This window comes from Homalodisca vitripennis, chromosome 6 (genome assembly GCF_021130785.1).
Source record: "Homalodisca vitripennis isolate AUS2020 chromosome 6, UT_GWSS_2.1, whole genome shotgun sequence".
NCBI lineage: Eukaryota > Metazoa > Arthropoda > Insecta > Hemiptera > Cicadellidae > Homalodisca > Homalodisca vitripennis.
Window position 1 is genome coordinate 24,715,832 of NC_060212.1, and position 72,089 is coordinate 24,787,920.

The 72,089-nt window shown below is 34.3% G+C and overlaps 1 protein-coding gene across 4 annotated transcripts; it reads right to left on the minus strand.

Annotated features, from left to right (window-relative positions):
- Nucleotides 1-5,529: 5,529 nt before the first annotated feature.
- On the minus strand, nt 5,530-33,680 carry LOC124364160 (thioredoxin-related transmembrane protein 1-like). 4 transcript variants are annotated; one of them, XM_046819410.1, is made up of 7 exons: nt 33,418-33,680; nt 20,547-20,708; nt 19,008-19,182; nt 18,109-18,132; nt 17,330-17,431; nt 12,053-12,154; nt 5,530-6,448 (listed from the first exon to the last, which is right to left on the minus strand). In XM_046819410.1, the coding sequence occupies exons 1-7, from the start codon at nt 33,561-33,563 to the stop codon at nt 6,356-6,358; spliced, it is 804 nt and encodes a 267-aa protein (XP_046675366.1). In that variant the 5' UTR covers nt 33,564-33,680; the 3' UTR covers nt 5,530-6,355. The 4 variants fall into 4 exon arrangements, with proteins under 4 accessions (XP_046675366.1, XP_046675365.1, XP_046675368.1 ...); XM_046819409.1 differs by having other exon boundaries at nt 12,053-12,166; XM_046819412.1 differs by lacking the exon at nt 18,109-18,132 and having other exon boundaries at nt 12,053-12,166; nt 33,418-33,679.
- Nucleotides 33,681-72,089: the final 38,409 nt, after the last annotated feature.

Consider the following 72,089-nt stretch of genomic DNA (forward strand, 5'->3'; position numbering starts at 1 on the left):
TATTCTTTTTTATTGTAACTGTTTATGGTCTTTTTAATAGATTCAAAGGCCAAGTGTGCTTTATTGTGAGCTACATCTTTGGCTCCACAGGAACTTACAAAAAAATCATTATTTTTAAAATTCTGTGCATTAATGTTTTATGACCGAAAACCTGATAATCTCTTCGCCCTGGTCTTACAAAATCAATTACTTTGAATGGATGTTTAAAAATTGTTATTATAACCATGCCAGATCTCTACCATGGCTTTAAGATAGAGCAACATTCTTGGACGTGAGAACTCTCCTCAACGTCGTCATCGGAGTTGGTGGTGCTAATTTCTGGATCATCCTGTTACAAGAGAGAGAGAGAGAGCTGCAAAGGAATTTTCAGTTGTAAACGAATACTTTGTTGTGTTTCCTACCATTGGAATTGTCCTCTCTAACGCTGAACAACCTTTCCTGCTTACAACCTTGCTAAAACCAGCATTTTTGGCTGAATCATATCTTAGTGTATAGATCTGAACGCTGTCAACAAGGGGGGGGAACCATTGAAGACATTTAGATATAGCACGGCTTTTAGCTTAGTTTGAATCTCAAGGTTTTCTTTTTGCCACACTTTTTATAATTTCCTCCAGATTTTTAATTGAGAAAACATTTTTTAACCCTTCCTCCTTGTTTATTTTCCATGGTTTGCAATAATTATGAAGGTGCAGATCACCCTTCCTGTATTCCTTCATTTCTTGGTCGCAGCATAGAATAATCTCCTCTTTCTGACTCAGCCACGGTTTGAAGTCGTCTCTAAACAATAGTGATTACTTCATTAAATTGTTTTTTCCACGAAACTGTATTTATTACTCAATTCTCCTTATTCCTTTATTTGTTGCAAAAGTTTGTCCTCAAGTTCTAATTCATGAGATGATTTACTATTTTTTATGTTGTGTAATTCCTGTTTTAAATTTTCGTTTCCGTCTAGAAGAGCATTCCCAATACCATCAGCAACGGACAGAGAAAGTTCAAATTCCGTGTAATAAAGTTTTTCCAATACCATTTAAAGATTATTTAGTTGATTCTTGCTGACAAACAGGGCATGTCCAGTTTCCTCTCCTTTATTGAGGTCCTTAATTACAGAATATTCAAGTTAACACATCAAAGTGTACCCAACTTGGACAAAACCCTGTGCAAAATATTCCTCCATGAAGGACATACCCTTCACATTTGCTACAATTTGTTACTATTTTCTTCCATTTTAACTGTCACAAAATTTAAGTTTGGAAAGTAAAATTTATTAAATAGGTAAGTAATAAGTTAGATAATAGAAGATGGGACAGTATAAAACTAATAAGTAACAATTTAGTCATATTTTGTGCTAAGAAACTTCGGACATTAGGCACTTTACTAATTCGGTACTAATACGTTAACTACTATGGTCATTAGGTGCTTTGCTATTAGTAACTTTAGCGTTGGCCACTATATTATATAACAGACCTATGTCTATTCTATGTATAGTTCCCAAGCAGACAATTCAAGACGAGGTTGTCGTTGTAAAGTAAAACGTAAAGTAGATCAATAAGCAGGTAGTTATGACAAAATTAGTTCAAATTAATACAAAGTGGTAAAATAGAGAGATAAAACTCGATTAAAAGTAAACTAGGTCAGCTTCTTAGAAGATCGCAAAAACTTTTTAATTAAATAGCTCGTACAAATCTTTAATAATTTAATAGTTTAGTTCACTCACTTAACTTTAAATATCAAGTTGAAATCATAAAGTGGGCACTTGAAAGGTAAAGTACCACAAATTCAACTATACAAATTCTCTATAAAAGAACAAAACTTATTCACTATTGTTGAAAATAAGATTGTTGAGAGTGGGATCAAGGATGTACCCAGGGGAGGATTAAGCGATCAATTCCCCATGATGCTTTTTTACCTTATGAGTATTTTTAGTAAGATATAACATGACTGAACATTCTAATATGTCAACCCACACTTGAATATATTATATCCTTAATATCGTTGTACTATATTTCATTCTTAGTAGTACAAATGCTATACACAACTCACCCCTCCCTCCCCCTAAATAATTTCCTGGGTGCTGTTACAGGGCTGTTGCCGTAAAAGAGTTAACAAGAAGGTGGTAAAAAATATATCAAAACTAATACCATCTATTTCCATTATAAAGAATAAACAAAAACTAAAAAAAACTTAAGTTGTTAGGAAGACAAAACCACTTAGGTTTTTGATTTTTACAGTTATGAAATGATTAAAAAGCTCATGTGCACATTGCAATTAATATCATAAAATAGAATTATTAATTTATTAGGTAATGAGAAAGTTTTTTTTAATTGTTATTTGATCGAAGCATTAAGAGTTTATTAAAAACTGTTGTAGTTTGAAATATATCAAAACATTCTAACTGCAATATACATGAGTTGCCAATATGATGAACTGTTAGGAACATGTTTAATGAAAATACTCCAAGTTGTACAGTTATGAATAAAAATTCATTTAATAAAACATATATTTCGCTTTCTGTGTTCTTTATTTACATAGTTTTGTTGAGAATAAAATTTTCTACAAGTTTTATTAAAGATTTCTACCTGTTTCTTGGTGAAATAACATTATTGTTGCCCAAAGATGAAAGAATGTGTTTTTCCCCTCAATTTTTTTGTATTTGACACTGGTTTAAAAAAAAGTACTATACTTACAGTTCTAACACCTGTTTTACGTATTCGACTTATCACATCCAAAAATCATAAGAAATTATTGAAATCATCCCTTAATCTATCTTACCAGAATTTCAGGAAGATCTTGAATTTACATTATGAGTTGAAATCCAAATTATATATATATATAATAATAATAACAATTTGGTCTGTTAGCTTGTGAATAATTGAAACACTGTTGTCATAATTTAGCTTTCGAAAACACACCACCCAAAAGTAGTGGTGAATTTTCTTATGTGGTTTGTATATTATGTGACAAGTGGCAAAATAGCTAACAAAGAAAGTTTTATCAGCTGTAAAGTTGCTAAAGAATTGACTGGTGAAGTTCTCTCAGAGCTGATCGAAGAAATCTAATTGCCATTTAAACATAAATGGATAAGCTTATGATAATGGGACTATATGGTTGGTATAAACAAAGGTGTTCAAGTAGGTAAGAATATCCTTAGGCTTCATTTACACTATGCACTAGCCACAGTTTGAATCTTGTAGTATCCGATGGAATGAAGTCTTCTGTCAAGTCAACTTCACTGTTAGGAATAATTTAGCGAATCTACATGGTTTTTGCTGGGTTAACAAAACGTTATTGCACAACTAGCGAACATGTCCATTCATTGTCCTTACAACAAGTATTATGGTTCCGATATTCTTAATTACTGACAGAACTCAGCATCAGTCTCTAATAACGCATATGGAAGATTTTTTAGCAAACATTTTACTTCAAGTAAATTTTGTTAGCAAAACATTGCTAGGAAAGATGGATTACTTCAACATCTACCAAGAGGCTATTCGATGATTGTCGAGCCTTCCTCACATCATTCAGAAAAAAGGGCTCTGCTAAGGAAATTGCTGAAGATATTGAAATTGAAACATTTTAAGAGATTTTTCCCCTGGTTGATAGTCTGACTACATATCTTAAGAACAAAAACCCAAACAGCTGAACAAGGAGCTTCTTATGGAGCTTCCTGTATGACATGGGTAAGTTGCAAGAAAAAGAGCTGAATAAGTGTTGCCTATATGATCAAGAACTTCTAACGTTTGAAGATATTAGTGTCATAAACGGAAAAGAATTGTATAAAACTATTCTTCTTCAAAGTATTGTTCACAATTAAGATAAAACAAATACAGTTTTTCTTCCATCAAGATGTTAAAAAGTATTCAATAGTTGAAACTTATCAAAACTTATCTTCAATATAGGATACCACAAGAAAGGCTAGCTAAATGCTTTGGATATTTTATCCACGGAGAATAATGTTGCACAAAATTTGTCTTTAAAGGCTTTTAAATTCTGCAAAATCCAAGGCAATGAAAATTCCTTTGAGGGTTTGAATTATAAAGTATTTTCAGATCAGACTGATTATTTTTAAGTTGTTAGCAAAACCAAAAATGTTGTCTGTTACATTTTTTCTATGTAACATGTAAATCTTTTTCAAATATAAACACCAAGTAAAAATAAGGTATTGTTTCTAACATGCATTCTTATAAAAATATCTAGAAATAACCTTAATGGGGGAGGAGGCAGATCAAAATCTTGCCCTGGGTGTGCCTATAAACTTCGGGGCAACCCTGGATGTACGTATAACTTTATTATTCACAAAAGTATTGTCTAGAATGTATCATTAATAATAATTTGATTGGGTAGAAAATTTTTTTAATATTTTAATTTTATAACTTTTTTATTTTCTATAAGAGCAGAAAATTTTATGTTGACAGGTTTCAAAATAAGTACATAAACACAATTACACAAAAATACACAGCGGCCGCCTGTATAACATAGTTTGAGTGACATGATGTAAGGTGACAACATATGAAAGAGGTGTAGAAGATTTACACTACAACATGACCACATAAGTCACGATTTTACTGTTTTGTGACTCGTACACATTAAAACAAAAAGTAGACTATGATAGTCCACTCGTCTCTAACTGCAATATTAGTGTAGGCTATGTATAGCCTGTATTGTTTTCTTGGCCAACGGACATTGCAGGCTATAAATCGCCCACTCATCCTAAAAGGGTTAAGTAAGTTATGTCGGATTACTCTGTTCTGCATTTATTTGTTACTTTTCTACATTACTTGCTATTTTATAATCCCATGTGTTAGTATTTGGTTACCTACAGTGCGTAAGAGTGGAGATACACTTCTTTGCACCCATTTAATTGTATCAAATGTTAGTGTGTAAATAAACGATGACGATAACCAACTAGTTGTTACTTAAATCCCCCACCACAGGGTCAATGCTTGGGCTGTTATCTGATAAGGTGGTAACCACATGATCACTAACCCAGCAGGGATCACTTCTGGCTGGTTTATACCTTCCAGTTGAACCTACCACTGGGCACAGCAAAAACCGATGTGTCACTTAAATCTGGGCAACCTTATGGATGTCCACGAGCGGCACATCACTAACTGCAAATGTTGAGATTCTGGGATGCAAGGGTAATTCGATAGGTCTAGTCTACTGCGGGAGATGACTGTTAAGAGTTGGTGGGGTTCGTTCCCTAACCTCAGAGGTTCATGCAAGCCTCAACAAGGGTATGCAACCCCCTGCCTGCTTTGACTGTAGAGTTTGGTTCAGAGCTGGCCTCCCCTTCTTTCGAAGGGACATGACTTTGAAATTAGTGCCCTAATTCTTCCTGGATCTCGATAGGAGGCGCCCTACCTTTAACCTTACCCACCCTGAATATCTTATCATTCCAGAAGCAATGCAAAGGTCCTTATAGGACTAGATGCAATTTATAAGCTTCTTGTCCTAAGAGAACAGAACAGAAACAAGTGACGCTGTTGTAATGGACCAGGTTTGAACGTTTAATCAAAAATATAAACAATGTATAGATAATAGGTTTATTTTCACAATATTTACAATAAACTTACACTGATTTTAGAGTAATGTTGTTTGTTAAGCTGTATGCATGATGAAGTTACAACTGGAAATATCAATTTCTTATTCCTTTTTATTTTTATTCTTTTAAAGAACTTTTAAACAGAAATAATGTTTAAAACTTACCTTCTTACTTTTTTTGTTATTTTATAAACAAATCAAACTTAATTTATCACTCAAGATAAGATCAAACTGTCCTTTGGTCTAAATTCCTTCCTCCATCCTGTTGACTAAGTCCCTAATAAGCACTTCAAGCATGATGAGTAAGCATTCTAGTACGCCTTGCAGTTATATAACCAGATAAAACTCAATCATTATATATTACTGTACATGTTGTTGGACACTTAAATTACAACATTAAATTAATGTATAAAAATATACAATAAAAAACTATTACAAAATCTTAGTCAATTAGTTCTTCTCACTAATTCAGGCAAGTAAATATCTACCTATTACTTAACATTACAAGAAGTACCATACACAGCTCAAGAAGATTTAACCGACAACAAATTAATAATACTTGTGTCCCTACACGTAGTAAAACAACGATTACAGCTACATGACTTAAAGTAGTATAAATGCACTCACTATTTCGCTACAGTTTCATTAACAAAATCTACAAAAATAATAGCTCTTTATTGTTGTATAAAAATCTTCAACAACTTTGTCAACAAAACCGTTTCTTGTGTAAAAAAAGGTGCCGCTTAGAAAGAATTAACTAGATTCAAGTAGTTCATATTTGGTGACTTGATTAATAATTGGTCGTCGTGAGATATCAGTCTGCTTTGCGAGCTTTACGTTTGCGTACAGGACTTGAGTCTGCGGTGTTTTCATCGACTATGTCGTCTTCCACAACAACATCATCATCCTGTAAATGGAAATTGTCATTATTAATACTGGTACATTTAATATCAGTATTATTACCAATACAAGACATGCAGACAATTTCACACAGCTAACAATGAGTATCTCGAATGAGTCACTCCACACAGGAGCGGTTATCTGTTTTGGTTCGGTTCAAATTCACAGCCTGTTGGCTGACTCATTGTTGATTTGATAAGATGCATTTCTGACTGACAAAAAGACACTGATTTACCAAAATGTGTTACATGTGAACTTAAGGTTTGAGAAAATATATTGATGATTTAATCACTTATTTCATCAGCAATGAACGTGGATGTTTTGCTAATTTCTTAAATTTATATCATTGATGATTCATTGGCCAGTTTGTTTCACTTACCCAATTACTATTATCATTTCTATGTACATATTTTAAGAAGGAAAAGGCTTGGATGCTTATATAAACAATAAATATATGCCTGAAATTCAAAAATGTCTGTAACGTTACTACTTTTGATATAATTACTATAAAATAAATAACTTAGTCTTTTAAGTGTAAACAGACAAATCACTCTACCTTTGTACTTGATTTAGAAAGTGTAATCAACTAAGTTAGCAAGAAAGCATGGCTACTGCTTCCGGGTGATTTCATTATTAATTTGAATACTTTATCTTCCCTACAGTAATTAAATATGAAACAGTACTAGATCCAAATAGGCTTTCAGAATATATATCAAGAGATACTATAGAAGAAACCAAAAGCAATACCGTCATAAGTCTTGTCTAAGAAAAGCCATAACTTAGCTATCATCAAACTCGAAAACAAACCTTCATTGCAAGCTGTACCCTTACTTGATTTCAGGCCTAAACTACCATCACACTCAGAAACATTTGAAAAATCTGCATTCTAAGCTGTACCTTTACTTAATTTTAGGTTGAGCCATTACTTATGCCATCTTCAGGCTGAGCCATGATTTTAGTTATCATCGTGCTCAACCATGCCTTTACTTCTTTTATGCTTTTCTGTTTTTAGCAAAACAAATATACCAAAAAGAAAACAAACTCACTTTATGAATCATGAAAACTGTGAAAAATCCACCAGTCACAGAGGGTAGTGTGAGGAACGTGTTAAGTAAATTTACTATAGTAAGAGAAATAATACTGTTACTCTAAGAAGTGGCAATAGTTCCATAACAGGCCCTTTAAAAATGTTAATGTTTTACCAGTTTTATAAACACATTTTCTTCATTTAGGTATTTCTAGCTAAATACACGTTATTATATATCAATAAACTTGGAAAGAAACACTGTTTTATAATTTATTGAAATTTCACAAAATATTGTAAACTTTTGATAAAATTACAATTGCCCATTGCAGCCACATCAAAAAGTCGCCATCCATTCTGATGAGAGTGACGATTAATATTCAAATTCTAATGTTTAATAAATATATACATACATCTTCAATGAAAACAGAAAAATTAAACATTCTTTATATTTTGTCTATAATACAACATTTTTAAGAGATATAAAAGTGTAAACATACTAACAAAAAATAATAAACAAAAGAAACATTATATTATAAATATAAATAAATATGTATGTGTGTATGAATATTGGTCCATTTCACAAATTTGCAACTTTTTATAATTTATACATTAAATTTTTCATTGTTTTGTTTGCAATTTTCCAGAAAAAATAATCTATTTCATACTTGATAATCAGTATAATGCATTTAAATCATAGATTAATAAAGAGCCACTTTTCTTCCAAACAAAATATATTTTTGCAATTTATAAGTATGTTTGAGTAGCCTTTACCACTGAAGCTAAAAATAGATTTTTTTTTAATTTCACTACTTTACAAAAATGAAGAATTTTCTTAAGTATTCTGGTGAAAGACCTAATAAATATACATTCTTACTTGTGTTCCTTATGTTATGCTCTACTATTTTGTATGGATTATAAAGGAAAAAATTCAAATTTGTCAGTTTTTTTACTTATTTATTTACATAAAAAATAGATTTTACATTTGACCAGCGATAAAAATATTCAGGTACTAGAATACTGGGGCAAAGTGTATTTATTCTTGTACAACTATTTATCTTCGAAACGATACATTTTATTGGGCATTTATAAACCATTTAGGTGAGTTTTATAACTTTTCAAAAAAATTTGCATTTTCAATTTTTGTATATTTTGATATAATTTTTAATATAGTTTAACAACTTTTCTAGTTTTCCATGAAGGGAACTATTTTATGCAACTTTTGTGTAATTTTGAAGAATTTGTAATTAAAAATATATTTTTCACAGTGCTGATTTCGACATTTCAGTTGTGTTATTGAGTAAATATTTGTTTTTACACATGATAAGTGTATCTAAAATTAAATAAAACCATAATAGTTTGTTAATGTGAAACTATAACTTATTGTGAAGAAATCAATATGCAACACGATAAGGTCATTGCAATATGTCTTCTATTTATATAAATTTTTGAAAAATAGCTAACACAGTCGCTAAAATTGGTGTGCCACTGTGAAATTTTTATTGTTACCACTTCTATGGTATGACCACTATTCCAGTACCTCTTACCAAGCCTTGACATGTGCTGTGGTGAATACCAGGTGTCCCACGAAGAGGTTTAAATGTTTGATTCTATAGAATTAAGGAAGATAAATAAGTCTTATAGAAAAAAGGTTTACGAACATAAAAAGAATCATTTTAATGAAAGGCTTAAAGTCTCTACTAATGTAAGTAAGACTATTTGGGAAATTATTAACAATGAAGTCAGTAATAAAGAACCAAAAATTAACAATATTAAGATAAAAGTAAATGGTGAAACCATTGACAATCCTTTGACAGTTTGCGAAAATTTTAATAACTATTTCAGCAACATTGTAGAAAACAGAATTCTCCCAAAATTAAATTTTGATACATCTGACAAGCCCTGTTTTACTGAAAATAGCCATGTTATTAGCACAGAAAAATGTTTTCGATGTAAGCCGATTGATGAGGAGGAAGTAGAAAAAATAATTAACAATCTAAAAAACAAAAAAAAGCAGTGGTTTTGATGAAATATCGATGAGTCTAATTAAGAAGGCAAAAAAAACCATTAATTAAACCAATTACTCATCTTATCAATTCATCTTTTATTTTAGGTAAATTTTCATCAAAATTAAAAATGTCTAAAGTTATACCTTTTTACAAAAAAGGAGACAGAAGGAATGTTGAAAATTACAGGCCAGTATCACTCTTACCTTCCATTTCCAAAATATTTGAGAGAGCTATGTGTAATCAACTTGTAGATTATTTGGAAACAAATAATTTAATTCATAATTGTCAACATGGTTTCCGCAAAGGGAGATCAGTGACTACAGCAGCCACTTCCTTTATTGAATCAGTAATAGATGCTTTGGATTGTAATAAAAAAAACTGTTGGACTTTTGATAGATCTTAGCAAAGCTTTTGATTCTATTTCTTACTCCAATTTACTAGAAAAATTATACAAACTAGGCATTAAAGGCAAATCTTATGACTGGATTAAATCCTACCTTGAAAACCGTAAACAGTTTGTTGAATTAACCTATCTTGATGGTAAAAATATCGTAAATCATTACAAATCTAGTGCAAAACTCATAAAACATGGTGTCCCTCAGGGATCAATTTTAGGACCAATACTATTTGTTTGCTATTTAACAGATTTTCCAGAACTCTGTTGTTCAAGTGGCATTTGCTTATATGCAGATGACACAAGTATTAATATAAATGAACCTTCCTGGAATGATATAGAAATTAAATTGCATAAAATATTAACAGACCTTTCACAGTACTTTACCAAAAATAACTTATTGCTTAGTCTTGAAAAGACTAATCTCATCTCCTTTCAAAAAAGAAACATTAAAAATAAATCTGATCCAAAAATCTGTACAGGTGATTTTGGAATTAATCAAGTAAATGAAACAAACTTTCTAGGTTTGAAACTGGACCATAGCCTCAGCTGGGACGCACATGTCCAGAAGGTTATGTCAAAAATATCATCTGGTGTTTATGCATTGAGCAAATTAAGACACCTATGTGATCATAATTCACTGAAAATCGTATATTTTTCTTACATTCATTCAATTATCAGTTTTGGAATCTCCTTATATGGTGCAACTAGCCAAAAAAATCTTGATTCTATTCTAAAAATGCAAAAAAAGTCTATTAGAATTATTCAGAACCTGAAACCAAAAACCTCAGTTAAAGAACACTTTTCAAAATTAAACATTCTTACAGTTTATGGCCTTTATGTTTACGAAGTAATTGTATCTTTAAAACAAAGATATCATGATCAAATATTTAATAGTGATTTTCACAAGTATAACACCAGACAAAGTAAAGATTTTGCCATTCCCACTCATCATTCGGCATTTTTTTTGCAAGAAACCTCAGTATGCAGGAATTAAATTTTTTATTCCAGAACATATTAAGGCTGAACCATCATTCAATAAGTTTAAAAAAATACTTAAGGAATACCTAACAATCACAGTATTATACTCTTTTAAGGAATTATAAATGCAATAAAGTAAAATTAGCCTAATTTTAAGAAATGTTGAATACTTTTAGAAATACATTAAGAAAAGTTAATGACACTATTCAATGTATTGACTGTAATACCTATGAATAAAGAATTATCTGAATCTGAATCTGAATTACTTGCCCATTTATGCACCAAACTCTGCACAATTCATTAAATAAGTTTTAAAAATATTCTGTGAAAATTTTAACTCTCTAGCAATTGTTGAAACAAAATGGTGGCATTTTGAAAAACTACACTTTAAAAACAGTAAAAAAAAGTATTTTTGGTTTTGTAAAATTATTTATTGTCATATTATAGAGAAATAAAGCATTTCAATTAGAAAATAGCTTATTAAAAAACCTACAATTACAGTCCACAGTTATTCAAACTATCCATCCACAGCGACACACTGATAACAGCGCTTAACAAATTAATCGTAAGCTCTTACAAAGAAATTCTGCGGTATCTGGAGAAGTTCCTCTTCAATTTATTGTCTTAATTCCTCATCATTATTGAAGCTACAAGTATAAACTTGTTCCTTTAAGTAACCCCATAGAAAGAAATCACACACAGTTAAATCTGGGGATCGGGGAGGCCAATCTAAAAAATCACTTCCACAACCAATCCAACGGCCGTGAAGGTTATCATTTAGTAATCGCTTGACAGGATTTGCGAAATGAGGAGGAGCACTATCTTGTTGGATGATTGCTTGATCCTTTTCTGGAACCGTAAAATGAACCATAAGACTTGTTCATTTAAAACCTGTTCATACTTATTCCCAGTCACTGTAATTAAATCAAATCAGGTAATTCAAGAAATAAATTTTTTAGGATGCAAAATTGTACGATTTTCAATATGTCATCATTTTGATTCTACAATTGTTAGGGAGCTTTAATTTTCACAGAATATTTTTAAACCCTAATTTATTAATTGTGTAGAGTTTGAAAATGTTCTGTGCATAAATAAGAAAGTAATATAAAATCAAACGTTTAAACTCTTTACTGTGGGACACTCTGTATACAATGGTAATACCTCTAAAACGTCTACTTAGCAATAACATTTTTTAATACTCACAGATTCCTCTATTTCCATTTCTTTCTCCTTGTGTTTTTGCTTGACGCTGGGTGGTGACATGCTCTTGGGTGGGAAGAACAAGTCAATGGTGCACACCGCCACCTGCGAAAACAACTGTGAAATCTCAATTGAGCAACTCTATCAAATACAAGGGAAAATATTTTTTTCTTCCCTGTCAATTTTTCAAACACCAATTTGACTCATCGCATATAACGTTTTAAAATGTATTTGACAATAATACTCTTTAACTATAACTGTATTTTCTATCTTACAGAAATATTCAAAATCCTTTTTAGCATGGAATCATGTGCTAACTATTATTTGTTAAAAATTCTAATTTATTTCTCCATTCAGCACAAATTCATTAGGCTGCAAATGTTTCACTACACATTTTTATTTTGCACCTCTCTAATTTAGTACATCTGAGTTCTAGTGCACTTCCCATAGTTGAAACCAACATTTTGGTTAGCACTTAGTCAAGTAAAAAACTTTAATTTTTATATTTGGCATTCTCAAATAACATAAGTGGACCATTTTTAATGGGTGCTAATTTCTATAGAAAAACGTTTATAACATAATAATAATTTCTTCTAAAAAAATATCTATATATAGGCTATATACTGTTTTTGAAAACAAAAAGTTTTCAAATATCTTATTTTAATTTTTGCTAGTGTAATCTTAGGTGATCAAGATTTTAAATTATAAACATACGAAACAAGTAAGTACCATAATGAATTGCTGTAGTAAGCACTACAGAGTACATATGCACTGTGTGCCTAAATCTTTTAAAAACTCTCAAAATATATTACTGAAATATTTGGTTTTATTTTCATGCATTAATTTTATAATACTTATGCCAACTGAGCTTCCGTTGTAAAATAAACACTGTGATTTGTTTTATTAGTGCTAAAAACGTAAAAACAGCTGAAACTCGAAATGGGATAGGTGAATTGCAGATAAAACGCAGCAACATGGAATGGTACAGAATGGATTAATTATTGTAAAGATAGCCATAGAGGATTTCAAGTGATAAAGTGGGCGATTTACAGTTATCAGTAAAAATTTAATGCATAAAGTAAACCACAAATTAAATATGCTTTATGATTACATTGTTACTTGAAACAGTAAATGTTTAAACATTCGCAGAATTTCTGTTTACGCTCACACTGACGCAGCGAGTGAGAGTGGAGCGAGGGACTGGAACTCCAGCGAGTGCTGTGGAAATCCAGCCCCTGCTAAAGCTGTTCTGCCATACCTATTTCATTGCCTACACTATTACTAGCGAGTTTACACAGTTGAAAAACATCCTGATAGATGAATGAGGCATTCACTTTGCTTGTTGCTGTTGAGATTTGTTTTGATCAGTTCTTCGATGGAGTAGAGGGTGTACAGCCCTTAATTTCTGGTATAATATGATATTAAAATTCCTAATTTCGTTCTCATCATCCGCATGCACTACTACCTCAAGGGTGTACAGTACATTGACAAGTCAGAATTTTTGGGGTTCTGAAGGTGTCTCTGTAACTGTACATAGATCCAATGCCAGCTAGTGTCCGGATTGCGGTTTTCTGAATCACTAGTACTCTTTGTACCTCCGTTTTGGCAGCTCCTCCCTATACTAGCAGTTCACATCATAGGTATGTTTTCGCAGTGTCATTATTACTTGCAGATTTTAATTATCTGATTACAAAAAAAGCCAGTGTTTATGTTTTTGAATAAGTCATCCAGGTGGGTAGTCCAGATCAGTCCTTCATCCAGTTTTTATTCTAGAAAGTTAGCTTGCGTTACCATTTGTATACATGGAATTATTGGGACTTCTGCCGCTCTTCTTCCAAGGGCAAGCTGTTTTGTTTTCTTCTGGATTTACAATAAAGCCACCAGAATTTGTTGAATTTGAATTTGTTGATTCCATGGCCATTGCATTACTGAAAGGCCATGTTGAGTGTGATGTAAAAGATTACTGCCATCATTACTGCATTGCCTTTCAGTATCTATTCTATCAATGTAGTGTCGTATGCATACATTAGGGGGCAAGACATTTCCCAAGTATCAGTAGGTTTTCTTGGAATTTGTGATCTATTAAGCTTCTCAATACTATACATTCTTCTAGTTTGGAAAAAGTTGAGAGTGTGAAATCGGTCTGTAGTTACTGGGTTCTGTTTCTTTGCCGTAATTGGATTTTGGGTAGACTTTAGCTTCTTTCATATTGGGTGGGAAATGACCTTCTGAAAAAGATTTATTTTAGATTACTGCAAGAGATGAAGTCAGTTCGTCCATGCAGAATTTGAACAGCCTGGAGGAGATTTCATCTGTTCCAGCAGATCTTTGTAGTCTGAGATTTTTATAATAATCTTTACTTTGTCTTTAGTTGTCAGTTTGATGTTTGTTACGCGATTTCGGATGTGCGGAGCATGTATATGAATGAGGTCTGGAATAGGTATTTTTTTTAAGGTGTCTTCTGCCGTTGTAGCGAAAAAAATTATTGGAAACTGTTGGTGAGTTTGAAATATCTCACCAACTACTTCTAGTTTTATGTTCTTGTTTGTTTTTGTTTCTGTTATTGTTTGCTTCTGTTTCTGTTATTGTTTATTATCTTCCACATGCCTTTTGATTTGTTGTCACTATTGTTTATAACCAGCAGCATGTTTTAGCGTTTTTTGGCGATGGTTGTATCTCTTTTTCCACTGAGCTGCCACTTTCTTTTTTTCATTTGTATTGTCAGTTTTTTCATAATCCTTTTGAGATCTGAGGTCTTCATTTTTAAGTCTTAAAGCTTTTTCATCTACAAAGTGTTTTGATTTCTTATTTCTCTTTGGTCGAGCAGTTTTCATTGGAGAGGTTATGTCTAGATTTAAGGTCAGAGTTGTGATAAAGCTTTTGTATCCATCCTCTACAGTTCTAGCTTCAATGACTTCTCCAGTTTTCACCTCTCGATACGAATTTATGTTCTTGTAGGTTTTTGTGCTGGAAACTTATGTGAATATTGGTAGTTCTTTGGTCTGGATAGTTTGAATCACATATGCAAAGCTGGGCAGTGTGGTCAGATATTCCAGATCCAATGACTTTTGACCACATTATTAACAAATTAACCCTTTGACTAGTAATCCCGCAATGTGTTCAAGAGCACCCTACGTGCCTGCAGTAATCCCAATAGTCGTGCGTAAGCGCTATGACACTATAAACAGTCTTCATAACAATGTTTCGTGATGACTAATCATTCGCTTGAATACGAATATGATCTAGCAGAATAAATAAGAAACAGCTACAAATAGTTTTCGTTGTTCCCACTAGATCGCAGTTGTTCTTTTATTTATTTCTTTCAGACCCAATTGACGGTATTCAGGACACAAGACAGTATTCAATCAGTTGATTCTATTTCTGTTTGTGTAGTAAATACAGGTTGTAACCTCATTTTTCATTACCGGTTGCCTTAATTGTGCACGTTTTGTTGTGTTTACCATTAGTAAATAAACATGGCTGTTTGTGTAATTGCTGATTACGTAAAATGGCACGAGAAAGACTTACAGAGAATTTTTGGCTAAAATGCTCTTCTGAGACTTACTGCTCGGCATTTTCCCACCTACCATCCCTGCTACAGATAAGAAGGAGAAGCGGAGGAGAGCATGTCACAGATAGACCAGCGTCGACAAGCAGCGGCGTCGGAACATGATGTGCCGAAATTGCGCCATTCCACTTTGTGTGTCCAACTGTTTTCACGCCATTTATACCATCAAAGATTTAAGAGGAGATTTGTGCATTGTTACTAACTTATACCTATCCTGTACCTTAGTATGTTTATGAGAAAATTCTGAATATTTTATTTTATTCCCATATTTTGTAAATATAATAACTTTTATAAATAATTAGATTCATTTCAAAAAACAACTTTTAGATTTTTACAAAAAAACTTCAAAAAGGTTTAATGGACTGTTTTTTATAACACATCTACTGTAGTAAACCCAAATCACCTAAACAAAACCAAATCGAAAATTTTTAAATACTCTCAATTTGTAGTGTATTCTTGCTGAGGAAAACCCTCTGAAAACAAGTTAACTGTTGATGCTTTAACCGGCAAAAGCGCTTTTGATATTAAATTATATTGTGGAAGTAATAAATATGTCTTTTATATTAAAACCTGGTGATTTCCATCAAGGATACAACGCAGAAAATATTAAGATGCTGTAAAATTAAATTTTTTTCTAATATCTCCATCTAGTTGGAATCTTTACTGCTATTCATTAATTTAAAAAAAAAGTAAAGAATGTCTTATTTTACCAGGCGAAGTTAGGGCTAAGAAGCCCTCTCTAACACTTAACCTGGGGACCAACGGCTTAAAGGTGACTTCCGAACCACCACCAATGGCCGGGCAGGCGGGCCGCTTGCAAGGACAGGATCGCTCAGCGGTTACCTGTCCAAGCAGCAGCCACGCTCGGCGTTAGTTATTAATTAACTATATTTCTCCAGAAAATCCATTATGTAATATGTTATTTCCATTTTTTCAACTTTTAAACTTTTTTACTCTACTTTTTAGAATTACTAAGAACAAACATTTACTAATTAATAATTAATTATTGTATTTTTTATTTTTAGTAATTTAGGCTACTAGGCAATAAATATATTAGGCAATTTAATTTCGTTTTTATAAATATTCCTCAAAACTTATGAGCAAAAGGCATGGTCCACTAATACTCAAGCGGGCTTGAAACCACTTAGTTTTAGTGGTTTGAAAAGATACTGAACTCAAAAATAAGTTTAACTTTGATATTGAGAGAAAACCTGTAATCTCAAGTCTCTATTTAATGGTATTGAAATCGACAAAAAGATATCAGTAAGATTAATCAGAAGTGTACTTCTTGTTTGCTGAAACAAAACAAATTAAACCGCTTTGTGCGAAATGTATTTAAGAGGAAGCCAATTTATTCGTTCACAATGAATCAACTAACAATGAGATTGCACTAAGTGGGGATTATCACTTTTGTACAATCACAATAGAATAAAGTGAGGGCAAAAATGCAAGAGAGAAAATATCGTAACTGATGAAATCTCAAGTTTCTCAGTTTCGCTCCTTCATTTATGATTCCAAACATTCATATTTCCTTACTTCTTAAATAATCTTTAGATTTCTAGACTTAATGTGTAAAGGTGTTTCTAATTAATGTGAACTATTTTTTGTTGTTATGACTGAAAATAACAATGTTTAAGAACAATTGAATAGTGGTTCAATATTATTACAAACTTTACATAACAATTAAAAATAAAATACCAATTAAGACTTACCAATCCCAGAAGAGCTCCAATGATGATCGTTGCCACAGCGAATATCAAGTAGGATCCCCAAGTAGGCAATCCATAATCCTCCATCAACCGTGTGTGTACAGCCTGGCATGAGCAAACAAGTTATGTAAGCAAACAAATACACTGAGCTATACCTTACATCATGCCGTCTCTCATATGTGCAGAATATATGAGTTTTGTGAGATGGAATATTGCTTACACTACGTTCTATTGATCCTTTGTTTTGTAAGACCTTCGGTAACACCGGCTGACTACCTACAACGTATTGTCTGTTTTTTTTATTTATTTATTTTTTTTTTTTGAAATGACTATTCAACCTCTTCCAATATAAAATCATAAATTATTTAACAATCAACTAGGATTTTCCTTAACCGTAAATTTTGTTCATGGTCATTGGTGAGTTTTTGGTAAATATAAAATCCCAACCATCCAATACTGTACTAGATAGTTCTGTTTATATGCCGGTAGAATTAACAAATGATTGATAGATTCATGCATCTGCATTGCTTCATTTTTGTGTACATTATTTGATTACAATTTTAAATTTTTTAAATTGATTTCAAAATATATTGCAAATAACAAAAACACATTACTTATATTTTGAAGGAAACAGTGCACATTTCAGAATTTATGCAGCCTCCAATTGTATTCTATAAGGTTAAATATTTTATGACAATAAATAAATAAGAGATTTTCTCATTTTCTGATGATCTGAATTCTTCTTTTTCCAAAATAATATGAAGGATGATTTTTTAACTTACTTTTTTTGTAGCAATCTGCAAATCCTGTAAATTTGTGCAAATCTAATTAATATTTTCAAAGTGTTTAAGCAAATACTTATTGTAAACTACAAAGTTATTGTGTTACTTATAATATAATTAGTATTGTTTGATTTTTAATATATTTTAAGGTGATTCAAGATTCAAGATGTGACCAGTTTATAAATGTGAATATTGAGCTAAGCTCCAGTTCACCTTCCTCTTAGTGCAGTACTTGGAATCTGACGCTGTCACAGGCTTGACTCCTGGAATTTGGAGTCATGCTCGTCTGAAGACCATTCAAAAAATAACAGTGACGAAGAAGCTCAAAAGGAACTCACAGTCAACAAAAAAGATCAGTCTTGTGTGCTACCAGCCATCCAGTCCAATCCAAACGAGGTGTTCTCATTGTCTCGTTAGATACACAAACTCTTTACATTGTTTCAACGTCAGAAACACCTAAAACTACAAAATATAAAATCATAATTTAATTCAGGTAAATAGGTATTCACCTTGTCTCATCAGGTGAACATTGAGTGCACTACGATGTTTCTAACACGATCTATAAGCACGGTGGAGCTAAACTCAACATTCACATTGAATCAACCCTTCCCAACACAGTTGCGTCATTAAAATTTGTATCTTCAAAATCATGATTGAAAATTATTATTCTTTTAAGTATTGTAACCTTCAATTTGAACTGGAAACCCAAACACCACTACTTGAATACAAGATTCCAATTTGCTGTTAGATGTCCTGCAGGATCCTTAGATTTAAAGTAATACTAGTCAAATATATCACCAACAACCTACTGATAAATTAACTTTTATAGGCACTTTTAACAAATATGGATGGATACAAGTATGTATCCATACTATGCTATGGCAGTGATAGAAACACACCCTGAGCAGTTGTGACATTTTGAAGAAGTAGGAAACAACGGACATCTGGAATGATGCAGGAGACTTCCATCCTGGGATCGCATCTACAGATTTCCACTTGTCTTCCTCAATGAACGAAATGAACGACTCCTTGTCTCTCGCCCCTCGATATTGTCGGAATTCACCATTCAGCACACTACAGGTCATTTAATGAATGAACATTTTAAATAAAAGTAAAAAAGGTACACTCATTATTATTTATTGTACTTTAAACCTTGTATTTTAAATAATTTTATGATTTAAGGTTAAAATTGTACCCAACATTCATAAGCTGTAACATAGTCCATTTTAATTCTTGCTGACTTTTGGTGATATTGAACAAGCATTTATAAACTAACCCAAAGAAAAATTACCAGTAGAAGATAAAATAACACGCAATGGTACTTTTCTGTAGATGTTAAAAACAATCGCCTCGAATCACCCCACCCTGGTGCTACAACAGGTACAATCAACAGAAATTGGTAAAATCCACTTTAGCATCAAACAGCATTTTCTTTAACGTCTTGTGAAATAATCTATTCACAGTGATATTGGCATTGCTTATCAAATGGTTTGATATTGGCCCTCGTAATTCTTAAAATTCAAGATTTGATGGATTTAAGAACAGCAAAAACTATCTATTTTGGCTACTTTGAATCTGTGATGAGACACTGAATCGTTTACTGTGGTAGTTCATCATTTATCAATCAGGTTTTCAAAACTCAAAAGTGAGTGATCCGAATTCTAGGAAATTTAATAGTCAATCATGTAGAGGCCAATTATTTAAACTTCAAATTTTGACAGTGAGAAGTATTTACATATTGGAAGTTTTCACTGAAACTTACAAAAGAATACAGTTCAATCCTTTGAACTCCCATCATAACTACACAATACATAATACTCATGACCTGTGTCTAAACACAGAACGACCTATTTGAAAACATCTTTTTCTTACTACAGTCAGCATTTATTTAATAAACTACTTTTACCATGAAAGGAGAGTGTGTTAACTTCACTAACTCTAAAACATGCACTTAATACAAAACTAAAACACAACACTAATTATTAAAACTGAACTACAGAATACAGGTAAAAATACATCTGCAATCGTCGAGCAACCACCTACGACTTCAGTAGGACGCACAACATGGTGATTGTGATTCCTGACTTAGTCGTGTCACAACGCTTTGGTATGATTAGTTTATTTTAGCCTAATTTGTAATTATGTGTTAGGTTAGTTATTTACCTGAAGAAGAGATCACATTGCAGATCTCGAAACGTAGTGTTACTGATTTTTTTTGTTTCACTAAACAATGGTAAATGTCCTGTTTCCTTCAATATCAACTGCTAAGTACATATAATACAAACAATACATTCACAATTTATGTTTGCAATGTTATTAAAACATTCAGGCATCCCTAGTATACTGAACTCTATTCTTAAGTAATAATGAATGATGTATTATAATTTTTGTATAGCCATAAATAAAAGAAAAGAAAATTTCTCAAGAAAAAGACTTACTGGAATATGGTCGGTAAGGCGGTGACCATGAAGCGGCCACTGAGGCCGGGCGAGGCCGTCACATCCACCTGGCCCACCTTGATGTTCAAGTCTTTACTCCACCCTGAGAACTCCTCCCAAGAGGACTGCAGAGCTTTGCAAGCCGGACACCATGGTGCATAACTGCAAGCCACAATATACAGTTTAAAAGTAATTTGAACCCAGCAGGGATCACTTCTGGCTGGTTTATACCTTCCAATTGAACCTACCACTGGACACAGCAAAAACGGATGTGTCACTTAAATCTGGGCAACCTTATAAATGTTTAGGAGCGGCACATCACTAACCGCAAATGTCGAGATTCTGTATTGCAAGGGTAATTCGATAGGTCTAGTCTACTGCGGGAGATGATTGTTGGAGTTGGTGGGGTTCTTTCCTAGCCTAGACATAAGGGTGTGCCCTCTGCCTGCTTTGACTGGAGACGCTAGTTCAGAGCTGACTTCCCCTTATTCCAAAGGGACATGACTTGAATTCTTCTTCATGGATCTCAATAAGAACCGGCCCCAACCCCCAATCTTACCCATTCTGAATATCCTGAAGCAGTGCAAAGGTCTATGATTACAACACACATTATTATACAAGGTGTTTGAAAAGTCTGGGTACAGCTTAATATTTTACAAACCATAGCAGATAACATCTATAAACTTTGCACAGTGTCGTATGGCTATGTAAACTATTTTTCCTTGCTATTAACATGACATGCAAACCATGGGGGGACGGCCCACAGAGGAAAACATGGAAATCTTAAATTAAAGCATGGGTCGAGTGATACCTCATTTGAAAGAGCTCACTTAGTAGAGTTGAATGCCGCAAACCGCATCTCAAAAGGTTTATCCAATTAGAAATGGCGAGTTGTTTTAGGTACACATTGTGAAGTACATTATGCGCTGCCATTTCTGACTGGATCGCCGTATTCTGATGCGGTAGGTGGCGTTTCACTCTACTAACCAATGGTTTCAGGTGGCGTTTCACTCTACTAACCAATGGTTTCACTGATTAGTATTTATAAAAAATAATAAAAAATTTAATTCAAAATTTAAGTGGTAAGTTAACTATTTCACCAACAAAGAACAATGGTAGAACTTAATTAATTCATAAACATAAAGATGACGAATTCATTTTAGTTTTATTTATTGTGTTATAAATTTATGACATAATTTGCTAATTAATAAAAAGTCAGTGAAAACACTTTGTCTTGAAATCATATTGTCTTTCAATAAAAGAAATACCACAAAATAATTTGGCTGCCCATTCCCAAAAGTTTTTCAGTTTAATCTTCAAACAAAAAAGTTGTGATACCCTAAAATAGTACAACAAAATGTTTGATCTGCTTCCAATTTTTAAAAGCGTTGTCATTAATCATCAGCATCCCCTTAAACCATACTTAGCTTTGTTCAGGAGGACCAGTAGAACAGTTAAGAATGTTGAAATAAAGCATTGCAACTGTGATAGTTAATTTCAGAGATAAAGAAAAAATAGAACAGATAAAATAGACATGTTTTATTAATCTGCCACATATTTAAAGATGCCACATAGTTAAAGATGGTGCCACAGTGGATTATTCCCAAATTAACCACAGTGCTTCCTCAGATGAATTGTTGAATATAATTTCGACATTGTAACATTATTGCACTCACTAGTTCTCTTTGACAAAAATATATAGACTAAGGTTTAAGTAGTGAAAATAACAAATAACAACGTTCTGGAACATTAGGCTTAAATTTGGAGGAACCATGATTCTCACACGAAGTAATAATACATCGTTCAATATCTCTGATGTGGGTCAAGTGTCCTTTGCTGTGAGTCACTACCGTATTGGGTGTCATCCGCAATCGTACCATCTTTTTATATATGTAAAATACTGTAATATAGTGAACAATAGTGAATGCCTAGGGGGTTTGGGCCCAAAAGAACAATGTTTTTGATTCAAACCCGCTAAAAGTAATTTTATATTGGGCTGATGACGTTTTGATCCAGACATCAAAGGTGACAATGAAAACAGTCTCTCGAGATAGTACCTATCACTAACAGATCTAAATTCAAGAGTCTGATCACTAAGTACCTCAAATTAACATCTTTCGGACACTCAGACAGTCCTTAGTAAGTAAGAAACAAGAAAACTAAGTTTCAAAGTTTTAAAAGTGAGTTGCAGTATAGCTGCTACAATGGAAGGTAAGAAGAGAAAAGAAAACAGTGAGAGTTGACAGTTCTTATCAGAATGGACTGATAAATATTTGTTCAAACTTCAAAATCGAGCTGGCGCCATAACCGTATGTTTGACTTGTCAGCAAACGGTATTTGTTGTCATAAGTGCAAACATTAGACGTTACTTTAAGACCAAACACAAATCTTTTTAAACAAAATTTTCAATTGGCAGCAATTTATGCAAATCAAAAGTTCATTCCTTATGTGATGGAAATTTGACTTCCACTCAAATGTTCAATTAATCTTATCACAGCACAAGAAAAATTAGAAGTCTCTTTGTGCATTTCATGGACTCTCGAAAAACATATGAAAGCTTTAGAATGCACACTGATGCAGAAATAGAAAAATAATGCATGTTGGCAGCAGGGAATACGTTATTTCAGACCAAACAGGACATTGTTGACACAATTAGTCCACTCCAACCTTAAAAAATACTGAATCGAGTAATTAAATAAAATAAGATAAAAGATCGATTTTACTATTTCCCACATACCAGTTAAAACGTGTGGGCTCTAACTGTCTAATTACTCTTAACTTTAACAATGGCTTTATTTCACTGAATATTCATGTTTCTTACTTTCTACCAGACTACCTGACTGCCATACTCCTGAAAGAAATTAAAGTTGACCCAGTAATTTCTCAGAATTACCCATACATAATGACCTAAATACAAACCACCAAGTATCTGATCACACCGAAACAGTTCCTCAATCGCATGACACACATTCTGATTTCAAAATCATAAAATAACTGATTGTTTAAATAAAAAATCAATTACGCCTAATTAATTTCTTGTAAATCCTGAGTGTGTCATACACAGCAAGACATTTACACGGATACATACATTTTTGATACACGCAGAACCAGTTCACAGAGTTAAGTTGAACTTTTATTTAGTTGATGGTTCAGTAATACATATCTTATTGGCAAAAGTATTTTCTTATCATCTCCATCCTGTCCTAAGGTAGATTAATGCTAGATTAATACAGGTCGGACTGCTGCCCCCCCCCTCCACCGCAGTCGCTGTCACACAATCTGTCCAGCCGGCTACTCCTCATATATTTATCACAGCTAATTCATTATAAGCGTGCAAATCATTTGTTATTAGTTGTCTACTACAATAATTCTTTGTTGTATATCAAGGTTTACAAAATAGTTATGTCTCTTTAAAATCTTAAAGTTAAAATAAATATAACCTATTTTAATAAACAAACTATTCGTAAAAAGGCAAATTGTTCTCTAGCAAGTAATACAGCATTTTCAACTATCTTCCATTGCAAAAGAAAAACAATAAAATATGACCATCTATGAGGCCAAGCAGTCTCTTATTCCAAGTGAATAACGTGGAGAAGTCAGACAGATCTTGTCACATCACAGTAACAGAACCCCGACCTGTGTTATAGTCCGGCCTTGGGTAAAAAAACATACCTTTGTCTGAAAGTGATACTCCATTTTTCCAAACACCTATTTGGTGAATTAACATAATTCATGTAGCCCTATAATGATATGACAATTGTTGACTCACCACTGACCTTTGAATGCTCAGATAAGCTATTATCCACAGATAAACACTGTAATATACATAGAAGAAGTTATCGTGCAGAACTAAGCTGGCAATCCATACGCCATACTATCAAAGCTGTAAAGCGACTGTAGTTCTACATTGCACAAATTCTTCTGCCAGCTTTAAATATTATATTACAATGGGTACTAAAATCGAATGGCTTCAGTATAATAAGCGGCCACCAACACAATAGAATCAACTACCAATTAAAAATATCAAAACTATCGAATATACAAACATTTTACCTAGATATTCATAATTAACCATTACCAACTGTTTTTATTTTCCAGAATTATAATAACGTTCAAAATTAATTTAATTCAATAAAGTAAAACCATTTACGAACCGAGTAGGCTAGTGAAATCAGAAAGAAATATGTCGATAAACATGCAATTTAGTATAATAAGCGGCCACCAACACAATAGAATCAACTACCAATTAAAAATATCAAAACTATCGAATATACAAACATTTTACCTATAGATATTCATAATTAACCATTACCAACTGTTTTTATTTTCCAGAATTATAATAACGTTCAAAATTAATTTAATTCAATAAAGTAAAACCATTTACGAACTGAGTAGGCTAGTGAAATTAGAAAGAAATATGTCGATAAACATGCAATTTTGGTCTCAAAATGAATTTTCAAACATTGAACAATGTTTAAAATTGTTACAAGATAATGACCTTGGTGGTGGTCCATTGGAGCGTTTTTTTAAATGATGTTAGACATGTTTACCCTGTAAAGTAATCGTAAGTACTATGCTGCTCAAAGTATAAAGTTTGTTATTTTATTTAACCTAAATACATACATTCTTTTACATATAAAAATATAGCTTCACTATAATACAATTTTAAAAGCCTATAACGTAATTCAGTTAAGACATTATTATTCTAAATTAAATCCAAATAAAATCATATATTTTGATATTTCAGTAACGGCAACAAGATAAAACATGAAACATGAGTAAAAGAAACTTGTTTAAGTTAAAAGTTCTCCCTCACCAGTAAGACTGGACAGCAGTGTTAATTCAGTGTTATTATAATCAGCTGGTTAGAGCTGCTTAAATTAAAACAGCTAATTGTAATGGCTTACAAACAGTGCTGTCATACAGTCCGAGTGGATATTGTTTAGTACTTGGTTTCTTAAAAGCGCATTATCTCCCTTAATTTATCAACCGGTTTTCTTAAACTTGATATCATTTGATTTTCAGACAAATTGTCTAACTGAAATCTAATATTTGAGACTTGTTTACTATATGGCATTTTTAGATATTTACTACAAACAACGAATTTTATCAATGGACTGACAATAAATAGAAATACATTGTTTAAATGTATTTCTATAACCCTTGTTCTTTCATCTTTATGATAATGTAAAAAAGCATATTGGCGATGTACATGCATTCTTTATGTCACAAGAAATCAGCCACGTTTATCCTTGAAAATAGTAAATAGTAAGTAAATGTTACATTGTTATGTTTGTAACATTTTATAAATATATACATAACCAGTTAGTTTTTAATTATCATTAATGTATTACTTTTAAAGTTGTAAAACCAATAGAACTATATTGTTATTTGAAATACCTATTAAGTAATTTGGTTTAAGATTCTGTTATTTTCTGTATTTTTAGATAGCCATGAATATTGAGAATTCAATACTCATGAATATCGATGATTCAATAGTGGTGGTGGCTGCTTATTATACTGCAACCAATGAGTTAATATACTATAAATACTATTAACCCTTCCCACGTCGTTGACGGATATATTAGAATGCTAGACTTTGACCGAAACACCAAATATAGTTATATCCAATATTATAGATTATGCCTCATGAGATTTTTAGTTCACAAAAGGCCTTATCGAGATTGACAAGTATTTATAAAGAACCTTCTCAGTGTAGCAGAGAGAGAGAGAGAAGACTGCCTGCTCGTCAGTTTTGCGTCCCCTACAGAGCCATAACCAAACATATCCGTGGCATGTATTACTGCTATCTTGGTTGTCACGAGTGCGTGTCTACTACGTATCTCGTTATTATTCCTCATCATGTGGTAGTGTTGTGATTAGTTCGAAATATTTCTCTTGCTTTATAGTAAAATGTAATTAAACTGAAAAGCTTAATTACTTTTTACAATGAAATTGAAATTTATTTTAAATAAACAGTTTTGTAAATAGGCTATTTATTTTTTTATCCATAAATACGCTAATTGTAAGTAAAAATGCCCTGTTTTATACTTTTTTTTACCTTATATAAGTTAGTTATTAAAAAAATAGCTTTGACTAAGTTGCCGCACCTAAAGCCACCGAGACAATGCTATATTTCGTTGGAGTTTGGCGTTTCTGCAAATTGTGTGGTGGACTGGTATTCTTTCTGCCGTGAAGTGTATTTTACCACATTCCAACGACGTCGAAGAAAATTGGCGGTCCTCTGACAGTCGTTGAAAATTGATGAGGCTAAATTTGGAAGGAGAAAGTACAATCGCGGCAGAAGAATTCAGGGACAGTGGGTTTTTGGGGGAATCGAAAGGCAGAGCAGAGATTCCTTCCTTGTTCCTGTTGAACAACGCGATAGGGACACTCTGCTCAACATAATTAAACAATGGGTTCTGCTAGGTACGACAATTGTTAGTGACTGTTGAAGAGCCTACAACTGTCTCGGTGACGAGGGATTTAGGCACCTATCCGTGAAGCATTCAATTAATTTTGTTGACCCTGACACCGGTGCACATACGAACACCATTGAGAGACACTGGAGAGAAGTCAGGTCCAACATCCCTCGGTATGGTGTCCAGAGTGACCATTTTGTCGGGTACCTGGAGGGTCATTCCACATCAATTCAACCAGAAAAAAATAATTTTTTCACCAAACACCTCAGATTTTTATGAAACTTGGTACATTTGTTCTATATTATAGAGATTAATAACACCACCAAATTTTAAATTTTTATCTCACATACTTTTTTAGTTATGGCACTTTAAAGTTTGGTCGTTTCTCAGTTTCCGAGCATTGGATAGTGCCCAGTAAAACGTGTATTAGGATAGAAAAAAAAATTCTCATTCACTTATTTGGCACCCAATCTTGGTGAAATTTTCAAGGTAGGTTTATATAAGTATAAGGAAGTTAAAAAAATATATAACATAACCCTAAGCTAAGCATAAAATATTATAAAAAAAATATTTTTTGAACTTTTTACAATTTAAAAAACGGGAACATGGCTCAGCGTAAAATTAAATATCTCAAAAAGGGAATGAGATAATCAAGAATTTTTTCCCCCCTAAATTATCTATATGAAGTGGGCTTTAATTTAATAAAATAAAAGTTTTGTGTATTTTCTTCCTTCTATTAACTAAGGCCATTGCAAGTTACAATATATTAATTACAATCAAAGCGAGGTTGTACCAGTCTCAATGGCTACAGATTGTTAATGAAAATTAAATAAAATTTTTAATAATTTTAATTTAACATTTTAATAATTATAATGTTCTATATAAACATTATAATTATTATAATATTTATATAGAAGCTTACTTAGGTAAAGCTTATATAGAAGTACTGTACCTAAGTTCAATGTCAACATTCATGTTTAAATAGATTAGACTACAGAAATAAACAGGCAGATATTCTACCTCCTAATCTGGGCAAGTTGCAACACGAGGTTTTCATGTCATGACAGGCTGCTTTTCTAGGCAGTGTATCTGACAGTTATGAGCCAGTCTGTTACTAGTGTCCCAAGAGGTAACAGTGTTATAAGCTGTGGTGGTTATAAAGTGGTGTTTACCTTTCTTTGGATTTATGATATTGTGTTAGTGTGTGTGTCTGAGTGTTGAATTGAGTTTTAACTAAGGTGCCAATCTTTAAAAAACCTAATATTAATACAAAGATTAATGATATTCCATATACTTGTATAGATCAAATTTTTGAACTTAATTTTTGAAATTTTCATTGTTTTATGATGCATTTGTAAAGAAGAGAAATTTAACCTGCTTTTAAATCAATTAGAAATGGACAATAAGTGTAGTATAGGGCTATTAAAACTGACAGAATGCCACAAATTAACTTATGTTACAAAAAAAGGGCTAGAAAATGTTAGTGATTTGTCTGAAGAAAATCTCAACTTGATTAAAATAAGAAGTGAATTAGATGATAAGGAAATAATTAACATTTGTTTGCATCATAAGAGTTTATTTTTGACCAAGTACGAATTCCTCCAAAAAGTCTGTTGTGATCCTTTTAAAAAACATAAGAAACCCATTAAAAATGGCTTAAGAGTTGTAAGTATTCAGCAAAGTCAGGCCTGTATCACAAAAGGTTTAAAGGTAAAACCAGGGGAAAAGTTGTGCACCAATTGCTCTAAAAATATATTCTCTACTCCAAATGACTGTGAAGAAGAATCACATGATGATGATCTTTTTACACTGCCGACTGAAACTGAAACTCAGTTACAAAAAGAAGAGGCTATTGATTCTCTAAATTCCTCTTTAACGGATATTGGTTGTTCACCTCTTAAATTACATGCGTTGAATGAAAACTCCAAAATTGGTTATGCACAAAATAAATTAGAAAAACTGCATCAAAATGTAAAAAAGAAAATTGAAACAGTTTTAGATGTTCAGTTGCCACCAAAAATACCTAAATTGCAAAAAACAGCTGAACAAAAAGCAGATGAAATGGACCTGCTTGTTGAGAATATAAAAAGTGAAGTAAATAAACTTTCATCAAAAAATAAAATACAACTATTAACGATTCCAGCATCACTGAATTGGTCGAGAACAAAAATCAAAGATGCCTTTGAAGTGTCTGATTATTCTGCTAGACAGGCACAAAAATTGTACAAAGAAAAAGGACTTTTGGCTGAACCTGAACCAAGAAGAGGAAAGAAACTCAGTCCTGAAGTTGTGGAGTTGGTCACAAATTTTTATCAAAGCGACGAGCAATCAAGAGTTTTGCCAGGTATGAAAGATGTAGTAAGCCTGGGAAAGAAAAAATATGAGAAGAAAAGATTAATTTTAAGTAACCTCAATGAAATATTTGCAAACTTCAAAAGGGAACATCCTGACATAAAAATAGGGTTCTCCAAGTTTTGTACTCTTCGTCCCAAATGGTGTGTTCTGGCTGGTGCTAGTGGAACACACTCTGTTTGTGTGTGTACTATTCATCAAAATGTGTTGCTCTTAATACATGCAGCACAACTGGAAGAGAGTCACAAAGATCTACAAAATCTTCTTTTATGTGAAAATCCAACTCAAAACTGCATGTTAAGGCGATGTGAAACATGTCCCTCAAAAGACAATCTGACAACATTCTTACAAGCAAAGTTTGAAAACTATGAAGAAGATGATAGAATAGAATTCAAACAGTGGGTAGCTACAGACAGGACACAGATGATAACACAAACTTCAACTATTGATGAATTTGTTGACGAGTTGGCAACAAAAATAGAAAAACTGATCCCTCATTCTTATATTGCAAAAAGCCAGTCCAGCTATTTTAAAAGCTTAAAGGATAACTGTGCGCCAAACGAAGCCATTATATCAATGGACTTTAGTGAGAATTTCTCATTTGTGATTCAAGATGAGGTGCAGGGTTATCATTGGACCTCAGACTCCTGTACTGTTCATCCAGTAATTATTAACATGTGTGTTGACGAGGAAAAAATAGTCTCATCACATTGTGTAATCTCCGATGACTTAAATCATGATGTTTGTATGGTTTATAAAATACAAGAAACCCTGTTAGAGTATGTCAAGGAAAATTATCCCAATGTCACGGATGTTCACTATTACAGTGACGGTTGCGCCGGACAGTACAAGAACAAATACAACTTCATGAACCTTTCACTTCATGAAAAAGACTTCAAAATTAAAGGCCAATGGTCTTTCTTTGCTACAAGCCACGGCAAAACTGAATGTGACGGTATTGGGGGAACTGTTAAAAGGTTGGCGAGAAAAGCAAGTCTTCAAAGGCCTCTTCAAGATCAAATACTAACAGTAGCTACCTTTTACGAGTTTTGTAAATCAAACATATCCAAAATAAATTTCCATTTCATTTCAAAAGAATCAGCAGATGATGTTCGCCGACAGCTTGAAACACGTTTTGAAAACCTTAATACTCTTCCAGGTACCAGAAGTTTTCACAACTTTAGACCCTTGGACTCTTCAGGAACATTAGAAGCAAGGCGAATTAGTACTGATGAACATCCTAGCCTAACGTACAATTTAAGGAGAGGGTTGGCCTTAAATGTAAGAGAAGAAGATTTGTACCCCTCACGCTACATTGCTTGTAAATACGACAATCTTTGGTTCTTTGGGATAATAACAAATGTTGCCAAGGAAGATGGAGACGCTACAGTAAAATTTCTTCATCCAGCAGGACCATCCCCCTCATTTTACTGGCCAAAACGAGATGATATATGTGATGTGCCGATTCCACACATCCTTGCAGTGGTTGAGCCTCCACACACCTCGACTGGAAGAACATATCAATTCTCACCAGAGTGCATAAAATTAATTGAAAAGCTAATGGTTCATTAACTTTCAAAGCCTTAAAATAAGTACAGTGAAAGGGTGAATTATGATTTCCAAACATAAAAATGTAATTTATCCTTGTTTAACAAGCTATACCCATTTATTGAAACCAGGTGAACTTCACATTGCTCGTAAGTAATATAATGTCACTTTCAATGGTATCAATAAATAGAAGGAAGAAAATACACAAAACTTTTATTTTATTAAATTAAAGCCCACTTCATATAGATAATTTAGGGGGGAAAAATTCTTGATTATCTCATTCCCTTTTTGAGATATTTAATTTTACGCTGAGCCATGTTCCCGTTTTTTAAATTGTAAAAAGTTCAAAAAATATTTGTTTTATAATATTTTATGCTTAGCTTAGGGTTATGTTATATATTTTTTTAACTTCCTTATACTTATATAAACCTACCTTAAAAATTTCACCAAGATTGGGTGCCAAATAAGTGAATGAGAATTTTTTTTTTCTATCCTAATACACGTTTTACTGGGCACTATCCAATGCTCGGAAACTGAGAAACGACCAAACTTTAAAGTGCCATAACTAAAAAAGTATGTGAGATAAAAATTTAAAATTTGGTGGTGTTATTAATCTCTATATATAGAACAAATGTACCAAGTTTCATAAAAATCTGAGGTGTTTGGTGAAATGACCTGGTTGAATTGACATGGAATGACCCTGGCAGAATTCCTTTTCAAGGCAAAATATCCCCACCCACATACCAGGCTCCACCACTTTTTTGTTGCTACTGTTCAGCTATATACGCCAACACACTAATGGCAAGTGTTCTCTGTTAATATCCATTTATATATTTATATTAGTTTTTCATGATTTATTATGTTTTTCACTTTACATAATTGCCTTTTTTGCATTACATTTCAATTTATATTTCTGATCAGCCCCTCTAAAATTTGATATTTTACTGATAGGTACTATCTCGAGGGATGTTTTTCTTTCGTTGAATCAGCGCGGGCTTCGGCAGCACCAGGCACTTGTCTCATTTCGCACTGGCAGTAAACCGACACTTGATTTTCTTTCGTTTCGGTGCAGGCGTATAGTACTTTCCACACCGAAAATGGAAGTCCCAAAATTCGTTTACAACCAATTCGTTGCCACACTTTCTATTACCACAACGCCTAATCCGGTTATAGCCCCGTGGTTTACATAAAATTGTAAAACTCCATACTCGTCTTTGCAAATTGCTTCCACGTGAGATACCGAACATCCAACACAAAGGTGTGCCATTAACCACAAAGGTGTGCCATTAACCACAATGGTGTGCCATTACCATTACTGAAATAGGAGGTTAAGAATAGACGCGGAGGAACAACAGGTAGTTCAAAATGGCATCTCTTCTTTATTTAAGAAGGTGCGGAGTAATACCAAACTGTCAAATATGGATAGTGTTGCCAGAGGTACGATAATTATCGTAAAGGTACGATAATTTCATTGATTTTATGCACCGGTAAGATACACGATGGGTAGTTATTATCGTACCATGAAAGATTTTTGACAAATTTATACAAATAACAAACCAAAAGTTAATTATAACATAATTTATTGTACGAACATAACATACTTTTTCATTAAATGTGTTTGGTACGATTATTTTATATGAAAGTACGATAATTTCTCGTTGTTGGTATGGTAATCGGTTTTTAAAATCTGGCTATACTGAGTTTGAGCAGGCGCGGAGTTATAGGAAACTGTCAAAAACGGAGTTTTCAAAGGATTTAAAAAAATCGTAGCTCCTTTGATTTTCGTTGCCGACGAATCTTTCTTCAATATTGTTTTCAGGAAAAATTGTAGTTTTCAGGACAAAAAAATTAACATACCTTTCCATGGTCACGTTAATGTAAATTGATAACGAGGTTTTAGATCATTACAGCTAGTGGCTAATGTAAACATTACCTGCTTTCAAGAATATAGCAAAACAAATTTTGGGAGGTCAACACAACTGTTTTTCCGTAGTGGGCAGAAAGTAAGGCAAGTGCAGTTAACCCCTCATTCCCCATTTTCTTCCTTAAAATGTTCTTGACCTGTTTCAATGTTGAGAACCATGCTTCATCAGACATGCCAGTAGGCCTAGTACTGAATTATATAAATAACAATGATAGTTTGCTAAAAAGATAGTTGCAAATTTTCAAAAAGGGTCTGGACTACTTGGACCACCTCACAGACTACATACTTGCCTGCTTTGTTAATAAAGAGTAAGCTGAGAATGTCAAAAGTAATATGTCTACATGATTTTTACACCCAAACCTGATTCTTGTTTATGGAAACTTGCCTTTGAGAAATTTCTTGGCAAATAGCCTAGCCTACCCAAAGCTGATAAATCTGTTCCCAGGATTTAAGCCAATAAAAGTTTCATATCATATTAAAACTAACCTAAAATGAGTCGGTTTACTAAATAATGTGAACCTTTCTTAAAATACAAATATTTGTCTAACATAGGTGAGGTTGATCATCAGGTTGTTGACCGGCTACACCTCAACAAAAATCATACTGAATCAATTAATTTACTCACAATTCAACCATCCATTCTCCATTCAGCATTAAATCCCAGTTGTCTTCATTTAAACTCATTAATTGAGATTTGCTTTCTATGCATATTAAAAAATAACTTACAAGAATTAATACTTTAAATAAACAACACCACATGAACGACGCCATATTTACCACAACCTCAATTAATTACTGTAGAAGGAGAAGGAAACTGACGAATTGAAAGAAGAATATCTAGTCAACTTTAGTTTTATCTAAGCAAGCAAGCACCAGCCATCTGGACTCTGGAGGTTGAACCGTCAGTAAACCTACTTGGTATTGCCCTAACCAAAGAGGAAAACTAAAAGCATTTTACAATAAATAAATACACATATATTTGTTGCATTCTCAATACAATATTAATTTGTAAAAGTTAAATAGAGCTCTCTTTATTATATCACTAAAATATGCTCAGTTCCAGAAATCAACGAAAATAAATCTATACTAAAATTTTGAAAGACTGATATTCATGCAACATTATTTTAGTGATACTGTGATATTACATTCAAATCCATATTTTGCCTAAAGATTGCGTATCAGGGGCCTGGGAAGTGGGAAGGGTAATGAACCGTTTTCACTAGCATCGGTTGTACTTGTATACTGACTTCTAAGCTTTTACGAGTATTTAACAGAGTGGTCGGAAAATTAATTTATATACCCTAATATATTATAGTCTTGTAATTATTGAGGTGTTGTCATATAATCCTTATAACAAAGCACAAAAGTACAGTTATAATACAGAATGATGTAGACCGCAACACCCAATTAACAGACTATCAGATGCCCCTGTAAAATTTGGATGTGCTAGCATTTGCAGGGTGTGGATTTTGAACCAAAGTCACTTTATAACATATGCAAAAATTGGCCTAATTTTCTTTATTATATACTGATTTGATTATTTAATTCTTAAACACTTAGACCTAAGTGTACCACAAGGTCTGGGCTTAGGGGGAAAACAAAATTTAAAGTAAATTTCCTATATGTCGTGTCTAGGTCATACTACTATCTATAGTCAGGCTCAGGAACTTAACAAATGCTCTGTTTTGTCCATTAGGAATGATACAAACTTTTCCAAAAGACGCTCGTTTTTCGAATTCTGATTGGCTGTTTTTAGTTGGGTTTGGGACCAAATAATTTTTACTGTTCCATTAATTTGTTTGTTATGATTAGGGCAACATAACATGCCACCGCCTAATCATCTGATGTTTGTTCATTCAATAGTAGAATTATATCATCGTTCACAATGGGGGTTCAGAATTCACTCAAATACGGTAGCATGTTGTTAATAAATAAATTGAATAACTACAACCTTAGGGCTCTACTTTGAACTAGGAAAGGTTTTGGTTGTATATCTTAAGTGATTTCTTTATGGGTATGCTTCAACTAATTGTAGGCCCTCCAATTAGCTTTCAAACTATTTCTTTGTAGTGTTATGTTCAATCATACGTATCAATTTAACAAAGACAAGTTAATAATTTAAGCAGTTCAAAGCCTTACTTAGATCAGCCAGAAATATCTTTGATAAATTAAAAGCCTCTAAATAGCCAAAAGTGGTGTCATTTAGCATTGGTGGAATTGATGATTTTCCAGTGGTAAAACCATGCTGACCATCATTAAACAGGTTATTTTGGCACAACTCCTTAGGGTGCGGCCTCATAGCGCCACAGCTCACAGCGCCACAACAAATGTGTGGCGCTATGAGCTGTGGCGCTGTGAGCACTCCGGCCAAATGTGTGGCGCTATGACCTGTGGCGCTATGAGCTGTGGCGCTGTGAGCATGGATCCGATTATTTATTCGGTTGTGTTGGCGCTGTGAGCACTCGACCAAATCTGTGGCGCTGTGAGCCTGGATACGATTATTTATTCGGTTGTGTTAGCGCTGTGAGCACTCGGGCCAATTCACGAGCTCCTCACGTGTGGAATTTAATGGGGTGATCAACCGAGGCGGAGAGAAAGAGTGGGGACAGAGCCGAGCAGAGCCGAGCAGTACCGATAAATCCCGAAAATTCCTGACAAACTCTGTACATGCGGCTGATAGCGACCTCAGTTCGGAACGGTTCTGATTTCTATTATCTTACGAATTAATGAGTCGTTTTATATCCGAATTAATGAGTCGTTTTATATCCGAACATATCTGCAAAACATAGAAATTATATCGAATTAATTATATTAATATAGAACTTTCTTTATAACTCCAAAGACACTTCACACGAACATATCTGCAAAACATAGAAATTATATCGAATTAATTATATTAATATTGAACTTTCTTTATAACTCCAAAGACACTTTACAAAATGTGAGATGGTGCACAACGAATAAAATGTCATAATCTTTTTGTGCTATTGGAATATATTCAAATTAATAGGGCAAAAGCAACATATTATAATGTGGAGTCCTTAATTGGTAGTAAATAAATTAATAATTACACTACAAAATCTGTAATAAGAGTTATGTAATAGCTGTAATAAACTAAGGGTATTAAAAAAGATTAAAAAAGAAACTTGTGTGTGTGTGTGTGTGTGTGTGTGTGTGTGTGTGTGTGTGTGTGTGTGTGTGTGTGTGTGTGTGTGTGTGTGTGTGTGTGTGTGTGTGTGTGTGTGTGTGTGTGTATAGTACACACACCACACCACTGCTACTGTCCGATGAGACGTTCTGAAAATTATTGATTGTTAGTTCTGAGCTATTTATAATTTTGGAGGGAAGACCAGTCCAATTTGGGATGAAACGGAAGTGGCTGCATAGTTGATAAGTCAAGCCAGCGTTTCTACGCCAGGTGCAGGGTTGCAGTGTTGGTTGACTCATATCTCCTTTCTGTGGCATGTCCTTTGATATCTTATCGTATTTTCTTTTGAGAACTTTAGTATTTGAAACACTTTGTTAAGTATTCATATTTTAGTAACCTCAAATTATTACGATCAAATTTTAACTTATAGCAATAGCAATATATTTCTCTGTCTGTTTTATAGCTACGCCACTGAATGTAACGAGGTTACTTTGTTACATTAGACTTCCTTACGTCTTTTTGGGTCTTCCGATACTCCGTTGTATTGGTTTATTTGTATGTAGACAAGAGTAATTGCCTGCCATTAATTACGTTGTAAAATCAAGGTTTAATGAAATAAATTTAATTGCGCTGAGTCCTGCAGCATCCAGCTTTAAAAATGTAATATATATATATATATATATGTTGTTGTACCAAATTACTGAAATGTGTTTAATTCAGAGTAGAAGCTAAAAACACAGTGGTACATTTTAAGAGGCTTGTCACATTGATTGCCTGCAATAATTAAATTGTGCTGCATCCTGCAACATCCAGCTTTGAAAATGTAATTTAAATATATGTATGCTGTACTAAACTACGGAAAGGGGTTTGAAAATACAGTGATACATTTTAATAGGTTTGCCAGGTGCTGAACTAAATTAAATTCAGATGAGTACAGAGCGAGAACGCGCGGACTGCCCATTCCACTATTCTAATTCACGGGCTATCTGTAGTTGGCAGGAGGGGCCCCTCCATCCCCACTCTTTCTCTCCGCCTCGGTTGATCACCCCATTAAATTCCACACGTGAGGAGCTCGTGGCCAATTCTGTGGCGCTATGAGCCAGTCTCTACTTTCTGGTATTGCATAGCGCCACAACCTCCTATTGTTTCAAATTTATTAAATAATAACCTTGGAGGGGGACACTTGATGTAGGGGAAATATTGCTAAAAAAAGTGTTTGTGTGAGTGGCTAAACGAAGCATTATGTTGTGACATTGAGACCCATTCCTTCGTTTCACTTGTAAACAGCATCTAGGTTATGTTGGTATGTGAAATGTATTGGTCTCATTGGCCGTTCCCAGATTTGATCATTACAGAGTTGTAAGCAGTGTGAAACTGGCCATAGATTCCATCCATAAAAAGAACTAATCCGCTGACTTGAATCCTAACCTGGTTCATGAACTACTCCTGACCTAGTTCCTGAACTACAACTAACCTAGTTCCTGAACCAGTTCAATCACTTCAGGATTAAATTATATTATTAAAATTAAATTTTATAATTTAAAAAAAAGAACAAATACAAAAATATCTATAGATTAAACTTAATACATTACTTTGAATGCATGGTCTACTGTATTATATTACTACCCTCATTTTAGACCTCTCCTATTTTTGGACAAATACCAATCTATAGATGGCCATATCTCAAAAACGTACGAGCCAATTTTGATAAAACTTTCTGTACACATTCACTACATGGTCTACTATACTAAAATACAAGCCTCATTCTTAGGCCACGCCTATTTCCGGAGCCACAATAACTTTATAGGCCTAGTGCTGACAAAAACCAATCTATGGACAGCCATATCTCAAAAACGTACGAGCCAATTTTGATAAAACTTTCTGTACACATTCACTCCATGGTCTAGTATACTAAAATACAAGCCTCATTCTTAGGCCACGCCTATTTCCGGAGCCACATCGATTTTACAGGCCTAGTGCTGACAAAAACCAATCTATGGACAGCCATATCTCAAAAACGTACGAGCCGATTTTGATAAAACTTTCTGTACACATTCACTACATGGTCTAGTATACTAAAATACAAGCCTCATTCTTAGGCCACGCCTATTTCTGGAGCCACAATATCTTTATAGGCCAAGTGCTGACAAAAACCAATCTATGGACAGCCATATCTCAAAAACGTACGAGCCAATTTTGATAAAACTTTCTGTACACATTCACTACATGGTCTACTATACTAAAATACAAGCCTCATTCTTAGGCCACGCCTATTTCCGGAGCCACTATAACTTTATAGGCCAAATGCTGACAAAAACCAATCTATGGACAGCCATATCTCAAAAACGTACGAGCCAATTTTGATAAAACTTTCTGTACACATTCACTACATGGTCTACTATACTAAAATACAAGCCTCATTCTTAGGCCACGCCTATTTCCGGAGCCACAATAACTTTATAGGCCTAGTGCTGACAAAAACCAATCTATGGACAGCCATATCTCAAAAACGTACGAGCCAATTTTGATAAAACTTTCTGTACACATTCACTCCATGGTCTAGTATACTAAAATACAAGCCTCATTCTTAGGCCACGCCTATTTCCGGAGCCCCATCGATTTTACAGGCCTAGTGCTGACAAAAAACCAATCTATGGACAGCCATATCTCAAAAACGTACGAGCCGATTTTGATAAAACTTTCTGTACACATTCACTACATGGTCTAGTATACTAAAATACAAGCCTCATTCTTAGGCCACGCCTATTTCTGGAGCCACAATATCTTTATAGGCCAAGTGCTGACAAAAACCAATATATGGACAGCCATATCTCAAAAACGTACGAGCCAATTTTGATAAAACTTTCTGTACACATTCACTACATGGTCTACTATACTAAAATACAAGCCTCATTCTTAGGCCACGCCTATTTCCGGAGCCACTATAACTTTATAGGCCAAATGCTGACAAAAACCAATCTATGGACAGCCATATCTCAAAAACGTACGAGCCAATTTTGATAAAACTTTCTGTACACATTCACTACATGGTCTAGTATACTAAAATACAAGCCTCATTCTTAGGCCACGCCTATTTCCGGAGCCACATCGATTTTACAGGTCAAGTGCTGACAAAAACCAATCTATGGACAGCCATATCTCAAAAACGTACGAGCCAATTTTGATAAAACTTTCTGTATACATTCACTACATGGTCTAGTATACTAAAATACAAGCCTCATTCTTAGGCCACGCCTATTTCCGGAGCCACAATAACTTTAGAGGCCAAGTGCTGACAAAAACCAATCTATGGACAGCCATATCTCAAAAACGTAGGAGCCAATTTTTATAGTACTTTCTGTACACATTCACTACATGGTCTAGTATACTAAAATACAAGCCTCATTCTTAGGCCACGCCTATTTCCGGAGCCTACGCCGATTTTATAGGCCAAGTGCTGACACAAACCAATCTATGGACAGCCATATCTCAAAAACGTACAAGCCAATTTTGATAAAACTTTCTGTACACATTCACTACATGGTCTACTATACTAAAATACAAGCCTCATTCTTAGGCCACGCCTATTTCCGGAGCCACAATAACTTTATAGGCCAAGTGCTGACAAAAACCAATCTATGGACAGCCATATCTCAAAAACGTACGAGCCAATTTTGATAAAACTTTCTGTACACATTCACTACATGGTCTACTATACTAAAATACAAGCCTCATTCTTAGGCCACGCCTATTTCCGGAGCCACATCGATTTTACAGGTCAAGTGCTGACAAAAACCAATCTATGGACAGCCATATCTCAAAAACGTACGAGCCAATTTTGATAAAACTTTCTGTACACATTCACTACATGGTCTAGTATACTAAAATACAAGCCTCATTCTTAGGCCACGCCTATTTCCGGAGCCACTATAACTTTATAGGCCAAATGCTGACAAAAACCAATCTATGGACAGCCATATCTAAAAAACGTACGAGCCAATTTTGATAAAACTTTCTGTACACATTCACTACATGGTCTAGTATACTAAAATACAAGCCTCATTCTTAGGCCACGCCTATTTCCGGTGCCACAATATCTTTATAGGCCAAGTGCTGACAAAAACCAATCTATGGACAGCCATATCTCAAAAACGTACGAGCCAATTTTTATATAAAACTTTCTGTACACATTCACTACATGGTCTACTATACTAAAATTCATGCCTCATTCTTAGGCCACGCCTATTTCCGGAGCCACATCGATTTTACAGGCCTAGTGCTGACAAAAACCAATCTATGGACAGCCATATCTCAAAAACGTACGAGCTAATTTTGATAAAACTTTCTGTACACATTCACTACATGGTCTACTATACTAAAATACAAGCCTCATTCTTAGGCCACGCCTATTTCCGGAGCCACATCGATTTTACAGGCCTAGTGCTAACAAAAACCAATCTATGGACAGCCATATCTCAAAAACGTACGAGCCAATTTTGATAAAACTTTCTGTACACATTCACTACATGGTCTAGTATACTAAAATACAAGCCTCATTCTTAGGCCACGCCTATTTCTGGAGCCACAATATCTTTATAGGCCAAGTGCTGACAAAAACCAATCTATGGACAGCCATATCTCAAAAACGTACGAGCCAATTTTGATAAAACTTTCTGTACACATTCACTACATGGTCTACTATACTAAAATACAAGCCTCATTCTTAGGCCACGCCTATTTCCGGAGCCACTATAACTTTATAGGCCAAATGCTGACAAAAAACCAATCTATGGACAGCCATATCTCAAAAACGTACGAGCCAATTTTGATAAAACTTTCTGTACACATTCACTACATGGTCTAGTATACTAAAATACAAGCCTCATTCTTAGGCCACGCTATTTCCGGAGCCACTATAACTTTATAGGCCAAATGCTGACAAAAACCAATCTATGGACAGCCATATCTAAAAAACGTACGAGCCAATTTTGATAAAACTTTCTGTACACATTCACTACATGGTCTAGTATACTAAAATACAAGCCTCATTCTTAGGCCACGCCTATTTCCGGTGCCACAATATCTTTATAGGCCAAGTGCTGACAAAAACCAATCTATGGACAGCCATATCTCAAAAACGTACGAGCCAATTTTTATAAAACTTTCTGTACACATTCACTACATGGTCTACTATACTAAAATTCATGCCTCATTCTTAGGCCACGCCTATTTCCGGAGCCACATCGATTTTACAGGCCTAGTGCTGACAAAAACCAATCTATGGACAGCCATATCTCAAAAACGTACGAGCTAATTTTGATAAAACTTTCTGTACACATTCACTACATGGTCTACTATACTAAAATACAAGCCTCATTCTTAGGCCACGCCTATTTCCGGAGCCACATCGATTTTACAGGCCTAGTGCTAACAAAAACCAATCTATGGACAGCCATATCTCAAAAACGTACGAGCCAATTTTTGATAAAACTTTCTGTACACATTCACTACATGGTCTAGTATACTAAAATACAAGCCTCATTCTTAGGCCACGCCTATTTCTGGAGCCACAATATCTTTATAGGCCAAGTGCTGACAAAAACCAATCTATGGACAGCCATATCTCAAAAACGTACGAGCCAATTTTGATAAAACTTTCTGTACACATTCACTACATGGTCTACTATACTAAAATACAAGCCTCATTCTTAGGCCACGCCTATTTCCGGAGCCACTATAACTTTATAGGCCAAATGCTGACAAAAACCAATCTATGGACAGCCATATCTCAAAAACGTACGAGCCAATTTTGATAAAACTTTCTGTACACATTCACTACATGGTCTACTATACTAAAATACAAGCCTCATTCTTAGGCCACGCCTATTTCCGGAGCGACAATAACTTTATAGGCCTAGTGCTGACAAAAACCAATCTATGGACAGCCATATCTCAAAAACGTACGAGCCAATTTTGATAAAACTTTCTGCACACATTCACTCCATGGTCTAGTATACTAAAATACAAGCCTCATTCTTAGGCCACGCCTATTTCCGGAGCCACATCGATTTTACAGGCCTAGTGCTGACAAAAACCAATCTATGGACAGCCATATCTCAAAAACGTACGAGCCGATTTTGATAAAACTTTCTGTACACATTCACTACATGGTCTAGTATACTAAAATACAAGCCTCATTCTTAGGCCACGCCTATTTCTGGAGCCACAATATCTTTATAGGCCAAGTGCTGACAAAAACCAATCTATGGACAGCCATATCTCAAAAACGTACGAGCCAATTTTGATAAAACTTTCTGTACACATTCACTACATGGTCTACTATACTAAAATACAAGCCTCATTCTTAGGCCACGCCTATTTCCGGAGCCACATCGATTTTACAGGCCTAGTGCTGACAAAAACCAATCTATGGACAGCCATATCTCAAAAACGTACGAGCCAATTTTGATAAAACTTTCTGTACACATTCACTACATGGTCTACTATACTAAAATACAAGCCTCATTCTTAGGCCACGCCTATTTCCGGAGCCACAATAACTTTATAGGCCTAGTGCTGACAAAAACCAATCTATGGACAGCCATATCTCAAAAACGTACGAGCCAATTTTGATAAAACTTTCTGTACACATTCACTACATGGTCTACTGTACTAAAATTCAAGCCTCATTCTTAGGCCGCGCCTATTTCCGGAGACACATCGATTTTACAGGCCAAGTGCTGACAAAAACCAATCTATCTAGGTTATGTGCTAAAAAAATCAACACACCTGGAAAATCGTAGAGCATATTTAGGTTAATCCTTGCATACATATTGTAGCCACTTTATACATTCTTACATTCATACTTTACATTCATTTGAAGTAACTGTAAGATAAACTTACTTGTAGGTAAACACTTTTTAACACTACTTTAACACACTAACTTTTACTTTTACTCACACTACTTTTACACTTTTTAAACACTACACTAAACAACTAATAACAACTATTCCATACGGTTTCTTCTGCCAGTTTTCATTATAATATATTGAATGTGCAGAATAAATTGCATTTAACCTACGCCAGGGACGGTTCACTGCTAAATGCCGGAGCTACCGAACCACTGTCCACTAGCGGAGAGACGGTATTTCAGTAATCAGTACTTTGTAACGGTTACTTTTCTACAGTATCTGTAACGGTTACTGAGAACTAAAAATACAGACAACAGGTAGTTTGTATCTAGTACTCTGTTACAAGGTACAAATATTTTCTCGTACGGATTACTTTACTAGTCCTGAAGTACTCATAAACTGTGTTTAATTAAATAAACAGTGTTTATTAGGGAATATACTCAGTATTTTCAGCGTTAAAAATACTGATTTAAAGTCTTCTAGTATTTAAAACGTTACAAATATGAAATACAGATTTAGGGTTCTAGTATTTAAAACGTGAACAGTAAGGAAATAATGCTGGTTTCAAGTATCCAGTGTTTTTACTCAGTATCGCCGAGTAACTTGATTTGTTATGTAATACATTAAATGATAAATTCAAGAATATTATCATAGCCGGAGATTTTAACATCAATGTTTTGAACAAAGACAGTACATATAGGAATTTTATATATAGTATAAATACAGAATAGCTTCAACTATTACATTACAATATCCATTTAGTGACTACATAAATCATTAAATAAAGAAGTTTGCCTCAAAATGTTATTTTAATGACAACACTGATTTTACAATTTTGCTACTATTTATAATATGTCATATTAATTAATATATTGTTGGATGAGCTAAGTTACCTCAAAATATTCTTTAAATGGGTATACTGATTTTTCATTAAAAAATGATTTTAACTTTGTTAAATATGCAAATTTGTGAAAATTAAGAAATAACAAGAATTTGGATCCTATAGCTGTGGGTTTTTTTATTAAAAAGTTCTAAGTTATGTATACTATCTTCATTTGATTTCACAAGCATGATAGTTTGAAAAATATATAGACCATATACGGTAAGTATTCTTAATTTAGAAAAATGCTGTTGGTAAGCGGTAATAATGGTTTGGAGATTAGCGGAAAAGACTGTTTAATGAGGGTAATTGGTATATCATCAATTCCTGTTGAGAATTTGTTTTCAAAAGCCATTACAATCGTTTTAAAATTCTTTCATCAACCTCTTTAAATTTGAAAAAAAATGAGGCTTGAGGCGGTTTTTCATGGCCCGATTGATTAACAAAATCTTTCTGAATATTTGGAAGCACAACTCTATCAACAACATTTAAAATATCATTTAAAAAAATCATTAAATATATTTCCAACAAGAATTTGGTCTGATATGGATGTGCCATCCCGGAGTAATTGTATGTTATGAGTGATCTTGGTGCCATTGTTGATTTCAGATTTTATAACTTTCCAAGTTGATTTTGACTTATTTGTAGATTTCTTAATTTTACTGTCAAAAAACCTTTTTGTCGTTGTTTATTTGAATTTTATTTTCAATTTTCAGTTGCTTAATTAATTGTTTTAAATCATTAGTTTTCCAAACCCTATATGTTTTCTCCAATTGCGCAATTTTTTCCTTTTTAATTTTTACATAATCTGAAATCAAACTATTTAGGTTTTTCTCTTTTTCAACAGATATTAATTTAGGAACGCTAATTTAAAAATCATGAACAAATATTGAGTAAAAAAATCATACTAAGTTTCTACGCTAGCCTGGTAAACTTCTAACCAATTTTCACTAGCCAATAGCCTTAAAAATAAATCTATGTTAGTTTTTGAAAACTTTCTACAATACCTTAAATTCACATAATAAAGAGTATTTTGTACACCAAGAATTTCAAATAATTGCCCATCATGGTCTGATATACATGTTATAAGGCCAGATGTTTTTAATTTCTCAGTTGTAATATTAGTGAGGAAGTTATCTATGCTGGTTTCTGACTCGGAGGTAACTCTAGTAGGAAAATTTACTTTATAAACTAAGTTATAAGAATTTAAAATACTAAAACAATTCCTATATGTACTGTCTTTGTTCAAAACATTGATGTTAAAATCTCCGGCTATGATAATATTCTTGAATTTATCATTTGATGTATTACATAACAAATCAAGTTACTCGGTGATACTGAGTACAAACACTGGATACTTGAAACCAGCATTATTTCCTTACTGTTCACGTTTTAAATACTAGAATACTTTAAATCAGTATTTTTAACGCTGAAAATACTGAGTATATTCCCTAATAAACACTGTTTATTTAATTAAACACAGTTTATGAGTACTTCTGTAAACAGCTGTAGTGATTCCTTTACATAAGAGTGGCCTAATTACCGACTGTAATAACTACAGACCAATCTCTTTACTTTCTACCTTTGCTAAAGTGTTTGAAAAGTTAATGAAGAAAAAGCTAATTAAATTTCTAGAAAAAACTAAGTTTTTCAGCAACAATCAATTTGGTTTTAGGAAAGGATTAAATACTGAAGCAGCATTAAAAAGCTTCATAGATAATGTGTATACAGGAATAAATTCAGGGCAGAAAGTTAGTGGTTTATTTTTAGATATTAAAAAAGCGTTTGATACTGTAGATCACACAATTCTTTTACAAAAGTTGTACGGATGTGGTATTCGGGGGAATATTTATTATTGGTTTGTTAGCTATTTAACAAAGAGAAAACAATGTGTCAAAATTAATAATTCTTTTAGTGACTTCGGATTTATACAATGTGGCGTACCTCAAGGGTCAGTTTTAGGCCCAGTACTTTTTATAATCTACATAAATGATCTTTGTGATTCAAATTTAAATGGAAATATTACATCTTTTGCAGACGATACAGCTTTATCGTATGTGAAAAATAATTGGGATGATATAGAGCAAGAGATGAATTCAGATCTTAAAGCACTGCAGTGGTGGTTTTCAAAAAATAACATGTTATTAAGCCCAGAGAAAACTAAGTACATCAATTTTAGTTTAAAAACAGATCAGCAAATTTTTAGTAATTCAATTTTGTATCGATGTGTCAATTGTTTGTGTAGTAACATTCAGTGCCAACAGAACTGTGCTGTAGTATCCCAGTGCGAAAATTTAAAATATTTAGGAGTCATGCTAGATAGAGAAATCAACTGGAAGACACATATGTGTAAAATCGATGTGTCTCCGGAAATAGGCGCGGCCTAAGAATGAGGCTTGAATTTTAGTACAGTAGACCATGTAGTGAATGTGTACAGAAAGTTTTATCAAAATTGGCTCGTACGTTTTTGAGATATGGCTGTCCATAGATTGGTTTTTGTCAGCACTAGGCCTATAAAGTTATTGTGGCTCCGGAAATAGGCGTGGCCTAAGAATGAGGCTTGTATTTTAGTATACTAGACCATGTAGTGAATGTGTACCGAAAGTTTTATCAAAATTGGCTCGTACGTTTTTGAGATATAGCTGTCCATAGATTGGTTTTTGTCAGCACTTGGCCTATAAAGTTATTGTGGCTCCGGAAATAGGCGTGGCCTAAGAATGAGGCTTGTATTTTAGTATAGTAGACCATGTAGTGAATGTGTACAAAAAGTTTTATAAAAATTGGCTCGTACGTTTTTGAGATATGGCTGTCCATAGATTGGTTTTTGTCAGCACTTGGCCTCTAAAGTTATTGTGGCTCCGGAAATAGGCGTGGCCTAAGAATGAGGCTTGTATTTTAGTATACTAGACCATGTAGTGAATGTGTACAGAAAGTTTTATAAAAATTGGCTCGTACGTTTTTGAGATATGGCTGTCCATAGATTGGTTTTTGTCAGCACTTGGCCTATAAAGTTATTGTGGCTCCGGAAATAGGCGTGGCCTAAGAATGAGGCTTGTATTTTAGTATACTAGACCATGTAGTGAATGTGTACAGAAAGTTTTATCAAAATTGGCTCGTACGTTTTTGAGATATGGCTGTCCATAGATTGGTTTTTGTCAGCACTAGGCCTATAAAGTTATTGTGGCTCCGGAAATAGGCGTGGCCTAAGAATGAGGCTTGTATTTTAGTATACTAGACCATGTAGTGAATGTGTACAGAAAGTTTTATCAAAATTGGCTCGTACGTTTTTGAGATATGGCTGTCCAGAGATTGGTTTTTGTCAGCACTTGGCCTATAAAGTTATTGTGGCTCCGGAAATAGGCGTGGCCTAAGAATGAGGCTTGTATTTTAGTATACTAGACCATGTAGTGAATGTGTACAGAAAGTTTTATAAAAATTGGCTCGTACGTTTTTGAGATATGGCTGTCCATAGATTGGTTTTTGTCAGCACTTGGCCTATAAAGTTATTGTGGCTCCGGAAATAGGCGTGGCCTAAGAATGAGGCTTGTATTTTAGTATACTAGACCATGTAGTGAATGTGTACAGAAAGTTTTATCAAAATTGGCTCGTACGTTTTTGAGATATGGCTGTCCATAGATTGGTTTTTTGTCAGCATTTGGCCTATAAAGTTATAGTGGCTCCGGAAATAGGCGTGGCCTAAGAATGAGGCTTGTATTTTAGTATACTAGACCATGTAGTGAATGTGTACAGAAAGTTTTATCAAAATTGGCTCGTACGTTTTTGAGATATGGCTGTCCATAGATTGGTTTTTGTCAGCACTTGGCCTATAAAGTTATTGTGGCTCCGGAAATAGGCGTGGCCTAAGAATGAGGCTTGTATTTTAGTATAGTAGACCATGTAGTGAATGTGTACAGAAAGTTTTATCAAAATTGGCTCGTACGTTTTTGAGATATGGCTGTCCATAGATTGGTTTTTGTCAGCACTTGGCCTATAAAGTTATTGTGGCTCCGGAAATAGGCGTGGCCTAAGAATGAGGCTTGTATTTTAGTATAGTAGACCATGTAGTGAATGTGTACAGAAAGTTTTATCAAAATTGGCTTGTACGTTTTTGAGATATGGCTGTCCATAGATTGGTTTGTGTCAGCACTTGGCCTGTAAAATCGGCGTAGCTCCGGAAATAGGCGTGGCCTAAGAATGAGGCTTGTATTTTAGTATACTAGACCATGTAGTGAATGTGTACAGAAAGTACTATAAAAATTGGCTCCTACGTTTTTGAGATATGGCTGTCCATAGATTGGTTTTTGTCAGCACTTGGCCTCTAAAGTTATTGTGGCTCCGGAAATAGGCGTGGCCTAAGAATGAGGCTTGTATTTTAGTATACTAGACCATGTAGTGAATGTATACAGAAAGTTTTATCAAAATTGGCTCGTACGTTTTTGAGATATGGCTGTCCATAGATTGGTTTTTGTCAGCACTTGACCTGTAAAATCGATGTGGCTCCGGAAATAGGCGTGGCCTAAGAATGAGGCGTGTATTTTAGTATACTAGACCATGTAGTGAATGTGTACAGAAAGTTTTATCAAAATTGGCTCGTACGTTTTTGAGATATGGCTGTCCATAGATTGGTTTTTGTCAGCACTAGGCCTGTAAAATCGATGTGGCTCCGGAAATAGGCGTGGCCTAAGAATGAGGCTTGTATTTTAGTATACTAGACCATGGAGTGAATGTGTACAGAAAGTTTTATCAAAATTGGCTCGTACGTTTTTGAGATATGGCTGTCCATAGATTGGTTTTTGTCAGCACTTGGCCTCTAAAGTTATTGTGGCTCCGGAAATAGGCGTGGCCTAAGAATGAGGCTTGTATTTTAGTATACTAGACCATGTAGTGAATGTGTACAGAAAGTTTTATCAAAATTGGCTCGTACGTTTTTGAGATATGGCTGTCCATAGATTGGTTTTTGTCAGCACTTGACCTGTAAAATCGATGTGGCTCCGGAAATAGGCGTGGCCTAAGAATGAGGCTTGTATTTTAGTATACTAGACCATGGAGTGAATGTGTACAGAAAGTTTTATCAAAATTGGCTCGTACGTTTTTGAGATATGGCTGTCCATAGATTGGTTTTTGTCAGCACTAGGCCTGTAAAATCGATGTGGCTCCGGAAATAGGCGTGGCCTAAGAATGAGGCTTGTATTTTAGTATACTAGACCATGTAGTGAATGTGTACAGAAAGTTTTATCAAAATTGGCTCGTACGTTTTTAAGGTATGGGCCCTTTTATAGTGTTTCTCAAAACTTGCCTTTTAATTGAGTATAGTCTTGAAAATTGCTGATATAAAAGGGGATTATTATCATAAAAGTACTGTTTGTTCATTTAAAATCTTTATTTGTAGTATTTATCTTCTCGTTATTAATTAAATATATATTTTGTATGGTTTGAGTTGATGAACTAGGTTAGGATTCATTTAGGAACTAGTTCCCGGTACTCGTTCTTTTTATGGATGGAATCTATGGCCAGTTTCACATCGGTGAGTTGTAAATGTAAAATTTCACATTTTATTTATTATCTCATTTACAGATATAGTTCCAACAGATTACACGAGTTGATTGGAAGCAACATATTTCGACAAAGTAAATTTAAAAGGTAGCCTAAGTCAATTTAATATAGCCTCTATATACTGTATATATATGTTTAAATATATATTCTTCACTTATTGCACATTACTTGTTCTAGATTTACAAATAAATACTTAAAATAGGCTGGCACTACCTTCCGACACCAGTTTTGGCTGTGGCATTCCTGTCTTTCAGACACCCAAAACTATTAGGCCTATAAACTTATAAACCACTATTGTCTAGGTAAGGAAACCTAGCTTCATTTATTATTCCAAAATACATATGTGAGCCTCATAATTCGTTGTGAAATTGAAAAGTAGGCCTAGGATACACCTAAAGTTAAGCGTATTTGAGATTAACTGTGAGAGGAGCAAATATGGTCTTCTTCAGTTTTCCTAATCTTGGTTATAATAATTTGTTTGATCACTGTTAATATTAAATTCACATTATAACTTTTTTTAACCCAAATTAAAATTAATTCTTTTCTAAATTTTGAACTACTAGCTTTATATATAATTAATTAATAATATAATTTTATATAATATATTATTTGTGCCATCTTATTTAAGCATTCACAAAATAAAGAGATGCAAATCTCAACATAAACTTAAATTATGAAAATCTCTTTTTTTAGTACAAATTATAATTTAATTATCTTGTGACCTCTTAACAGTTAATACAGGGAGAACTTCTCACTCATTTAGAGTACCTCAAAATGGATATTTCAACTAGGATCAGTAGTTATTGACTGATCATCAGAGAAGCCTATCACTTGAGCAGCTGGAAAAATGTCTGTGATATTTCTGTCTACCTCTCTGTCTGTCCACATAATATCTTGAAAACGATCTGATCTATAGGCTTGAAATTTTGCATAAAGCTTTATTGACATACAGGCTAAGGCAGACCACCCGTCCGCAATGTAAAGCGGCTGAACAGAGAAACCTACTTTCTTCGTTTTAATAAAAACGCCCTTATTTCAACCCCAAAGAATTCAGAGAATTAATTGTTGTCACTAAAAAATACCCCAAAATGGCACTTTTGGAGGAGTAGGGGCCAAAGATTTTCAAATGTAAAGGTAAGTCGAGCCAAAGCTCATTTTAAAGGTCACTGATTATTTTGGAAAAAAGTTTTAAATTTATTTTGTTTTTTGTATACAAGTTGGTCCAAAATGTCAAAGTTGTACATTACACAATTTGTTTTGCTGTTCAGAATTCCAAATTTTTATCCAAGGTTACCAAAGAAGTGCTTTTTCTTAAGCTATTTACAGTTGTAACTTTTCAGCACATTTCCAGTTTTTTTAATTAGTTCAAATAGATTATTTCAAACTGGTAAAACCTAACAAATTCAAATAGCAAGGTACGATTTTCATTATATAAACCGATAGCTCTCTTAAAACTAAATAACAATGCTAGTTATGTTTTAACCTATTTTTAATTAATCTGTACACAAGAATTAGTTTTAAAAATTTTAATTACAACATAAATGTAACAGTTACATGAACATCAAACCCTCCACCACCCCCCAGTCTTGTTTCAAAACTGAGACCACTCCTTGACAAAATTTTGAAAGATCCAGCTGCACATATGTGAAGTATACTGCAAAATCCAGTTTTTCCGGGAAGATATCAGGCACCTTGGGAAGAACGATGTCCTCACAAGAAAATTTCTTCATTGCTGTCAGCCATTGAGCCTGGGACCAGCAGAGCGCTACGTCGAAGAATGATATCCACACAAGGAATTTCTTCTGTGCTGTCAGCCATTGAGCCTGGGACCAGCAGAGCGCTACGTCAAAGAATGATATCCACACAAGGAATTTCTTCTGTGCTGTCAGCCATTGAGCCTGGGACCAGCAGAGCGCTACGTCGAAGAATGATATCCATACAAGGAATTTCTTCTGTGCTGTCAGCCATTGAGCCTGGGACCAGCAGAGCGCTACGTCGAAAAATGATATCCATACAAGAAATTTCTTCTGTGCTGTCAGCCATTGAGCCTGGGACCAGCAGAGCGCTACGTCGAAAAATGATATCCATACAAGAAATTTCTTCTGTGCTGTCAGCCATTGAGCCTAGGACCAGCAGAGTGCTACGTCGAAGAATGATATCCATACAAGGAATTTCTTCTGTGCTGTCAGCCATTGAGCCTGGGACCAGCAGAGCGCTACGTCGAAGAATGATATCCATACAAGGAATTTCTTCTGTGCTGTCAGCCATTGAGCCTGGGACCAGCAGAGCGCTACGCCAAAAAGTGATATCCATACAAGGAATTTCTTCTGTGCTGTCAGCCATTGAGCCTGGGACCAGCAGAGCGCTACGTCGAAAAATGATATCCATACAATAAATTTCTTCTGTGCTGTCAGCCATTGAGCCTGGGACCAGCAGAGCGCTACGTCGAAGAATGATATCCATACAAGGAATTTCTTCTGTGCTGTCAGCCATTGAGCCTGGGACCAGCAGAGCGCTACGTCGAAAAATGATATCCATACAAGAAATTTCTTCTGTGCTGTCAGCCATTGAGCCTGGGACCAGCAGAGCGCTACGTCGAAGAATGATATCCATACAAGGAATTTCTTCTGTGCTGTCAGCCATTGAGCCTGGGACCAGCAGAGCGCTACGCCAAAAAGTGATATCCATACAAGAAATTTCTTGTGCTGTCAGCCATTGAGCCTGGGACCAGCAGAGCGCTACGTCGAAGAATGATATCCGTACTAGGAATTTCTTCTGTGCTGTCAGCCATTGAGCCTGGGACCAGCAGAGCGCTACGTCGAAAAATGATATCCATACAAGAAATTTCTTCTGTGCAACTCTTTAACTGACTATCAATCATTGTGGAGGGCAATTTAAAACAATTTGGGCACAGCTGGAGTTCTGAAAATGAATAAGAAAATCAGACCTAAACATTGTAGCATGTTTACACTTCAATTTCGAATTTTGAATAAACTTTTAATTTACTTCACCATGGAAACAATAAAGTGGCATTGTTAAAATTTCTATTTAAAAATTTTAATTTTTCCTTTCCGCCATTTATAAATAATACAGATGAATACTATTTATGCACTGGCAGTAGAGGCTACATGGTAAAGGCTATCATCATTGCGACTGCGTTCACTTTGGAGTATTTACCTAGGTCGTTGAATTCCACTAACGGTATCAATTTACAAAATCGTGACCATGGAAAGGTATGTTAATTTTTTTTCCTGAAAACTACAATTTTTCCTGAAAACAATAGTGAAGAAAAAATTTGTCGGCAACGAAAATCAAAGGAGTTACGATTTTTTGAAATCCTCTGAAAACTCTGTTTTTGACAGTACCTCTGGCAATTTTACTGAAATGATGACGTTAATCCTGTCAACGATGCCTGCCCGCTGCGCACTGCTTGCTCTTTTAGAAAAAAAATTAACTCGAGCTTGCAAAAGTCGAATCCCAGATCACGTGATGCCCCTGATCCTTAACCCTCCAAGTGTTGTTCGACAAAATTTTGTCGGTTATTTTCCATTCTTAATGCAATAATGGCCGAAAGGCATCAATATAATACAATGATATACTTTCCCCCCAGTTTATATGCACCTGTGATAATAATACTTGGCTATAAATGCCCAACCCATGAAAAAAAGTCCATTTTTCATGGTCACGGTATTGTAAATAAATACCCCACTAACTACTATGACACTATGTCCCATGATCTGGTGAATGGAAATCTTTGCATAATGTATTATCATTTTAAAGCCGCGTTTACACTGGAAACAAAACATGTTTACAAACATTGTTTATAAACTTTGTTTATATTTTGCTACTATCATGAAATATTTTGCACGCAATGTTCATAAACATTTTAGGACAGCCACTCTTGAAGATGTCGTCTGACGAGGAGGATGTTCTTCTCCTAGCTGTCGCTACATGTGTTTTGTTATGTGACAGAGAACCCAGGAGGTCTGGGTAAGGCCTTCACTTGCGTCACAAGGTGTTTATAGTGGAAGTGAGCTATTGAAAGACCTTAAAAAAGACGACGTGGATCTGGGTGGGGAAATAAGATGTGATGGAAGCTTTAAAAATTTTTGTCGAATGACAAGTGAAGATTTTGAGTTTCTCATAACTAGTGTTGGCCACAAAAAAGGAAGGAAAAACAGTAATTTTAGGAAACCAATACCCGTCCAAGAAAGACTTGCTATTACCTTGAGGTTTTTGGCTACAGGCGATTCCTATGCTAGTTTGCAGTACTTGTTTAAAGTTTCTAAAAGTACAATTTCTATAATAGTTCCTGAAGTGTGTGACGCTTTAATAGAGTGCTTGAAAGAAAACATTAAGGTAAGTGCTGGATAAATTAAGCTGGACAAATCAATTTGAATTTAGTATAATTTTTATTAATGATCCATTAGAACAGGTTAATTGATAAGCTAAGGAAAGTTATAAAAAACAGGTTCTTCTTCATGATTTTCATTTTGAGGTGGCATTACATCAAGAGAGTTGGAATTATCCTCGTTTGAGACAGATTTTGTAGTGCAACCACTTTGGTTAGAAATTGCTGAAGTCGACCGTGGCGGTGGGTAATGGAAATCAAACGCACCTCCATAAGCGTACTCTTACATTTCAGCTTTAAACAAAATATTATTTATATCATGTTTTACTATGGCCTGTTCTCTTTTAGTTTGTAACTGTCGTATCACTGATGCTACGTGTTCTCCATATATGTCAAACTGATCCTTAGGCTTATTCAGTATTGATGTAATAACAGAGCAGGCATTTTCCGCCATTTTAGTTTTGCTCATTTTCTTTGCGCTGCTTACTGGCATCGCAGAAGCTGGCTGTTGCAAAACTCTTTTCCGGTTTACTTGTGCAACAGATTTTTCCTTGGGAGTACCTTCTGTTGTTTTTGTGGTAGATGCTATATCATCGTCAAGGCCGTCATTTGAAATGTTGGTATTTTCTTCTCCTCCTACCTGAAAAGAAACCTGTCACTCAGACATGTATATTATAATAGGGTCTACGTGTTGTAAATACATAGAAACATGTATAATTAATACGAAAATGTTCAATTTCCAGATGCCGAAAACTAAAAAAGAGAGGCTAGCTACAGCCAATGAGTGGAATTACCAATGGCAGTTTCCGCACTGCTTGGGTAGTATGGATGGGAAGCATGTGACCATGGAGTGAGTAGTGGAAGTGAATATTACAACTATAAAGGATTCTTTAGTATTGTGTTTATGGCTGTAGTTAATGCAAACTACAATTTTATATATGTAAATACAGGATGTCAAGGGCGTTTGTCAGATGTTGGTGTGTTTGCTGCAACTGAATTGGCTGCAAGACTTGAGGAAAAATGTTTGGATTTACCAGAAAATATAGTATTACCAAATCGAGAAACTTTCAACTGGCCAGTGCCTTACATGTTTTTAGCAGACGATGCCTTTCCGTTGAAGCTAAATATAATGAAAAGATTCGCTGGTACATTCACCCGTGGTACAAGAGAGAGAATTTTTAATGGGCGCCACTCCAGGGGAAGGCGTGTTGTGGAAAACTCATTTGGTATTTTATTAGTTGTTTTTCGAGTACTGCGTAAGCCAATGCTATTGCAACCCGTAACAGCAGAATAGGTAGTTATGGCCTGCGCCCATCTACACAACTTTCTGAGAAGGAATGCATGCACCTCGTCGAGGTACTCTCCTCCCGGGACTTTTGACTCAGAGGATGAAGTAACTGGTGAACTTGTTCCTGGGGAGTGGAGACTCTTAGGATCCCCTACCGACACGTTGTTGAAATTGAAAACAGTACCAAAGAAATCTTGTGAAATAGCAAGGTCAGTTCGCAATGAAGTCAGTTTCTTTTTTCTAACTAAAGAGGGTAGTGTTCCTTGGCAGCACAAATATTAAAGACAGAAAAATGAGGATCTATACAAATATTTAAATATTTGTATCCTAATAAGATTGGCTCCAAGTTTGTACTAATAGTGAAAGGGTCATGCATTAACGGTAGTATTATTGTAAATAGAAATTAACATTGACTCAGGTTGACCTGTATATCTGTAGTAATTTATTGTACTCGCACACCCCGAGTAATTAAACACAAGTAATTAAAAGGTATTAAAAGGATGATGATGAATTAAAAGGTAACAGTATGAGCTTAAAATGTTAACAATTAAAGTAATGCTAATGTTCTGTCAGTTTTAGAAATGTTAATATTTTGAAGCAATTTAAAGTAATAAGTAATGTTAATTTTAAAGTAATGTTAAAATTAACAGTATTAGCTCAACGTTTAGCAATTAATAAAAGCTTAATATGTATGTTCAATTACCTTGTGTGTGTTTTATTAAAATAATGTTACACCAAATATTGTGTATTTAAAAAAGTTACCTGTACATGTTCCTCTTCTATAGTGTCTAATGGAGACAAGCCGGATTCTTGAGAACGGATTGAAACATTTTTGTCTTTTAAAAACAATAACAGTTTGTAGCAAAACCATTTTTTTTTTTTTTAGAATCAGAATCTCTTTATTCACATTATTATTAAGACATGTAATGGCGTCCAATAAAATTTTACAAAGAAATATATCTTCATGTCTCTTGCTTTACAAATTAGGTTTTGTAAGTTCATAATATTCTTTCACGGTGTACAAAGGTCGTTCCATCAACCAGTTCTGGAGACTTCTCTTGAGATTTTTCCCACTGAGCCTTTTCAAATGCTGCGGCAATGCATTGTACATCTTGCATCCTGTGTATGATGGCTTCTTGCTGTACTTGGTAGTGCGGTGCGGAGGGAGAATGAAGTCTGTGGCCCTCCTGGTGTTATGTGAGTGTAAGTTCTCACCTCTTTGATTTGCCATACAGTCTGCATCTGTTATCACTGAGAGGACATATATACCTACAATGGTCAGTATTTTTAGAGACTTAAAAGCTCCTTTGCAGCTGTTTTGTGGATTTAGATCTGCTAGAATTCTGATGGCCTTTTTTTGTTGGATGAGAATTTTGTTCAGATTATTTACAGATGTTCCTCCCCACACCGCAACTCCATACCGCAAATGAGACTCAACAAGTGCAAAATAGGCTGTCCTTGCTGCCTCAGGCCCTGCAATCCACTTCATCCTTCTGATCACAAAGATTCCTGTGCTGAGCTTTTTACACAGATTATTTATGTGTGCTGTCCAAGTGAGTCCACAGTCGATAGTTAGACCAAGTAGCTTTGCTTGTTTCTCTTGGAGAGTATCTGTGCTTTCTAACACTGGATCATGCTTCCTACTAAAATTTATGTGCATTGTTTTTGAAGGGTTTATAGCCAAGTTGTTCTGAAGGCAGTACTGAATTGTTTTGTTTGTTGAGCATGATATCTGTGAGTACATTTCTTGTGCATTATCATTTGCCAGAACCAATGTCGTGTCATCAGCATACATAATAGTTTTTATGTTATTGTTGCCAAGGTATATAGGGAGGTCATTTGTAAACAGTACAAAGAGGAAGGGACCCAAAACTGAGCCCTGAGGCACCCCTCTGTTCATCAAATATGGCTTAGATCTGAAAGTTAATTTCTTGCCTTTCTCTGACGTTTGAACCTCGACAATTTGACTGGGCCCTTGGAGATAACTTGCTATCCACTTTTTTGATGTGTCTTGAAAGCCTAGTGTTGACAATTTGTTTACAATCAGGTCATGCCCCAGACAGTCAAAGGCTTTACTGTAGTCTAGTAACACAGCCGAGACATGCTTTTGTTCCTCTAGCCGATCTGTTATGTACTCTACTAGACTTGTAATGGCAGTGACAGTTGACCTTCCCTTTAGAAAACCATGTTGGCTGTCTGTGATCAAGTTTTGACTTTCCAGTTGTAATAACATTCTCTTTAGTGCAATTTTCTCAATTATTTTTGAGAAAGTGGATACAAGCGATATTGGTCGATAGTTTTCTGCCCTTGTTGCTGGGCCCTTTTTGTGCTTGGGGTATACCTTGGCCACCTTTAACAGTGAGGGAAATTGTCCACTGCTAAATGATTTATTTATTATGCTAACCATAGGTGGGGCTAACTGATTTGCACAGTGCTTTACCATCTTTGATGGAACTTCATCAATGCCACAGGAGAGCTTTGGCTTCGTGATCCAATAGTTTCTAACACCTCGTTCTCCTCAGTTAGTGTCAGGCTTAGTGTGTGGTTGCATTGTGAATGTATAATGCCTTCAAAGGTTGTTTCCACATTGTGAAACTGATTCCTGCTTTCCTCCAAAGTTAAATCTGCCACTGTCGAAAAGTAGTTGTTAAGATGCTCAGCGATCAGCATCGGGTTTTCTTCTGTTTTCCCATCTATTTCCAAGTGAAGTGCAGCATTGGAGGAGTGGCTTCCCTGCTTCTCTGCATTTATGATGCTCCACAGTGCTTTAGGTTTGTTATTTGATTTGATTAGGTGTTCATAGGCTGCATCACGTCTCAGATCTCGAAGTTTGAGGTCATAGGTTTTCTTTTTTTCAGCCATTATTTCTTTATCTCTTGTGGTTCCTGTGAGTTCATACATGTGCAATGATTTAAGAAAATCTTCTCTTAACTTATTCACCTCATCATCATACCGGGTTTTCTGCTTCCCCTTTTGGTTTTGTCCTAGCTATTTTGTTTGGGGAGGCCAGGTTTAGGGCATTGATCACAATCTTGTGAAAAGCATTATATGCCAGCTCAACATCATGAGCATTATACACTTCATCCCAGGTTTCTTTTGCAAGTTCATTTTTTAAGTAGTCAAGGTTTTGTTTGTTAAAACTTCTTTTATATGAGCTGCCTTGTTTATTGTAATTTGTTGTTGTAGTTAGGATTCTGCACAACTGCCCAGTATGATCCGACATTCCACCCTGAATAATGTCGAAGCACAATTTGTCCTCCAGTAGATTTGTACAAATGCAATCAATTGATGTTTTGGTTAAGCTTGTTATTCTGGTGGCTGGTAGTGGTAGTCTTCTAATTCCAAAGGTTGACAGTTCCTCTTCAAGTAGGCTGTTTCCAGGATTTGTAGAGTCTAATCTATCTATGTTGATGTCACCCATTAAGATTAGTGGTTTTACATCACTTCTTACAAGGTTAAGTATGTTTGATATGGCCTCTATTGCTTCCTTAGTTTTACTCGATGGTGGACGGTAAATGCCAAGAATGTGGAATGATTGCTTTTTTGAACTTACTTTAGCCAGTGCGGCTTCAAATACAAGTTCTTGACAGTAATCCTTTACGTCAATTTGTTCCACTTCCAAGTCTTGCGTATCCTCAACATAAATGGCAACTCCTCCCAGCTTATGGACATGTCTACTAAATTTGTAACAGGTCAAATTACGACATTTGAATATTCGCGGGAATTGGCAGACTGTGACGTCAATGAATCGGCAGACTGTGACATCAGTGAATCACATGTTGTCGGAATTGAGATTTATTTAATAACGAAGACATTTATTGAACTTTATACGGGAAAAGATTTGATTAATTAAAATGAAGTAAACATAACCAAAATTCGTGTTTTACAAAAAACATTAATAATAGAATTACGCAGAAGAGCCAATTGTGGTATGAATGACTTGTAAATTTATGACGTCATAAAGCACATGTTGCTAAAAATTTAAATAAAAAGCTTTGAAAAATTAATAAAAAGAAAATAGAAATACTTAAATTGATTAATTATAGTAAACGTGATAAATTTCGACAATTATAAGAAAGAATTAAATTAAATTTATTCGTGAAGACGCTGATTTGAACGAGAGAAGTGATGAGTGTTGTTTTGAATCAGTATCCGTCGTATTATACGGAGATTCCTTCTTCTACCATCAGACTCGAAGCAAGGAGGTTGTGTTAGTTCTCCTGGGAAAGTAATGATCTGTTGTATAGTATATTGAAATTTAATCAAGGATGGGATATTGTTTAGACTTTTAAAATTATCAAAGCACTGCAAGGTGAGTGAGTTTATAATATTGTTGAGAGTGTGACATTTAATAAACTAATCTCGTGGTCACTTGCTTTGACTTTCTTTAAATATCCCTTTTACAAAAAGTGTGGAGTAATGTTAAATTTTGTAATTTATTACTTAATATATTTTGGAACCCAGACATACACACAGACTTGTCTCTGGTGATAACACCAGAGACATTCAAATCTAATAATTTTTGACTAATACGAGGAAATACAGCTAGCATTGGGCAAGATGGCGACCGATACTATGATGAACAACATGGTATAGAGATGCGCTAAACGATTACTTTGCCGTACCGATTTACAACGATTATGGTACAGCTTGGTACCAGTTACTTTTTGTGATTACTTTGTAATCGCGATTACTCTTGCGGACACAACTGCTATCGTAGACTGGGGAACCAGGAATCCGTTTTTGTCCGCCTGTTCCAACGAATTACGATTACATCCTGTACTCACGTTTCCACCCATGACTCAGTCTGCATTCGTCATTTGGTGCATTGACCCCTATTTCAGTTCAGCAGGTTACAAAGGATGGGGGGAGGAGGTTGGTTGGGGTTTCCAGGAATATGTCTTAGTCATCAGCGCAGCAACCAGATTGGTCGGTTACTCGGTTTATCCCGCGCCCCTTAGGAGGGGGAACTAAACGAATTCCCGTTCCATAAAGTTCCATTTATATTTTCATTTCGTCGTCAATATAAGTATACTTCTTGGCTCTCTTGTGGTAAACGTGTAGTAAGCTTAGATTGTAAAACATATTGTGTGTTGTGCAATGTTTATAAAGTGTTAGTTAGTTGCATGGTTATTTCATTGTGTAATAAAGTGTTGTGTTTGAAATTAAATGGAGCCTCCAGCAGCAAAAACGTAAGAAGACGAGTGAGATTTGGAACTTTTTTGATCCAGTAGGTACAAATCAAGCAATTTGTAAGCTTTGTAAAAGGAAATTTTCTTTTACTGGTTCTATTTCTAATTTAAAAAAACATATGGGAAGGAAGCATCCAACAGTTTCATTGCCTGCCGCAAAACAGTAGAGTTACCAGCTACCAGTAATGAAGACAGAACTAACGTTATTACTGAAGAGACACCTATAGTTATCGAGTTTTCACAATCTCAGCCAGTAGAGCTTCCCGACACAGCTAGACTGTTGCCTTCAGTGATGTTTCCGAGTACGAGTACAATAACAAGTAAGACTACCACAGATGTAACAGTCCCTTTGTACACGTTACCATCAAAGAAAAAAACAACACCAATTACGTCATTTGTGCCTAAAAAAATCACTACCATCGGATAAAAATAAAATTGACTTGGCCATATTAAAATTATTTGTTGGGATTTTTTCAGCCATTTTCAATGGTAGAGGACAGAGGCTTTAAAAATCTCATGGAAACTTGCTGTCCTTCCTATAAAATACCTGGTAGAAAATATTTTTCTAACTCAATGATGCCAGCTATTTTTGAAGAAACCCGCACTACACTTAAACATACTTTAGAGAAGGAAGCAACAAGTGTTTGTCTTACAACAGACATATGGACATCAAGTAAAACGACAGTTATATGGGCATCACAGGCCACTAATAACTGAAGATTTTTCAATGAAAACAGTACTTTTTCAATGCTCAGTTTTCGAAGAAACCCATTACTGCTAAAAACTTAGCAGACGAAATTTTTTCAGCTATAAATGAGTGGGATATAAAAAATAAAGTATCCATGATAGTTTCAGATAATTGTTCAAACATTACTAGTGCAGTAACAAAAGTGTTGAAGATGAAACACTATGGCTGTTACGCTCATAAGTTAAATTTACTTGTCCAACAATCATTACATCCTGTTGAAGACCTGATAAAAAAAAGTCAAAACTATAGTCTCCCACTTTAAACGTAGTAACAAAGCATCACAAAAACTGATTAAGTATCAGGAGTTGCAGGGAGCCAAACAGCCTAAAAGGATCTTGCAGGATATTGCTACAAGATGGAACTCTAACGTTCTACATGTTACAAAGGTTCGTAGATTTGGAAGAGGCTATAAAATATTCCCTAGCAATCCTGGATACGATTTGACCCCATTAAGTTCGGATGAGTGGGAAATTTGTAAGCAGTTGTGTGACGTCCTACGCCCATGTGAAGAAGTTACCAAAGAGTGAGTAGCGAAAAATATTTGAACGCCAGTAAAGTAATCCCAATAACAAGGGGTTTGAAGTCTGCTCTTAAGAAAATTTCTGTTAATGTTACTAAAGAAAGTGTGAAAGACGTGCTTAATTCCATGCTCAAAAGCTGTGATGACAGATTTCCGAATTGGAAAAAAGTAAAACCTTAAGACTTTGCACATTCCTCGATCCCCGCTATAAACATCACATGTTTCTAGAAGAATCTACAACCATTGAAATCAAGAAAGACCTGTGTGATTTATTAGTTGGAGTCATATAATCAAAAAAGAAAATGAACAAAATCCTGAGGACCTCAGTGATAATGAAGTTGAACCAGACCAAGAAACAGAAATCTACCGAGAAAAGATTTCAGTTTGGGATGATGTTGAGGAAATAATTGCTAAAGTGAAACCGAAATCCAATCCCACTTCAATGGCAATCCAAGAGGTAATTAATTATTACTTTTTTATATTTTCAAAAATTACAAAAGTTACATTTGTAACCCCTTTGTTCATTTTAGGTTTGAACGACACAACGTACATTTTGTTTACTTTTTGCATTCCAAGCTAACCTAACCATTAAATTCATTGAAAAAAATGTTTTAAAAATAAACCCTACAGTTTTTAACTTTTTTTAAACCTACAAATTTTATTCTAAATTGTTACAGATACAAAAATACATGGATGACAGTCAATATCTAGGAAAAGGATCCACTGGAGTGGTGGAAATGCCACAAAAACATTTATCCCCATCTAGCCACAGTATTTATTCGGAGCTGTGGCATTGTCGCAACATCCGTCCCTTGTGAGAGGATGTTCTCTAAAGCTGGTTATTTTATAAAAGTGACAGAAGAACCCGTTTAAACAACAAAAAAAGTAAATGAATGATGTTTTTAACACAAACCTAAAGTAGACCAAGACTTTTAAAACTGCAACTCTGGTGAATCGAGGGTAGGCCTACAGTTCTTCGAAAACATTGTTTTGTATGTAATTACACCTACATAATTAATATTAATGACTCTAGTTGATCTTTTGATATTTTTTCTATTATGATGTTATGAAGTTACTATCTTATTATAATTATGTCATTTCTGTTAATTTGTTCCTATTTCGTATTTAATGCCTAAGTATAAGTTACCTCAAAACAAAACAGACTGATACATGTTATTTTTTCATAATTTAGATGTGTATTTTATAATGTTATTCGATACAAGAAATATTGATTCTCGGAAATGATTTTTCTTTATATATGGTTTGTATATAGTTAGTTACAGTTATCTGCAATATGTTTTTTCATTTTAGGTTATTTGCAATAAAGGAATCCCAAAGACTTTTGTGATGTTAGCAATCATAAAAAGATTAAATAGATGGTTTGTTTAAGATTGTTGGTATATTATTTAAAATATACTTGTTACTCTCGTAAATACGAAATAAACAACAGCTGAAAACCCTAATTGGAATTTCTGAGTTTTTTTATGAACCTGACTTTAATCTGAATATTTCTGAGTCACAATTTTTTTACCATAACGTTTTAACTACTGTAAGTAGCAAATGGAAAACTCACACATTTTGTTTGCCATTCAGTAAGTTCAGTAATATGATAAAACCAGTACTATTTTTAATGCCTGACTTTAAACATTTAATTCTGTCTTGATTATATTTTTGTTTTAATATTTAGATAATAAAGATACGGTAACTCAAATGATTATTTTAAATATGATTCTCGTATATAATTGAGTACAAAAAAGTAGAGGCTATCAAATATGTTGTACTCAAGGCTTGCTATGCATTTTACTCAGTAGTACCATTGAATTTTAGTTCAGCTCGATTACTAATACAAGTACTATGCCAAGTAATCGCTTAGATTTGCAGTAGTAGGGAGGGGCTCAATCACGAAAAAACTGTTACACGTAACTGTTACTTGCTAGACAGTAGCCGCGTAGCCGCGTTCGGTGAGGAAGTGATTACTTTGTACCTGGTACTCGACGCCTAGAGTAATCGATTACTTTTTGAGAGGCGAGTACCAGTTACAAAGGAGCGATTACAGTTACTTGGACCCACCTCTAACCATGGTATAACAACGTGCACTGGTGACAAGGCGCGTACAACTACATGGTGAGTGAATAATTCTAAAGAACTGACTTTCAGCAAATTATCGTAACCAACGTGGAGTGACACATAGCAAATTGGTGTTATAACTGTGGACTCTCATCAAATTTGACCTACATCAATAGGCGCAGCAACGAGGGGTCCTCATCAAAATTGACATCTTATCAAATTTGGCTTACATCAAATTCAGTTATTAGACTATAGCCCTTTAGGTTTATAAGTTTCAGTTTGTCTGGATCAAGGCCATGTTCAGTTACAATCAGTATTGATGGATTTGCAGACTCGATGAAGTGGTTTAGTCTTTCTACTTTTCTTGATAGGCCTCTCACATTTTGGTGTAGAATGCTAAATTGCTGATTTACTGTGTTTGATATTTCATTCTTGAGTTTAGGAATACTCTGGGTTTGTATGCTTTCTTGTATCTGGTCTTTTTTTGGCCTTCTATTCCTAAGAAATAAGCATCCTGTACGTAGTCAGGGTTGGACGAACTGTAAATAGTTTTGTATTTATTTATGTTTTGCTCAAAAAAAGTGTTCATATGTTTCTCCTGGATTTAGAAGCTTAGCAGTTGAGGGTGGATTTGTGATCAGTTTCTGAGTGTGCACTGTCGCAGTTTTGTCATTTCCAGGAGTTTTTTTGTCAGCTAAGAGCTTAAAAATAGCAGTTTTCCCATTGCAGTTAGAGGGAAAAGATGATCGACCATTTACATCTTTGTATTTGGTTGTTTCCTGAGGAACAATATCAGGAGTTATATTTTTCATTTTACCATTCCGGGACTTGTTCTTGGCCATTTGAAGTGACACGCTAAAATGGTTCCTTCTAGCAGATGTTTTATTCCTGCTTGAGTTGTGCAAGGAGAGACAGGATGGCTTCATTCTGGGTGATTTTAATTGGCTTTGTGGCTGAGGTATAGGTTGTGTACTGAGGACCTGGGTTTGAAATTGAATTTGCAATGCTTGCATAGACCGTTCAATTTGGTCTTGACGAATTTTTAGCTCAGCCAAACCTACCAGATGAGATGGAGAAGGACTTTGGGTTGTTTTTCCTGAGTCGCATGTTTGTGTTGTTGACTCTGTATATGCCTTGGAGTCTGTTGGCAACTCAGACTTTTGGTCCAGTTTTAATTTGTTTACTATTCCTTGTAGGTGCTTAATTTCTTTTTCATAGTTTGAAATTATTGTTTCTTTTTCTCGATCATGTTCCTCAAACATTTGGATAAATTTGTCTTTCTGCAGCCTTTCGTTAGCCAGTTGCTGCTCAATCTCATTGAGAGTATCAACTAGAGTGGAGTTTCTTTGAATTAGAGCTTACATTCCAATTCCTCTATTTTTGCTTCATACTGCATTTCTTTATTGTTTTCTTGTTCAACAATCTGCCGAGTCAGTTGAGAATTTAACAGACATATTTTGCAAGCTATTTTTGATTTGGTTGTTTTCAGCCAATAGGGCATTTCCTACCTCTGCTGCTAAAACGAGAGATGACTCCAAATCATCCTCGTCTTGAAAATTTTTTACTTTTGTGTGTACATCCTCTATTTTTTGTGTTATGTTTAAACTAGATCTGTCATCATTATGGTTGTGTTCTAGTTTAAGTGTGGGGTCTTCTTCTTCAGAATTATTCTGCTTAGTAACTGGGAGCAGACAACATTTTTGGCATTTCTAGGCGGTATAGCCAACTTTACAGAGCTTTTTTAGGTCACCACCTGATATTCCAGCACATTTAGCGTGAAACCAATATTTACAAGGCCCTGTGCAAGCTATTGATGAGTGCTTAGCCCCTATACCATATGTGCCACAAGGGTATTTTGGCATTTTGTTTTAGGGTTGAATGTTAAAATTTTTGGTCAAGAATGATTAAGATGGATTGGGAGAAAGTTTTCCTGCCATCATATACTTATCTATTGTAATGTGCAAAGCAACTACAGTTTAAATTAATATTTAGCAATCTTGGTGCTTCAATATTTTATTTGGTTATAGCAACTTTAGATCAACAACAGCCCCTTCTTCAAAAATAAATAAATATTTCCTCTGTGAAATAATTATTTCATTACATACATTGTTTTCATTAAGAGGACAATATGAGTTGCAAAAAGACAGCTGTTTATTAATATACTTGACAGTACAGCATGTGTAATGCAGACAACAAACAGCTGATAACAAGTAGTTTGGTGAGTTTGAACAGCTGTTATGAGTGGTGGGGGCCAGCAGTTCTCATCAGGAAACTGCTCCAGTCAAATAAGTGATCAGTGCTACAAGAAATATCAGCTTTTAATGTTGGCTTTGTTTGTATATTAAATAGTGAAAACTGTTCAAATATGTACAAATAAATGGTTTTTCAACAAATAGAATATTGTTGCTGTGCCTCTTATAATAGGGATCTGGCTTCAAGGTTGTACTCCAAACCATGTGGTTTTAGCAGGCAAGATAATGAGTATTTAGAAAATTTAAATATTAATTTGTCTGCAGCAAATAGAGTAGTACCTATTTATTCAATGTATCTAGTATACTTCTATGATTAGTTAACATTAGAGTTCAACACCAAATCAAACCTTTGAACTGCTTTTTAAACTGTAAATTGTTGTACTTGAAAATGTAGCACTATCACTCACTTTTTCACTTTTCAATTTCCGACCAACTTCATCCGCACCAGCTCCAGACTTTGCCTTCTTCTCTCTATTGAATTGGAAAATTAAATTTTTAATTTTCTTTTCGACAGCCTCCTGACTGGTGTCGAGCGTGTTTGCTATCTCCAGCCAAGCGTCATGCTTCTGGTTTCTATTTTTATAGTGTTCGTACGAAGGATCCCACACTTCCCTTTTCCCTCTATACATATCAATCAGTAAAGTCACTTGCTCCCTGTTCCACTCCATAGCATTAGAATAATAATATTATAGAATAATATTATTGGACTACAGAATTCACAACAACACTGTACACCGTACTGGTCAGACTGCAAAACAAACTGACAACTTGTTCTACCAACAGAACGCATAAAAAATTATTGGTAGACCTGATGATTTATGTTTCTCAACAATGTTCCTATATCTAAACGTCTTGTGTTTCCGAAACATTCCACAGTGTTTATAAACACCCTTTGATCTTACCGCTTTCTACAGGAAACAAGAAACATGTGGAGAAACACCGAATTTCTGTTCCGAAACATTGTTCCAAGTAGTTATTCTTCGATTTGAGGAACATTGTTCCGAAACACTGTTTATAAACATGCTTTGTTTCCAGTGTAAACGCGGCTTTAGATCAATATAGTTTCCTTTCACCAGGGAGTGATCCAAAATTCTAAATGGTGTCTTATTGAAGTTAGCAAAAATTGTAAAATTGAACTATATTGAAGATTCCATTTTTTCTTCTAAAAGCACTTAATTTTCTCTGATTCTTGGAATGTATATATTCTTATGATTGTTACCATTATTATTAAGTTCATATTTATTTTCTCTCAAATCAATGTTTTTGTAATAAAGAATTTTAAAATGATAACCAATTTTATCTAGGATTAATTTAAAATATGTTTATAAAATTCCTTGTGTGCTGCCCTCTTGTGGATGGATCAGGTTACAAATTGCCAAACTATGAGTTTTTTTATTATTTCATGTGAACCCAAAAATGCGATGATTTGTTGCATTTAGTACACCATTTTGTTCTCCTACCCTTGCCTTAGGATATTCAAAAGTGTCTACCACTTGTTTTTAAAACACTCTGTATAATGGAAGAGCCATATAGCAAAAGTGTGAATTCCTATCAAATTTAAACATTGATTACATTCGATCTATTAGTGACTTGTGGTGAATTTTTTTATTAACAAAAACCAAATAACAATGCCAGTTATGTTTTAACCTGTTTTTAATTAATCTGTACACGTGTTTGTATGTTGTTACTTCCTACCAGTTTGGACAAGCTTATCTTCACAAACTACTGAACTTTTTTGAACAAGTTTGGGAGAAATGATAATCATGTCCTATCACATTTGATTTCTTTCAGTTAATCAGTCAGTTTTGTGCCGTGTCTGTGAAGACATGTATTGTTGTCTGTCAAATATGCCAAATACTAATGATGAAGCTTTCTCGATGTTGATGGTGTTATGTAAATGTTTACAGAATTACACAGCTGCTGCTGCTCTGTATGCCCAAGTTACCTGGACCATACACATAACTCGCGAAAGGTTTTCTAAAGACTTGCTAGTCGTGTCCGACCGACATGTACAACTGGACAAAGGGAAACAGCTCACTAAGGAATGATAAGGTACCTGACATGGGCAGTTCAGCTCAATCCACATGACCAATCTAAAAAAGAGTGGCTGCCAATGCAGGAATTAGCCAATGATCAGTACTCAGGATCCTAAAGGACAATAAAAGGCACCCATACCATATTTCACAACATCAAGAACTGCATAGAAATTACTCCCTTCTAAGAATGAACTTTTGTTTGTAAATCCGTGATAAAATGCACAAAGATGAATATATTTTTTCGCATTTATGGTGTGATGAAGCAACCATCCGGAGCGATGGAGAAGTGAACCGTCACAATATGAGGTTCTGGGTTTTTGAGAATTCCTACGAGATGCAAGAGGTAGACAGCCAAAAGTACTGGACCCTCAATACTTCATGCAGTATTATTGGTAACCAAATTGTTGCCCATTTTTTTCCAAGGACACTCCTGGTATTGCAAGCCCAGCCTAACTTCAATAGTTATTTAGAAGTGATACTGTATCCGCAATAGACACTGTATATTGTGTCCATTCTAGTTAGATTAATAGAGTTTTTGCAACTTGTAGAGTCCTACATGAGTGAACAGTGGTGGGGGAAGGGGAGTGAGAGAGAGAGATGTGGAGAAGGATAAGCATGGACTGACTTCCTTCTCCACATTCCTTACCAACCACTCCTCAGTCGCCACTTTACCACTCTAGGGTATGTGTTACATAACAGCTGTTTTACATACCCAGTAATAATAACAGCTGTTAACAATAAAAATGTGTTAAAATACTTCTTAATTATACTAACATATTAAATAGATGCAATGGACTATTCTTAACATAAACAATAATAATAGTTACTCCATAACAACGAGAATAACAAAAAATAGCGTGATGCTCCAAAACACCAACGCATGGAAGCAAAGCAAGCACTCGGTTCCCACTTTTGTCTTGTAAGGAAAATAGATCGGCCAATGAAAGAGGGGGTGGTGGTAGGCGTGGTCGAGATCCTGCTCCCCACTCCCCCTATGCGCAAGAAATCTTTGTGCAGGTCGCTTTAAAAGCGGCTCATCTATAATAAACTTTAATTAATGTGTGAGAAGAAATATTCATGGTTAGAGAGAGTTGTGAATTTAAGCTTTCTCCAAACAGTATCGAAAGATTTTTTTGTTAAATTTGGTGTATCGAAATGAAAATTAAATTTGCAATTGATTTTATTACTAGAATAGTTGCTGTGTCTTGACCGGAGACATAATTTCTATTAGAGTTTATAAATTTGAAAATATCATTGTTAGAATTTAGTATTGCAAGTTCTACTTCTTGAATCATGGATCAATTAACTGAACCTAATTTTCAAGCAGTTCCTTTTGTATTTATGGTGTATTAAATGGGATGGTGCTTCCAGATTTATAGATTAAGAGCCGGATGTAGTGATATGACTTTGGGTTTTTCCTCATAAGATCAATAATAAACCTCATGCACTAATAGGCCCCTATTCTTGATCGTAACGTCAAGGGCGTTGACTCACTTGGAATATCTAATACTCATCCAAACGCTTTCTATTTTTTCTTATTCTTTCTTCTCATATAAAGTTTATACATTTTTAATATTTAAAATATATACAAAAAACTGTGATTTTTCCAAAGTAACCAATACAAATATCCAAAAGACTAAAAGTGTTTGGATGCTAATTAACTATATCTTGAAAATAAGACATCTCTCATAATTCCACAACTAAAAGTTAGATCATGAAAATACATGAGGTTTAAAATTGTTCTTTTGTATTTTTTAACACTATTTGATAATTTAGGTATGAGAATTGTATTATTAATCTGCATTAATAATACAAATGCAGACTGCTCGGAGGCAACTTTTTGACCCACAACTCCTGATCTTAATATACATATAATTTTTAGTGATGCCCTTTACACGAACATAATAAATTATAAGACATCCCAAATGAGCTTAGGGTAGAACTAAGCACACCATGTGTCGTAACAGGCTTCGCTTAGGTTGCATGCAAAATTTTAAACCTGTAGCTAATTCCATTCTCAAGATGTTCTGCGGATAGATAAACAGAAAGACCATAAGAAAAGTTGACAAGAAAATGACGCCTCTTAGAACTTGTTCCTGTAGAAATTAACTTTCATGCATAATTTAAGTCAACTTATGAAATCTTACTCAACATATTTTACCACATCATACATTCACATTTTTATTCATTAAATTGGGTTTCATATTAGTGTTTAAATAATAAAAGTGTACACACCATAAAACTATTTATGTGTAGGGATTGTTAGCCTACATGTGTTAATAAGTCACATGTTTGAATCTGTTATGGGTGTACTTAGTTTGTTTGCAATTTTATTTATTCTGCTATTTTCTCGTTCCCATCTTGATGTACAAATTTTCGCTAGTGCTCAGTCAAATCCTGTGAAATGACATGCACCATCTTTGAACTCAATGTTTCTCAAATGAAGCTTCAAGCACAATTTCAAGTCTAGATCAGTTCTGACATGCATTAAAAAAAACCTTAATGATAGGAAAAGAACTGCTGTATTTGTAGTGTAGCCAGCACAAACGCTAGAGGGAAAAGAAGAAAATCAACATTTTTGTGCAGAAAATGCAAAAAGGTTTACATCTCAAGTGTAACTTTTCATCACTGCTAAGTTGTTTTTTTGTTTTAAATGTTATTCCACTTAGAAACACTAGACAACTTTCAAAATGTATAACTGACAGTTTAGTTTTACTTGTGTGTTTGTTAATTTTATCTGTTTTTCATTAACTTTATAGTTTGTGTAAAATCATTAACTGGTTTTAACACTTAGAAAATTGTGCCAGTTGTTAGATTTCTAAAAAATGCCACAATTTTTAATTTGCAAACATTTTACCATTAATTTTCAATAATGTGTTTGTGATTTAGTGGACATTTCAGTGAATTTATTGATTAGAGCCTCCCAGCTATTTTTTCATCACCATAAGAAGGTTCCAATAAAAAAACCCAAAACCTTTTTCATATACGTTATTTTTTGAATAAAAATATTTTAATTTGAGACAGGCTATTTTTAGTACTTTATTTCAATAGATTGAATTTTGATCTATAATTAGGTAAAATCATTAAATTTGTTTAAAAAATAACATAGATACAAATTATTTACCAACACATTGCAAAAAGGAAGAAAATCTCTGGCACTGGCAGGTACACATTTATAATAAATGCTTGGCATTGGTAGAGTACAACTTGAAAAATACCTATGGCACTAAAAGGGTTAATATATACAGTGTTTGACAAAAGTTTATTCAGAAAAATGTATACAGGTTTCTTGATTTTTTATTTCTCATTAACTTAGTTTTCATCAAGCATTTTACATCTCAGCAACTTGCAAGGCTATCAGAAACTTGAGTAAAATGTTTCAAAAATAAAAATATGTACTTCAGGATGTAGCACAGGATTTTGACGAAGTCCTGGAACGCTGGTCTTCTATATACTGTTCAAAATTAGGCTTCCAAATTACTTGTGAAAGTTCATTTTCATTTACTTTCTGATTGATACAATATACCTGAATGAGCTGGTCTGTCTCGAGACTCAACATTGGTACATTCTAATTATATATTTTATACACAATTTATCAGTTTGTACTATTTATGCTCTCTCTTTACTTGGTGACAATACTGTACTGATCTCCAACATAGCGATATTGAAACTGTAAAAGGTGCTTCGTTGGCCACAAAGTTAAGTTATAAATTCTAAGTTAAATCAAGGCAAGCACAAATTTACTTTATTAACAAAATATCCGTTCTCAAAACCAAATGTGCTTTGCTAATTTATTAAGGTATTTTCTAGTTCTCTCCTCCAAATCTTCCAGAATTATTTTAAGAATCAGTACCGATTCCCCCTGGTATAATGAAAACCGTTAAGTACAATATGAAATAAAAGTACCCACTATTTCAAACTTCTGGTTATAACTTTCCTAGAAAACCTAAAACATTTATCAGGTGCAGTACACTTTAACATTGGTCAAAGATTACTTCAAAAGAGATTCATGCCATATCTTCCAAAACATTTTGTAAATAATGTTTGTTTATCAAATGTGTTTTTCCTTATATTGTAAGTTTTCATGCACAAATAATTCCATTGAGACGAGCCCAACAAGGTGAATTTCAACTGTTTCTTGTAAATACTTTTTTAACTTTCCGTGCTGTATGATGTAATTTGATCCAAAATTAAATAACAAATTTATAGAAATCAAGATGGTGGAGAGGAATTGCAAGCAATCTTTATTGCAATCTTCATTGCAAGCACAGCAAACAAAACAAAACTCGTTAAATATCATTCTTATGGTTTCGTAATAAATTTCTTTCTTAGAAAGAATTTATTGATTTCA

Bases quoted from the DNA above. Each gene is read 5' to 3' on its own strand.
- LOC124364160 (XM_046819409.1), bottom strand. From the start codon at position 33,563: ATGGCGTCGTTCATGTGGTGTTGTTTATTTAAAGTATTAATTCTTGTA. The intron at 20,709-33,417 runs GTGAGTAAATTA...TGTGGCTTGCAG, and splicing joins GGAGAATGGATGGTTGAATT to TTATGCACCATGGTGTCCGG. The intron at 6,449-12,052 runs GTGAGTATTAAA...TTCCATTTACAG, and splicing joins AAATGGAAATAGAGGAATCT to GATGATGATGTTGTTGTGGA.